The following is a 70,477-nucleotide window of genomic DNA, read 5'->3' as shown; positions in this document are numbered from 1 at the left end:
CCTGCTGCCCCTGCCAGTCTCTGCCCCTGTCTCCCTCCTACCCCCTCCCCTACCCTCCCCTCCCCTCGGGCTGGGAGACTCGGTCCCTGGCCCGGCCCGGGGCGGTCGCTCCCCCAGCGCTGGCTCGGCTCCTGCAGGCGCTCAGTGGGGCAGAGCCGGGGGGGGGGGTCAGGGAGGGCAGCAGCTCCGGGACTCGCAGACCCCCCCCCCGGGAGCAGAGCTGGGGCGAGGAGGGGCCGTTGGTGCGGAGTCACTTTCCTGCCCGGCCCCAGCCCTTCCCCCGGGTCTCTCCCCTCACCTGCAGGCTCCGGCTCAGGGGCTGGTGTCGGCCCCCGGAGAAAGTCCCCCCGGCTGGGCCCAGAGGGGCGCTAGGGAAGGGCTCTCCCGGCTGGGGAGCAGCAGCGGCTCAGGGCAGGGTTTCGGGTCACAGCTATGGAGGCCGCGCAGCAGCTGACCCAGGAAGCTCCGCCCCAGCCCGCTGAGCAGAGGGACCAAGAGCGCGGAGCGAGCGCCCGGCCCGCCCAAGCAAGCGGCAGAGCCACCTGGCGGCCAGCGCTGAGGAAATCGCCCCCGCCCGCAACACCGCAAGTTCGGGATCAGAGCCGGATCCGTCTGTCCCGCTTTACATGGGCTGTGGACCAGAAACACACGGACACCCCCAGCCAGTACAGGAGGAGGCGTGTCGGCGCGGGGACTCGGTTCTGCAGCCACCCAAACAGGGGTGCACAGTGCTGGGGCAGGAGTGTCCATCCCGGTCATCTGGCTGCCTGTATAGCCCAGAGGCTCTGGTAGCATGGGAAAGACTCTTCCTGGCTGCCCCAGGTGTGAGCTGAGCTGCACAGATGCTCAGGAAAGGCCTAGTGCCAGTGGTGCAGGACTCCTACCCTGCCCCTAACGAAGGAAGGAAAACACACCCTTTTGGGGGCTCACACTCACAAATGTAAGGCTGAGGGTGCGTCCTGGTGTTTGAACTGTCAGCAGAGGGTGGGCCTCCTGCAATAGCACTCCCAATGTGGGCCTGGTGCAGATGTCAGTGATCACACCAGGACAAAGGCACCATATCCTGACACTGCCCGTCGTTCTCTAGGCTTTTGTTCTTGTGGATCCCGCACTCAGTTCTCATGCAGGTGAGAGCAGTTTCTTTTGGCCAGCGGTGTCTGCAGGAGCTGTGCTGTTCCCAGGGGCCCCAGTCCAGGGCAGAGCAGGCCCACCTGCCCCTCAGTTCTTTCTGACCCTCTCAGCAATGGGACAGAACTTGAGCAGGATCCATCTGTTTCCCCACCACACTTTGTCCTTCACATCGTTTATAGTTAGCTTAATTAGGGACTTTGTTGGTTTAATTAGGTTTTTTTTATGCCATTGGCAAGAGAACACAAACAGTTGCCCCTCCTCCCCCTGCATGATATTTTAAGGTTTTTTTGTGCATACTGGGGGCTTCTCAGTGCTGAAATCTTCCGGCTAAGTCCCCAGGCTGTAAATTTTGCCCTCTGCCCGGTGCCAGTTCACGATGGGCACTCCAGGTGATGTTTTTATCCAGGGGAAGGGAATATCCAGACCACTTCTCCATCCGCTGCTCCTTTTCTACGTGGACCCAGAAGGTGCGAGGTGCCCATCTGATGTTATTCATATCGGTGCACTCCACGGAGCGGGCTTCAGACCCAAACATCAAGGGTGTCAGGGGGCCACCCCTCTGAGAAACCCCACTCAGCCAGCGCCCCATTGAGCCAGGATGCCTCCCTGAGAGCTCAAGCCTCTTCTCTACTGAATGGCCCCTGTTGTTGATAGCTGAGAAGGCTGCACAGGCCTCCTTGATCCAGGCCTCAACTGCTACTGACCCAGCTAGGCAGGCGCATTGCTTCAAGGTCACCTCCTGCAGTGCCTACGAGACAAATGTCTCTGACTCATCTCTGGATTCTCAGTGCTCTACTGACACCTCAGCACTGACTGTGCACTGGTGCCCTCAGTACTGACCCAGCCACTGAGCAGTCTTGTCCAGTACCAACACTTCGGCATTCATTGTGCACTGGGTTCCCTTGGTACCCACCTGGCCACTGACCAGCCCTTGTCTGGCACCAACACCTTGGCACTGATACTCTCGGTACTGACACACTTGGTGCCTATGTTGTTGGGACAGATGCTAGTGGCACCAGTTGTTACAGCACTGACCCCATTGAGATCCATTGCCTACATAGCACCAGGGAGCACCCTGTGACTCTGGAACCGATATCACTGAATCCTTCAATAATGCTCACCCATTATTTCCCAGCTCCAGAGACCTCCTTACCACATACTAAATCTTCCTACCTGGTACCATCTGGCTCCCCCTGCCCTGCTACACAGCTAGTAACCCCTTCCTGAGGGCACCTAAGGCACCAGAGGAGGTAGCACCAACATTTGAGGATGTTTATTCTTACACATCCTCTCCAGCATCAAATCCTAATGGGGAACCATCCACCAAAGCATAAGAGGCTTTAGTCATTTAAGGAGCACACTCCATAGTTCCCTACCCAGAGGCTATTGGTTCCTCACCCTTACAGCTGGCCTTTCTCGGCCCATGGAAAAGCAATCTCACCTATGCAGGCCACCACCACCTGTGCTGAGAGCCTCTCCCCTGGTCACCCAGGCACAGCCACCAGAACTGGAGGGCCAGGGCGATCTGGGAAATCCTGCAGAGCAGCTGATCCCTGATGCTCTTTCTTCCTCCTCCCCTGATGGGGCTGTGAATCTGGCAATGACATTTTCTCCTCCAGGTGACGCCAAGATCTTCCTGGGTCTCCTGGGCAGACCTCTCTCGACACCCCCTTGAAGTGGTTCACAAATGATTTGCTATTCTCCACTGCTCTATGCCTGGCACATTTGCAATGTCTGTTAGTGAAGGAGTCCTGGACCCTGACAATGGTTTAGAGCAGACTCCTGCCTCTGTCCCTGCCATGTCAAAGGGGGCTGACTGATGCTACCTGGTCCCGCCAAGGAGCTTTGATTGTTTCTACACACACTGAGCTGGGCTTCCTTAGGGTGGCAGCTGTTCATGAGATGTCAACACACCAAGGGTGTCCTAAGATGACACTGAAGGAGGAGAGGTCAATGGCAGGAGGGTATTTGGGGGTCTGTGGCAGGGGGCTAAGAGCTAGGGGAAGGAATTATTTGGGATCTATGGTGGGGGGTTAGGGGCTGTAGGAGGGGGTTACTTGGGGTCTATGGCAGGGGGTTATTTGGGGTTTATGGCAGGGGGCTAGAGGCTGTGGGAGGGGGTTATTTGGGGGTCTATGGCAAGGGTTAGAGGCTATTGGAGGGGGTTATTTGGCATGTGTGGTGGGTGGGGTTAGAGGCTGTGGGAAGGGGTTATTTGGGGGTCTATAGTGGAGGGTTGGTGGCTAGGGGAGGGGGTTACTTGGGGGACTATGACAGGGGGGTTAAGGGCTGTGGGTGGGGGGTTATTTGGGGTCTATGGTGGGGGGTTGGAGGGTGATTGGAGGGGGGCTGGGACTGCAGCGATCCGTTGGCTGCAGCTGGCTCTGCCTGTGTCTGTGTCTGTCTTCCTCCACCACAGCTCCCTTTCTCCTCTCTTCCCTCGCACTGCTCAGTCCTCGCCCTCCCTCCCTTGCAGGCACCAGCAGGGTGGACCAGAGCTGACTCACTGGGCGCTGGCTGCACTGGGGATGGACTCTGCCTGCAGCACCATGCCAGGGCCTCATGGCCTCACCTCACTGCTGTGGCCAGGTTCCAGGGACTCTCCATGCTTCTCTTGTAGATCTCGGCTATGCACAAGGGCAGTGTGGGGGGGGGGGGGGCTCAGATCTGGGGGTTGGGGGGTGGTGGGTCCCCTTTAGCCCAATCCACCCAAGATCCCGCCAACCAACATAGTTTTATGGAATTGGGCCAGATCCAGCATCCCTGTGCCTGACAGCCTGGGTGGTGGCTGGTTAACATCTACCACCAGAAGCTGCTCAGCTGATGTTCCAATATTTTAGACAAGCCCTAGGGCTCCAGTCCTGCACCCTCTTTAAGCACATACATATCTTGACTCTTGTGAGAAGCCCCATGGGATAAACTGGCCTGCTCCCCTGTGTAAAGTGACTTGTGTTACAGAGAATTCACCATTTACATTAGTTTAAACTTGCATGTCACCCATGCTTCAGAGGAAGGCAAAAAAAACCCAGGGTCTTTGCCAATCTGACTCAGGGGAAAATTCCTTCACGACTCCAAATATAGTGATCAGTTAGACCCTGAGCTTGTGAGACGACCAGCAGGAGGTGCCCTGGTGAGTCTACGCCTGGTTACAAAGTGGTGGAGAATGCAGGCATGAGCGGTCTGCCCCTGATACAAAGGGCAAGGGCACGGACTGTGGGACGATTGCCCGAATCAGAATGCATCCGATGAAGTGAGCTATAGCTCACGAAAGCTTATGCTCAAATAAATTTGTTAGTTTTTAAGGTGCCACAAGTACTCCTTCTCTTTTTGCGAATCAGAAAGGAGAACTTGAAGGTGGAGAAGCAGGGACAATGTATCCCGGGTCTTCTACGGGGAGTCCCCGGGTGTTGTCCCTGGGTGGGGCTCGGTGTCAGCGGCCCAGTGGAAGGGGGCTGACAGCCTGAAGGGGGACCGGGAGACCCAGGATTGATTATGGGAGGTGCAGTGGGCCTCCAAGGACAGATGGCCCAGCTGGTGGGTGAACAGTGGGCCTTGCGGAAGCTCCTCCGGCGCGTGTTCAGGAGGAACCGCCGAGGCCAGAGGGAGGAGCCCGGCGCTAGGGCCAGGAGGCCCGGTGCAGAAACAAGGACTTGTTACGCCTGTGCCAGGCGTGGGCACATAGGACAGGACTGTCCCTACGGGGCTGGGGGCGGGATGCCTCAACCTGGGACAGGACGGCGGCAGTTCCCTCAAGCCGTCCGCTGGGTAAAGGAACCCAGGCAGCTCCGGGCATGTTGGTACTGTGGGCAGTGGGGACACCTTTGGTGAGAGTGCCCTGGCCGAAGGAACACGACCCAGGGCAACCCAGGAAGGGCTGGCCCAGCAAGGGACAACGGGAAGAAGCAGGAGGCCCGGGCAACACAGAGGCGGGGAACCTGTTTGTGTTGCCGGGAGCCGGGACACCTACAGAAAGACTGCCCACTAGGGCAAACGCAGCTGGAGGTGGTTGAGAGAGTGGCTAACCAGCCAGTGGGCCACCCAGGGGAGGTGGCGAAGACCGCAACCAGGACGGCGGGGATCCTGCGACCAGCCGGGACCCAGACCGTCACCGGGGAGGTCTGTGACAGGGAAGCCCAAACGGACTGGGCCCAGCAGGAGGCTGGGACCCAGGTTGGGGTAGGACAGGGAATAGCGGACCCAGACAGATAGAGAAGAGGCTCTGGGGGACCTGGACCTAAGGGCACGACTTGGGGCTGCGGAACGGGCCTGCCAGAGGGCAGAGACTCAGGTCCGGGAGATGGCCCAGGCCTGGGAGGCCTCAGAGAGAATCATAGAATCATAGAATATCAGAGTTGGAAGGGACCTCTGGAGGTCATCTAGTCCAACCCCCTGCCCAGAGCAGCACCAATCCCCAACTAAATCATCCCAGCCAGGGCTTTGTCAAGCCTGACCTTAAAAACTTCTAAGGAAGGGGATTCCACCACCTCCCTAGGTAGCGCATTCCAGTGTTTCACCACCCTCCTAGTGAAAAAGTTTTTCCTAATATCCAACCTAAATCTCCCCCACTGCAACTTGAGACCATTACTCCTTGTTCTGTCATCTGCTACTACTGAGAACAGTCTAGAGCCATCCTCTTTGGAACCCCCTTTCAGGTAGTTGAAAGCAACTATCAAATCCCCCCTCATTCTTCTCTTCCGTAGATTAAACAATCTCAGTTCCCTCAGCCTCTCCTCATAAAGTCATGCGTTACAGACCCCTAATCATTTTTGTTGCCCTTCGCTGGACTCTCTCCAATTTATCCACATCCGTCTTGTAGTGTGGGGCCCAAAACTGGACACAGTACTCCAGATGAGGCCTCACCAATGTCGAATAGAGGGGAATGATCACGTCCTTCGATCTGCTGGCAATGCCCCTACTTATACACCCCAAAATGCCATCGGCCTTCTTGGAAACAAGGGCACACTGTTGACTCATATCCAGCTTCTTGTCCACTGTCACCCCTAGGGTCCTTTTCTGCAGAACTGCTGCCTAGCCATTCGGTCCCTAGTCTATAGTGGTGCATTGGATTCTTCCGTCCTAAGTGCAGGACTCTGCACTTGTCCTTGTTGAACCTCATCAGATTTCTTTTGGCCCAATCCTCCAATTTGTCTAGGTCCCTCTGTATCCTATCCCTACCCTCCAGCGTATCTACCACTCCTCCCAGTTTAGTGTCATCTGCAAACTTGCTGAGGGTGCAATCCACACCATCCTCCAGATCATTAATGAAGATATTGAACAAAACTGGCCCCAGGACCGACCCTTAGGGCACTCCGCTAGATACCGGCTGCCAACTACACATGGAACCATTGATCACTACCACTTTCCCTTGGTGAATCCATGCTGACTGTTCCTGATCACTTTCCTGTCCTCTAAGTGCTTCAGAACTGATTCCTTGAGGACCTGCTCCATGATTTTTCCGGAGACTGAGGTGAGGCTGACTGGCCTGTAGTTCCCAGGATCCTCCTTCTTCCCTTTTTTAAAGATTGGCACTACATTAGCCTTTTTCCAGTCTTCTGGGACTTCCCCTGATCGCCATGAGTTTTCAAAGATAATGGCCAATGGCTCTGCAATCACATCCGCCAATTCCTTCAGCACTCTCAGATGCAACGCATCCGGCCCCATGGACTTGTGCACGTCTAGCTTTTCTAAATAGTCCCAAACCACTTCTTCCTTCACAGAGGGCTGGCCACCTCCTCCCCATGTTGTGCTGCCAAGTGCAGTCGTCTGGGAGCTGACCTTGTTCGTGAAGACAGAGGCAAAAAAAGCATTGAGTACATTAGCTTTTTCCACATCCTCTGTCACTAGGTTGCCTCCCTCATTCAGTAAGGGGCCCACACTTTCCTTGGCTTTCTTCTTGTTGCCAACATACCTGAAGAAACCCTTCTTGTTACTCTTAACATCTCTCGCTAGCTGCAACTCCAGGTGTGATTTAGCCTTCCTGATTTCACTCCTACATGCCCGAGCAATATTTTTATACTCATCCCTGGTCATTTGTCCAACCTGTCACTTCTTGTAAGCCTCTTTTTTGTGTTTAAGATCAGCAAGGATTTCACTGTTAAGCCAAGCTGGTCGCCTGCCATATTTACTATTCTTTCTACACATCGGGATGGTTTGTCCCTGTAACCACAATAAGGATTCTTTAAAATACAGCCAGCTCTCCTGGACTCCTTTCCCCGTCATGTTATTCTCCCAGGGGATTCTGCCCATCAGTTCCCGGAGGGAGTCAAAGTCTGCTTTTCTGAAGTCCAGGGCCGATATTCTGCTGCTTTCCTTTCTTCCTTGTGTCAGGATCCTGAACTCGACCATCTCATGGTCATTGCCTCCCAGGTTCCCATCCACTTTTGCTTCCCCTACTAATTCTTCCCGGTATGTGAGCAGCAGGTCAAGAAGAGCTCTGCCCCTAGTTGGTTCCTCCAGCACTTGCACCAGGAAATTGTCCCCTACATTTTCCAAAAACTTCCTGGATTGTCTGTGCACGAGAACTACGGCGTGTGATCTAGTAGCTTCTGCGAGTTGCTGGAAGAAAGCCTTGTCCACCTCATCCCCCTGGTCTGGTGATCTATAGCAGACTCCCACCACAACATCACCCTTGTTGCTCACGCTTCTAAACTTAATCCAGAGACTCTGAGGTTTTTCTGTAATTTCATACTTGAGCTCTGAGCAGTCATACTGCTCCCTTACATACAGTGCAACTCCCCCACCTTTTCTGGCTTCCCTGTCCTTCCTGAACAGTTTATACCCATCCGTGACAGTACTCCAGTCATGCAAGTTATCTCACCAAATCTCTGTTATTCCAATCACATCATAATTCCCTTACTTTGCCAGGACCTCCAGTTCTCCCTGCTTGTTTCCCAGGCTTTGTGCATTTGTATATAGGCACTTGAGATAACCCGCTGATCGTCCCTCATTCTCAGTATGAGGCAGGAGCCCTCCCCTCTCACACGCTCCTGCTCGTGCTTCCTCCTGGTATCCCACTTCCCCACCTACCTCAGGGCTTTGGTCTCCTTTCCCCGGTGAACTTAGAGTAAAGCCCTCCTCACTAGGTTAGCCAGCCTGCTCGCGAAGATGCTCTTCCCTCTTTTGTTAGGTGGAGCCCGTCTCTGCCTAGCACTCCTCCTTCTTGGAACACCATCCCATGGTCAAAGAATCCAAAGCCTTCTCTCCGACATCACCTGCATAGCCATTCATTGACTTCCACGATTCGACGATCCCTACCCTGGTCTTTTCCTTCCACGGAGAAGGTGTGCGAGCCTGGAGGGGCAACCCGGCTGAGAGGCCTCCCTTCCCCCAGGCATGGGGGTTTTGAGGTGGGGGTGTAGCGGGGTGGACACCTGCTCGGGCCCAGAAGGGTTTAAGATAGCCCTGGGAGAGGGCTGGGGCAGGGGAAGAGCTGGGCTGATTGGCAGAACAGCCGCAGATCGGGGCCACGCCCCAAACATACCCAGTGGGCCTTATGAAAGCCAGGGAAGCCAGGAGCAGAAGAGACACTCTCTCTAGCTTCTGAGGGGGAGGGACCTGGCTACAGGGACCTAAGCAGAGTACCTAGATTGGAGCAGGGCTGGGGAAGGGCCTGAGGAGCTGGGGAGCTCCAGCCAGGAAAGCCCCAGGCTGCGGCCTAACATTAGGCCCAGCAGGTACAGGGGTTGCAGGGGACAGTCCAAGGTTAGACAGAGGCAGCAGGTCCAAACCCAACCTTGCCTGTGATGAGTGGCTCATACTGCAATCTGCCCCAGGGCATGGGGGCTAGCTGGTGACTGGCAGGAGCCTACGACTAAGGCAAGGTAGGGATAGTGGGTGGGGGGTTCCCCTGGGAGCGGGAGACCCAGAACTGTGGAGTATTTCTAGGGGGCAGCACCCAGTGAAAGGGACACCGGGGTCCTGGGAGGGACATGGGAGCCAGCAGCAAGGCAAGATGCTGGCCTGAAGAGGGTGCTCCGGAGGCTGGAATGCTAATTCCCTGAGACGACCAGCAGGAGGTGCCGCTGGTGAGTCTCCGGTTACACTCCCCTTTAACTAATTTCTTACCCACCTTTCAGTTCTCATATTAATCCCCATCTTCTCCAATTTAACTAGTAATTCCCATGTGAAACTGTATCAGATGCCTTACTGCCATCCAGATAGATTAGATCTACTGCATTTTCTTTGTCTAAAAAATCAGTTATCTTCTCAAAGAAATCAGGTTGGTCTGGCACCAGCATTACCTCTGTGTTACAGATGGAGATGCTGCGGCACCATGTAGAGAGGTGAACTGGCTGGTTCTGCAGGCTTGTCCATTCAGCAAGCACTGAGGTGAAGCCTGAGTTCTAACCTGGCATCTTGCACTCAAGTGACTGTAGCGCTCTGCTTGCTTGGCTGAAAATCAGGGGTGATGCTTCAGAGCGGAACTTTGAGGCTCAGCTAAACAGCTTGTAAGGTTTTATTACAGCCCGTCAGAAGTAGGAAGGAGCTAACCACCTCAGGGCCTCTGCCTATCCATTGGCCACACAGCGTTCAGCAGCATCAGGAGCCGTTTAAAAAGAAGCCCTTTGCATGTCCCCATGAACTCAACTGAGCAGTGTAACCTGCGTTCATTCTGTTACATATCTTCTGCTGTGCTCGAGCCCACAGGTAACGGGTCTACGACAGGGTGGTGTTAGGCCCATAGCTCACGCTGTGTATGGTCATATTTTTAGCTCTGGAGGCCCACGGTTCAATCCCTGGTGGCGACCAAGATGGCTCTGTTTACAAAATGTACAATCTGCCTCAGAAAAATCCTCCATATCTTTTGGCCCAGAAGCTCAGTGGTTTGAGCATTGGCCTGCTAAACCCAGGGTTGTGAGTTCAATCCTTGAGGGGGCCATTTAGGGATGTGGGGCAAAAATTGGGGATTGGTCCTGCTTTGAGCAGGGGGTTGGACTAGATGATCTCCTGAGGTCCCTTCCAACCCTGATATTCTATGATATTCTATTCTAATCTCAAACCAAGATCTATTGACACAGTGCAGCCAAGAGGATCTGAGTACCATCATTGCCAGGAGGCATTGGACATGGATCGGTCACATGCTTCGGATGGAAACTGATTCCATCACCAGAGTAGCAATAAGATGGACACCTGAAGGCAAGTGAAAATGAGGCCGCCCAAAAACAACATGGCGAAGAGCTGTGGAAGCCGAGCTGAAAAACCTGGGGTACAACTGGGGAGCCACTGAAAGGCTTGCCAGAAAGAGACAGAAGTGGAGGAGCTTCATCACTGCCCTATATGCCAGAGACGTAATAGGAACATGATGATGATGCATCCAACTACTCATGCCAATGCACTGACCTGGTGCATAGGACTGTAGCTAGTTCCAGAGAATTGATGGGGCCAGGTTCATTGTATACTTGGTTTTAATGCAATGTTCTGCAAAATAAGAAAAGTGTGGGGAAACTAGCCACATTTCATATTGGAGCTGGGCACCATTTTTTTTTCAAATGGATTTTTTTTTTCCATACAAAAATTGCCTTTTTTCTCAACTGAAATTTTTCATGAAAAATTTTCAACATCAACGTTTTTCATTTTCTATGCAAAAAATGAAACACGATGATATTTTTATTGAAAATACTAGTGAAAACATCATAATGATAAGGCTTTTTTTTTTAAAATGAAAACCCAGTTTTCGGTAAACAAAACATTTCAATAAATTTTTGCTAAAAAAAGTATTAAAAAAATTGCAAAAAAATTCACTAAAAGAAAAAAGTCAATTTCAAGTCCTTTAAAATGAAAACAACATAGACATTTAGTCATTTTTGACAAAACTAGTTTTCCTTTTCTTGGCCAACTCTGTTTCAGATGTTCGTTGGTTCTCTCTCTCTGTCTCTCTCCTTTTAGTTGTCCCACATTAACAAAAAGCCACAACAATTGTTTTTGAAACAGTGGGGAAAATGTATTTTTTTTTCACCCTTGCATAACTCCAAAGTAGTTGAACGGATCCAGCTAAAACTTAAAAAAAAAAACCCAAACCAAAAAAACCCAGGGAGATGCAAAGCTTTGAAAATGTCAAAAGCTACTTGTGTTGCAGTGGTTATAATGGAAACTTAATAAAGGATTACAATCCTAACTACAGTGGCTGCAGCCAGACTTCACAATTTTTAACTACTATCATTAATAATAAACATTTATATAGCACCATAACACAGCATGGTGCTTTAGAGATTAAAAACTATATATGCTTCCTGCCCCAAAGAGTTTACAATCTATGGGCTTGATTTTAACAGTCCCATTGACTTTTTAACAGCACAGGATTAGGACCTATTTGAGCCATACCTAGGACATGAAGATAGTCACAGTAAGAAGGCAGGGAACAGAAGGATGGGCATTAAGACAAATATAAAAGAATAACATGATCACATAATAACAATACCCACTCGTATACACGCTTATATTTCTAAGTAGAGACCAGGGTAGGAAAGAACAGCTCAGGGTGTAGGAGTTGCTAGTTTGACATGTGGTGGTGACATCAACATGATACATTGAATTTATTGTGCATTCTGCCCACAAATCCATCTAACAGTCGAACCCCCGGATGCCTCAGGATGCCAGAGAAACATGTCCCTCTTTCCTCGCGGAGTTGAATTTCCTCCCAGTTTCACTGAATGGGCAACAGTCTCCTCCTGTACCGAGGAGACTGGGGAAGGAGCTCGTTGACTTTGGACTTTGTTTTACTTTGCTAACAACTGTTCCTGGCCAGAATTCAGAGCTTCCCAGTGGTTCTAGCCCTGGACTGTTCCCATTATTACTCTTCATAATTGAGCCCCAGCAATGGCCCAGGACCCCATTGTGCTAGGTGCTCTACAGACACAGAACAAAAAGACAGTCTCTGACCCATGTGAACTGACAATATGAGCTATCCCAAGGAATTGGACTTTAAAATCATGGCAGTAGGATGTAGGAACAAGCTGTTTACAGAGAGTTTTAAAAGTAAGATGTATTAACGCAGCTTTCCTGTCCTAGTGAGCCTTGCACAGTTACTCTCAAGGTACTAAGGCAGCCTAGTTTTAAAGGCAGAGGGATATGAAAAATAGCATTCATACAATCGTTTACAAGACTGTTTTTAAGAGCAATATAAGTCAAAAGACAGGTCTTTTGTGTTACAATTAAGATATTATTTACAAAAACATAAGAACTGGAGACTGATAAAAGTAGATTTCTCCCCAGTAGAAAATCCATATAAGGAAATTACAAGATAATCAGATCTCTGGTTAAATGAAAACAAAATCAAATAGCGACATTGTCTGAACTAGTTCCTACATAGTTACAGAGACATGATAATGGGAGATTAGATTGGGGAAAGGAAATGACCTAGCAAATTTCCCTAGATAATTGGAAGGCTATAATGCTGTGCTACTAGAAATAGAGCATGCTTCTCCTTCTGTAGAAATGATATTTTCACACAAAACAATACAAAACAAAACAGAGACAGAGTTCTGATCCAAACGCTGGAGGGGACACCAGAATGTAGGGGAGTGTCTCTGTATCATCTGGGATCGCCTCAAGTCAAAAAGCTTCTGGTCCGATGTTGGAGAATTGATGCACAAGTTATTTCAGAAACACATTCCCAAAATCTCTAACACTCTGGTGTCAAGGAAAGGTTCAGGGTTGCTGAAATGACACAAAGGCAGGAGCCTATTTAAGATTCTTGTCACTGCTGCCAAGGGGTGCAGAACAAAATGGTGTCTGTGGAAAGAGGAATGATCAGAAGAGCCATGGAGAGTCTCACTGTCCGTGTGAGATTATCCGTGAACTCTCCAAGGGAAGATGGGGCAAATGGGTTGAACTGATGAAAAAAGAAAATTGATATAACTTTTACCAAAGCAATTTGTCTGCCTACTGAAATGCAGAATGTGTTCTGTCTCTGCTCGGCTGTATTCCTTCACCTTTTGTATCAGTCACCCTAAAACAGTGCCCCTTTGGAAAGCCCAGCCACGACATGTATCCCACACCACAGCATTGTATGTTCTGCACTCTCTCTCTCTCGGTGAGAGGAACCTACTTCTAACAAAACCATATTTTCCACAGCTTGATTTCCTTATAAGCAGTTTCATTATCACTCGCCATGAGAGAGAGCCAAAGAAGTCTGCACAGAGAAGATGCTTCTGCAGACAGTGATGTGAACTCCGGTGGCTCCCAGAGAAAACCTCTCCTATGGGCAGGCTATTCCATAACTGCCCACTGCACAGTTTCTGGCACCTTCCTGTTAAGTGTCTAGTTCTGGCCACTGTTGGAGATGGGAGACCGAGCTGGAGGGACCAGGTGTAAGAGCCAGTCTGACAATTCCTGTTCTGATGTCTTCAGCTCAGTAGCTCTTGCAGCCCCCACAAGCTGGAGTTTTGTTGCAATACAGGCCAAGTTTCATTAGACACATGTGCCTTTCCAGTGCATTCAACTATACTTCACCTGTGTATTTTATTTTGACCCAAAATAATGAATAGCATCTTTAATTAGACTAAAGCAGACTGAGTAGTGTAAAAACCAGGCGAACAGTTCCTCGAACTTTGAAGACCAGCTTTCAAATTGTTTTGTTCATGCCCTGTTATTTGTGAACAGTTCTCCAAATAGAGCTTTGCCCAAACCAGTGTTCATAGCCAGAAGCCTTTAGCTGAGATTTGTTCGAGGAACGAACAAAATTTGTTTTGCAATGAAATAAAATGAATAGTGGATGGAAGCAGTTTATAAAAGTCAAGTCAGTCTGCCAATCAGGGAGCAGAATCTGTACCACGGGATATTCCATACCTCTATATTGAAACACTGTGGAGGTACTCATACACTATGGTGACAAGGGCCATAGACAGATAGATGATCCAGACAGACAAATGGCACAGCTCAAAGCAGGAAATCACAACTACTGAATAACTGATGGAAAACTTCTACATTTTGCGAACAATCCCAATTTCAAATATGTTCATAAAAACTACTCTAACCATTTCAAATAATAAACATTTTCTTAGAAATTGTCACCCGGTGGCAGAGAATTTGCTCACAGAGAAAACAGCTAACTCTGCAGAACCGCTGCTTTCAGCCAGTTCTGTGAAGTATCAGCCTCCTTCCCGCACTGCTGGCCAGCAGTTCTGCTAAACGCTGCACAGCCCCGAAGCCCAGCACTTTGGACAGAACACAAAGGAGAGCCCTGTATCCACCTGGAAATGCTGCAGGCGTTTTTGGGGGACAGAAGCTGATAGTGCCAATCCTTCCAAGAGTGCTGCTCACCAGGGTCATTCTGCAGCCCAGTGAGCTCCAGATGCATAGCGCCCCTTCCTGCATGCTGAGGTTCTAGGCGCCACACAGTCTCAGCAAATGGACTCCCTGCGGCTCTGCCCTCCTCAGACTGGCCCTGCCATGTGTTGGTGGATCTGCTTAGGCTGAAAGGAGCTCTGCTGTAGCTGCTCCTAGCCTAGGCCAATAGAGATGTGCTGGGCAAGCCCAGAGAGGGACCATCACAGGTAATGTCTGAGTGGGCAGCTGCCACCACTCATCTTGCATCACTGCAGGTTTCTTATGAAGAAAAGCAAATGCTCCCAAAGGGGCTACAAATGCCCAGTCAAAAGTCAGGGCCAGAGTCTGGCTAGGACATGCCCAGGCCTCTAAGGCTGCATGATGTCAGGGAAGCCTTGATTTGTCTTTATCCCTCTGCTCTGGAGACACTGCCAAGGAGGAGACATGCAGCCCAGCCGGGAGGGTCCATGCACCCAGCCTCCCTGGGAGAAGTTGCTCTACCTCTGAGCAGCCTCCCACACACCCCCTGGGCTCCAGGACTCTGCTGGTGCAGCTGTGAGTCCCCTGAACTGACCCAAGCTCCAGGGGAGGAACAGACTCTGGAGACTGAGGCCCAGGTAGTCGGAGCCAGGGGAGCAGAACCACGGCAGCGCCCAGCTCTCCATTCTGGGGCAGAGATGTCAATTAATGGGCTGGTTGTGATGTGGGGAGCAGGGTAACAATGGATGGACTGAAGGGAATGTAACCCACCCCTGGGCACTTTGCCTCCAGCTGCAGAACCAGGGAATCGCCAGCTCCTGGCTCTTGCCTCTCATCAGCTCAGCTCCAACACCAAGACAAACTGGAGCTGGGGGTGATGTTTGGTTTAAAGGTTTTGTTAATGACAATCCATGTTCTGTGTGTCACGGATGAGCTGGGGGGGCCAGCACAGAGAGACAGTGACATTAACTGGGGGGAGGGGCTATTTACACAGGAAAGCAGGAGCGACAACCCCCCTTTTCTAAATGTATCAGCCCATGGGGATCTGCTGGATCCGTGTCGGATCCAACCAACTGTATGAGAGAGAGATGGGGGATCAGTGCTGGGGAGAGGAGCCAGGCTCAGCGGTCCTGTGTGATGCACAGCACTGGTAGTGCAGTCCACACTGTGCGCGCACACACACACACACCTGCATGCTCTCTCTCTCTCACCCCCACACACCTGCACACTCACAAGCAGACACACAACTCACACTCGTTCACACACGTGCGCTGCACATACACATGTATATGCACACACGCATGCATATACACACACAAACCACTCTCACACACATGCATACACGCACACACACACACACACTCTTACGCTCACACACACAACCACTCATTCTCTTTCTCTCTCTCACACACACACATACACACTCTCTCTCTTCTCTCCTGGTCTGCAGGAATCGGTTCCAGGAAGAAGACAGAAGTTCAGTTTCTTCCCCATAAAAGACTTCACCTCCCAGATGACACTGACACCTCCCAGGGGACCAGCTAGTTCTGATCTTGATGCTGGTGGTGTTTTTTTGATGTAAATACCTGAGCTGCTAGAGACAGGGCTGAGACCCTGGAACTCATATCATACAGGCGTTAAAACAAAAGGTCTGAGTCTCACAGACACCAAAGCCTCTATTCATAGCTCAGGCAATGGGAAGGAGCTTTAAAAGCTAACAGAATGTTAGGAACCATCAGGAAAGGGATAGATAAGACAGAAAATATCATAATGCCACTATATAAATCCATGGTATGCCCACACCGTCAGTACCCTGTGCAGTTCAGATCACCCCATCTCAAAAAAGATTATTGACAAAATTACAGAGAAGGGCAACAAAAATGATTAGGGGAATGGAACAGCTTCCATCCGAGGAGCGATTAAAAAGACTGGGATAGTGCAGCTTGGAAAAGAGACGACTGAGGGAAGATGTGATAGATATAAATAAAATGACGACTGGTGTAGAGAAAATGAATAGGGAAGTATTTTTTACTTGTTCACATAACACAAGAACCAGGGGTCACCCAATGAAATTAATAGGCAACAGGTTGAAAACAACATAAGGAAGTACTTCCACATGCTCCGTGTGTGTTGTGTGAAGAACTCTTTGCCAGAGGATGTTGTGAAGGCCAGAACTGTAACTGGGTTCAATAAAGAACTAGATAAGTTCATGGAAGATAGGTCCATCAATGGCTATTAGCCAAGATGGGCAGGGACGGAAACCCCATGCTCTGGGTGTCCCTAAAACTAACTGCTAGATGCTGTGGCTGGATGACGGGGGTGGATCCCTCTAAAACTGCCCTGTTCTGTTCATTCCCTCTGAAGTATTTGGCACAGGCCACTGTCAGAAGACAAAATACTAGGCTAGATGGACCATTGGCCTGACCTGATATGGCCATTCTTATGTTTTTATGTTCAGGGAGGAACTGGTTAGAATCTGAAGGTGGAAGGCAACTTGTGTGAAAGTGAACATGACATATTTTGTGATTCTAGGGGCAGGAAGGAGTGAGAGCTACAGAACACAGACAATGCACTTCAAAAAAAGCAAATTTCAATAACTCAGAGAATTGATAGGTAAGGTCCCACTGGAAGGAAATCTAAGGGAAAAAGGAGTTATAGAGGCAGTTTCTAAAAGAGACAATATTAAAGACTCAACAGCAACCTCTAGGTAGAATAGTAAGATACCAACATAGCTGCATCAGGAGTTATTTAATAACCTGAAAATCAAAAAGGAATGGTACAAAAAGGAGAAACAAGGACAAATTGCTACAGATTAGTACAAAAGAATAGCATAAGCATGTAGGGACAAAATCAGAAAGACTAAGACACAAAATGAGTTACACCTAGCAAGAGACATAAAGGGCAATAAGAAGTTCTGTAAATACATTAGAAGAGTAAGAAGGTAGAAAGGGCAGGTCCAGTATTCAATGGCAAAAAAGAGCAATAATGGATGACACATAAAAGGCTGAAGTGTTTAATGCCATTTTTGCTTCAGTCTTCCTTAAAATGGTGGACTGTGACCAGGTGATTAAAACTGTTAATATTTACAAGGGGGAAGGAACACAAGCCAGAATAGGGGAAAATGGGTTAAAGAACATTTAGATAAGATAGATGAAGTATTCAAGTTGCCAGGGTCTGGTGAAATTCACCCTAGGGTACTTAAGGAAATAGCTGAAGTAATTTAAGGAACAAGCTGAAGCAATCTCTGAACTGTTAGAATTATCTTTGAGAACTCACGGAGAATGGGTGCGGTCCCAGAAGACTGGAGAAGGGTGAACATAGCACTTATCTTTAAAAAGGGGGGAAAGACTAATCAGCCTAACTTCAATATCCAGAAAGATATGGAACAAATTATTAAACAAACAATTTGTAAGCACCTAGAGGATAATAGGATGATAAGTGACAGCCAGCATGGATTTGTCAACAACAAATCATGCCAAACCAACTTAATTTCCCTTTTTGATAGGGTTACTGGCCTAGTGGCTGGGAGGGAGGAAGTAGACATAATAAATCTTGACTAGCAAAGCTTTTGATGCATTGCCACATGACATTCTCATAAGCAAACTAGGAAAATGGGGTCTAGATGAAATTACTACAAAGTGAGTGCACAACTGGTTAAAAGACCGTATTCAAAGAGTAGTTATCAATGATTTGATATCAGACTAGGAATATGTATCAAGTGGGGTCCCACAGGTCTGTCCTCAGTCCAGTACTATTCAATGTTTTTGTTAATGACTTGCATGATGACTTATAAAATCTATGGATGACACCAAGCTGGGAGGGGTTGCAAGCACTACGGAGGACAGAATTAGACTTCAAATGACCTTGACAAATTCGAGACTTGGTCCAAAATCAATAAGATGAAACTCAATAAAAACAAGTGCAAAGAACTACACTTAGGAAGAAAAAAATGAAATGCACAAAGACAAAATGAGGAATAACTGTCTAGGCAACTATACAGCAAGAAAAGATCTGGAGCTCAGGCTGGATCACAAATTGAATAAGAGTCAACGTGATGCAGTTGAAAAAAAAAGGAAATTTCACTCTGGGATGTATTAATAGAAGGATCATGCCAAAGACAGAGGAGGTGTTTGTCCTTCTTTATTCGGCACTGGTGAGGCCTCAGCTGGAATACTGTGTCCAGTTTTGGGTACCACACTTTGAAAAGGAGGTGATCAAATTGGAGAGAGTCGAGAGGAGAGCAACAAAAGTGGTAAGAGGATTAGAAAACTTAGCCTGTGAAGATAGGTTGCAAGAACTGGGCATGTTTAACCCAGAGATCAGAGGACCAAGGGGGAACCTGATAAGTCTTCAAATATGTTAATAGCTGTTTTAAAGAGGAAGGCCATCCATTGTTCTCCATGCCCTCTGCAGGTGGGATAAGAATAGGCTGTTTGCAGCAATGGAGATTTAGGTCCGATATTAGGAAAAACTTTGTAACTATAAGGCTAGTTCAGCACTGGAACGGGTTACTAAGAGACTGTGGAGTTCCCGTCAATGGAAGTTTTAAAGAAGAGGTCAGACAAACACCTGTCAGGGATGGTCTAGGCCTCAGCACAGGGAGATAGACTAGATGGCCTCTTGAGATCCCTTCCAACCCTACATTGTTATGATTCTATAAAGCACACATGAAGCACATACACAAAACACACAGTCACAGATGCGCACACACACACCTCTTTCTTAAGCCACCAAATTTCCATGTCCCCAGGGTCCTGAACAATCAGTTCTCCTACGAGCCAGCTGCACCCCGACAAGCAAGCCAGTCCGCTCCCTCCCCTGTCCCCATAACCCAGCCAATCATACAGCCCTCCCCACCCCACCCCTGTCTCTGGGGCCCTGCCAGAGGGGTTGGCAACTCTAGAAGTTCTGGCTGGGGTAGTGCCACAAGGGCAGGAAGGTGTCAGGATTCTCGCCAGAGTGGGTTCTCTCATGTCTCTTGTGGTGGGAGCTGCGGCTGAAGCTCTTCCCACAGTAGATGCAGATGTAGGGCTTCTCGCCCGTGTGGATGCGCTGGTGCTGGGTCAGGGTGGATTTGTCAGTGAAGCTCTTCCCGCAATCGGGGCACTTGTAGGGTTTCTCCCCGGTGTGGATGCGCTGGTGCCGGGTCAGGTTGGAGCTGACGCTGAAGCGCTTTCCACAGTGGGTGCATTTGAAGGGTTTCTCTCCCGTGTGGATCCGCATGTGTTTGACCAGGTCCGAGTTCTGGCTGAAGCTCTGCCAGCACTCAGCGCACGTGTTGGGAATCTCGATGGTCGGCGTCCGCTTCTTGACCTTGATCTCCTTGGCCTTGGCCACAGTGGCTTCCCCGCTCCGGTGGGAGCACTTGCCCCGGCCTTTGGCGGGCGGGTTCCGCAGGTGCCGCTTGCGGTGTGAGCTGCGGCTGAAGCTCTTCCCACAGTCAGCACATTTGTACGGCTTCTCGCCGGTGTGGGTGCGCTGGTGCTGGGTCAGAGTCGACTTGTCTGTGAAGCTCTTCCCGCAGATGGGGCACTTGTAGGGCTTCTCGCCCGTGTGGATGCGCTGGTGCCGCACGAAGTTGGAGCTGACGCGGAAGCTCTTCCCACAGTAGCTGCACTCATAGGGGGTCTCACCGGTATGGATGCGCTGGTGGGTGATGAGTGTGGAGCTCTGCCGGAAGCTCTTGCCACAGTCAGTGCAGATGAAAGGCTTGTCACCCGTGTGGATGCGCTGGTGGTTCACCAGATCCGAGCTGTGCAGGAAGCTCTTCCCACACTCGGAGCACAGGTTGGGCCTGTCACCCTTGGGCAGTGGCTGGTAGACCAGGGTCTCCTCCTCTGGGGGGCTGCGCTTTGGCTTCTCCAACTTACGCTTGTTCTTGGGCTTCTTCTTCTCCAGGGTCTTGGCCACATTCCCTTTGGACTTTTTGGGTGACATTTTGGGTGGCTACTTGCACTCAACCCCTGGGCCAGCGGAGAAATATTCACTTCCTTGTGCTCCCTCACAGCGCTGTCATCTGCTGGAACAGAGAGAGAGAGCCCAGGCATGGGCCATTACTTCAGGGCAGGGACTGTCTACTACTTTGTGTTCGCACAGCACCCAGCATGATGGGGCCCACTTTTGGTTGGTCCTGAGGCCCTGTGTAATAAACCCCTGATTAATAAAAATAATTCATATCCCAGCAGGGCCTAGAGATTTTCGCTGAGATCAGGGCCCCATTGTGCCAGGTACTCCACAGACACACAGCGAGAGAGAGTCCCTGTCCCCAAAAGCTTCATCTAAATAGACAAGACAAAAGAGGAGGGGAGGGGGGGAAACAGAGGCAAAGGGATCAGCCCCCACGCCACTGGTTTGTGTTGCCTCCGGCTGTTTAGCTAGGTATTTATATGGCCCTCATCGCTGCAGTATCTCAGCGCCTCATACTCTTTAATGTATTTCCCTTCACATAACCCCGTGAGGCAGGCCCCTGCCACTGCCCCCACTGTACAGGTGGGAACAGAGACACCGATGCCCAGGGTCACACAGGGAGTCGTCCATGCTGGAAACTTAAATCAAGAATGAGTGTCGCTTTCAAAAATTCCTGACCATGAGTCACTGAGCTTGATTACCGGCGAGGGTCCCTGGCCTGCATGGTGCAGGAGGTCAGACTAGATCAGTGGTCTCCGACCTTTTTATGCCCAAGATCACTTTTTGAATCTAAGGGCAACCCGGGATCTAACCCGCCCCTTCCCCAAGGCCCCGCCCCTTCCCCAAAGCCCCGCTCCACTCACTCCATCCCCCGCTCTCTCTGTCGCTCCCTTTCCCCCACCCTCACTCACTTTCACTGGGCTGGGTTAGGGGTTCGGGAGGGGGTGTGGGCTCTGGGCTGAGCCTGGGGCAGGGGGTTGGGGTGCAGGAGGGGGTGAGGGGTGCAAGCTCTGGGAGGGAGTTTGGGTGCAGGAGGGGGCTCTGGGCTGGGGTAGAGAGTGTTGGGGTGAAGGAGTGGGTACAGGGTGCTGGCTCTGGGAGGTGGGTCAGGGCTGGGGGTGCAGCCTCCCACTGGGCAGCACTGGTCACTCCCGGTTGGCGGTGCAGCATGGCGGCCACTAAGGCAGGCTCCCTGCCTACCCCGGCCCCACGCTGCTCCCACAAGGGCCCAATGCGCCCCTGCAGCCCCTGGGGGGGCAAGGGGGGCACGCAGCTCCCATTGGCCACAGCTCCCTGTTCCCAGCTAATGGGAGCTGCGGGGGTGGTGCTTGCAGGCAGGATCAGCGTGTGGAGGGAGATCCCTGCCCCCAGGGCCACGGCAGGCAGCCGGCGCAGGCAGGGAGCCTGCCTTAGCGGCAGCCCACTGCAACACTAGAGGTCACAATCAACTGGGAGATCCTCTAGGATCGACCAGTCAATCGCGATCGACCAGTTAGTGACCACTGGACTAGATGAACACAGTGGTCCCTTCTGCCTTAACATCAATAAGCTGAACACAGTCTATTCCCAGTCTACAGCCCTCCACTAGTCTGGCCCCTCTACCCAGAACTGGAGGACAGGAATCTGAGAGAGAGGAATGGGAAATGTAAAAACAAATTATAATAATTTGTTTTAGCATTTCCTATGGTTTTCCCAGCATCCAGCACAAGATAGAAAATCACCAAGAAATTTTTAACACCCCTTCTACCCCGAATAAGGGAGTCTGAATCAAAGGAGCACTTTGGGGGATTCCTCTGACACTGTCCGCAGGACAGCACACTCCCACAGCAGCGCAGGGACTAGGCAGAGGCAGGACCAATTAAACCTATCTGTTTGAGCTGAGCAAGTCATTTACAGTTTCTCATTTCACAGGGCTTGGATACCACACTGGTGGGCGCAATCCACGAACCTGAACAGAACAGTGTATTTTCCCAGTTTTTATGTTCACAAATTGTCCTTGGACAGGCACAAAAATTCTCAAACCTGCTTGTTCTTCAGAATTAGGAGCACACTGCAGATCGGACCAATGGGCCCATCTAGAATGGTATCCCACCCTTTGTGCTGCACCAGTTCAGACTAGTGGTCCCTCTGGAGCAGTATCCCCATCTCCCAACTACCTCACCTCAAACCAGGATCATGTCAGTGTCGAGTACCAGATAGTTCAGAGGAAGGTGTGAGGAATCCAGTCTTGGGCAATTACAGAATAACCTGCACATACGAATACAGTCTCACTAAGCCCAGGCAGTCAGAGGCTGATTTATGCCTTAAAGCAAGAGCACAGATATCCCTTATATACTCTAGCTAATTATGCGCGTTCTTCAGTGAGTAGCTCTGGACCCATGGATTGTTTTGAATAGTGAGTAATGTCCGTGCAACTCATACCAATTTTGGTTACTTTGATAAAAATAATAATTAAAAAATGCTTACCTCTTAGAGCACACAAGTCACATGGTGTTGCTTCTATTTTTTAATTGGATGATAAGGCTTTTCAAAGCAGGGACCATGTATTTCTCTGTGTGTGTACAGCACTCAGCAGATTCCAGCAGAATATTATGACCAATGCTACGAGATGAAATTGACATGGTGTAGGTTAGATTCATGAATCGTCCAATCAGAGACAAGAGAGGATACTACCTGACCCCTGTAAGTAACCAGTTATGAACTGCACAATGCACAGTTACCTTTGTGATGGCCCTCTCTATCTAAGTACCTCTACAGCACCTATCAGCAAAGAATGTGAGCGCCCCAATGTAGCCTGCCACTCCCGCTGAGGTAGGGAAATGTTATTGTCTCTGTTTTACAGATGGGGAAACTGAGGCACAGAGAAATGTAAGGCCAGTAATTTCTAAGGTGATGAATGACTTTGGGTGGCCAACTTGAGACCCCTTTAAGGGGCCTGATTTTCATACAGTGCTGAGCACCCACCTGCTGAAAATCAGGCCCTTTTGTGGGGTCGCAAGCTGGGCACTCAAAAATCACTAGTCACCTCCAAAACTCTTAGTGTAAGTGAAGTGCCATGGTAGTACGGCGAACCTCGGACAGAGCTGGACCCAGCCCATCTGAGAGCCCTGCAGAGTCTTAACCCATCCCTCCTCCAACTATACAGCAGAACAAAACTGCAAATTACACTGTCAAACAAACCTTTCCCAAACGCGCTCGGGTTAATATCCAAACTGAGAACTCGCCTTTCAGAAGCACTGAGCACTCCCTGAGCGCCGGGGAGGGCGGACACCGGGGACCAGTACAGCTGAGCCGCAATTCGGTACTAGACTGGCAGTGAGGTGGCTGGTAATTAGCTCAGCAGCTCCAATGCCTCCGGATGAAATTCACCCCAGGGCAGGGGGCAGCAGGACGCCTGGCACCACTTCAATCCTGCGCCAGGTACCGGGGTTGGGGGGGAGCCTGGGGGTCAGGGAGGGCAGCAGCTCAGACCCCCGGGAGCAGAGGAGGGGCCGTTGGTGCAGAGTCACTTTCCTGCCCGGCCCCAGCCCTTTCCCCGGGTCTCTCCCCTCACCTGCAGGCTCCGGCTCAGGGGCTGGTGTCAGCAGAGCCCGGGGCTGGTTCCAGCCCCCGGAGAAAGTCCCCCCGGCTGGGCACAGAGGGGCGCTAGGGAAGGGCTCTCCCCGCATAGACCCCGCTGGGGAGCAGCAGTGGCTCAGCCTGGAAAGGAATCCGGGCTCACAATGGAGGCAGCAGCAGCAGCCTCTGACCCAGGAAGCTCAACCCTGATATCCTGAGCGGAGAAATACAGAGAGGGCCGCCTCCCCTCCCCTAGCAATAACCAGAGACCTCTAGCGACAAACTCTAGGGGCACCGGCTCCCTGCGCTCCCCCAGGGACAGAATCTCAGCGCAGGGGGACCGCCCAGAATCCTGCGCCCTCCTTCCTGACGAGAGAGCCCACAGGAATAGTCCTGCTGGACCAGACCCCAGAGCCACGTGGAGACCAGTGGCCTGGCTCCGGCACTGGCAGAACCAGATGCTCCAGGAAGGTGCAAGAGCCCTGCAGTAGCATATGTGGGAAAACCTGCCCCCCCCCCCCCGCTTCAGTATTGGTCTCATGCTGGGCTGTAATAGCTAGAGATTGGCTCGCGCCCTACACTAGGGGGTTCAATATCCCTTCAGAAATGTTTGTTGTCTTTGATTAGGGGACTTCTGGATAGTCTTGCTGTCCATAGAAATGTCCAATCCCTTTTAAATCTTGCTAAGTCTGTGGCTCTCAACCACTTCCTGTGGCAATGAGTTCCCTAGGTTAATTACATATAGTGTGAAAAGTATTTCCTGTTAACTGGTTTTGAATTTGTCACCTTTTAACTTTGTGGTGTGTCCCTTGTTCTTGTGTTATAAGACAGGGAGAACAGAAACTCCTGATCTCCCATCTCTAGACCATTTATTATTTTTTACTCCCCTTTTACTCATCTCCTTTCTAAGGTAACAATCCCAGTCTTTTCAGTCCATCTTCATATGAAGATTCTTCTGGGTCCTTGATCATTCTTCCTGTCCTTCTCTGTTCTTCTCTGATCCTTCCCCCCCCCGCCCCCAACCACCACCACCACCACCACCACCACCACCACCGATTTTGCAGTAACCTGTGAAAACTGGGGTGCCCACTACTGCCCGTGGTCTTCAGATGAGGTCACACCATTGATTTACATAAAGGCATTAGAATATTCTCTGTATTGTTCACCATCCCATTCCTTATGCATGCTGACATCTTGTTAGCTTCTTTGGCCTCAGCTGTGCATTAAACCAAGCTTTTCATAGAGCTGCCCACAATGGTCCCTTTCTTGGGTTGATGCAGTTCATTCAGAATTCTGATTTAGAAGAGTTTAAAATGTGTCCCTCCAATGTGCATTACTTCACAATTGTCAGAAAGAACTTAATTGGCCATCATGTTGCCCATTCCCCTTGCTTAGTTAGGTTCCCAGAAACCTCCAGAGCAAAGAGATCAGAGACAGAGTCCCAGAGAAAGGTGTCCCTTGGTGCCATTCAGGGGCCCAGGCAGCCCCCTGTCAGGACTTGTGGTTTCTGTTCACAGCTCTGGAAAGGGAGTGTTGTTTAGTGGTTAAAGCAGGGAAGGAGACTCTAGAACAGAACTCCTGGGCTCTTTTCCTGGCTTTGGGAGGGGAGTGTGGTCAAGCTGTTCCAGCAGTGGCTACAAATGGCATATCCAAGCACAAAGAATCAGCACATTCATTCTGAAGGGCAGCGTGGCTACATTTCCACTCACTGGTATTAGGAACTTGGTTCTTCTCTGTGCTGCTGGAACTACCTCATCTCTAAAGTCAGAGGCGAAATGATGCTTGTTTGCCTTTTGGGGCAGAGGTAGGAAACCTTGCTCTCCAATAAGACCTGGGAAGCACACAGCTTCGTTGATACCAGTGTGTGGAAGAGCTGAGACTTGAGCTCACAGCCTCCTGGCTCCCAACCATGATCATGATGGAGTGGCCAGGCAACATTCCTCCTGGTAAGAACTGGGGCTTCAGGTCCATGCCAAGAGACCTGAGACACTCAGAGGGTCTCCCACAAATTCTGGGAGCTGCAGCCCCACAGCATCCCTCTCTGCCCCTCTAGCTCCTGCTGTCCCCCAAGGTCATTTGCCCCACAAGTGTTCTCCTGTGTCTCCACCTTCCCCTGCCCCCACCATCTCCATCGCTGCTCCCTCAGTCCCTCTCTGTCTCATAATGACATGGTGGACAGCCGCTTTTCCTGCAGGTGGCCGGCTTCCACCCCACTGGGAACAATGGAAGCCACTGGCCTTCTTTGCTAGCTAAACATCCATAACCCCTGCAAGGGCTGGAGAAGTGGCAACCATCTTGACTGAGGGCAGCCAGTGGCTTCTGTTCCACTGAGAACAATGGGGAGGTGGTGAGTGGTCTGAAAGCAGGCAGTACTCTGTGAGTTTGTTCTTAGTTATCCTCAGACAATGAGAAGGTTTAAAAAGACAAAGACGTGATATTGTGAGTCACCATAACTTCACAATTCTTCAGACAATCCCCCACACCCTGGAGCCAGATTGGAGCCAATCCCCCTAGAGGGGAAAGCCCCCATGTCCCACTCCCCCGCCCAGGGCCAGACAGTTCCTCCACCCTGGGATTCGGTTGGAGACAGTGCCCCTTACAGTGGGAAGTCCCCGTGTCCCATTCCCCTGCCCAGGGCCAACCTGTTTCCCCACCTCAGGACTGGATTGGAGCCAGTGTCCCTTAGAGGGTGAAGTCCTCGTGTCCCATTCCCCAATCTCCTGTGCCATCTCCTGAAGAAATAAGGAAGCTTAAAAGAGAACAACCCAGTGTAATTAAATGCCAAGGTAGAAGAGTTTATTTGCACTCAGCAGGAATCATTCACACAGTGTAAAGTCAGCCTGTGGGCAGCCAACAGAAAGGAACATAAACAGTGAGGGGGGAATTAGGAGGGAGAAGAGGCAATCTGGGAAGTCAAAGACATAAAGACACTTAACTGGAAATTCTTCACTAACCCCAGAAGTAGGAAGGTTGCACAAGTCAGTGGGCCCATTAGACCTCGGCCCCTCAAATCTTTTTACCCCTCTTAACAGATTGTCTTGTGTCCTGTTTCCTATCCTGGTCCCCATTGCCCAGGCCCCACCTCCTCTCCCATTGCCTGACACCATTCCCATTTCCTCTCCCTTCATGTACAGGGGCAGCTAGTCTGGCTCCTCCTCCTTATTCCGAGCTACTTTTCAAGGCTGTCAGGCTCGCCATGAAGCGCCAAAAACAACTGGAGTAGCCGCTGGCAGGCCAGAGGGAGAGACAGGCATGGGAGCAGCCAGCTGTCTGGACCAAAGGCCAGAGTCCCTTGAGCCACACTTGGGGAATGGCTGTTCCATCACCTGGGTGAAACAGAAGCTATCTCGGAGGGCAAGGACATTGCCGAGAAGCTATGGGGTTTCTTTGCCTCAGGCTCCATCCCAGAGAGTGTTGTGGAGAAACCTACCCCAGGCTCTCTGTGCAGGTAGCAAAGATAAGGCACTGTCAGAGACTGAGGTGTCAAAAGAGGAGGTTCTGGAACAAACATCATTTACACTATACTAGCTCTGCCTCCCAAACTCCTGAGGATGCAGCTGAGCCAAAATATTTAAATATAATTTAAAACCATTCAAGTTACCTATGATGAGATTACTGGTTCTGTGGATGAAGGGAAAGCAGTGGATGTATTGTTTCTCGACTTTAGCAAAGCTTTTGACACGGTCTCCCACAGCATTTTTGTCAGCAAGTTAAGGAAGTATGGGCTGGATGAATGCACTATAAGGTGGGTAGAAAGCTGGCTAGATTGTCGGGCTCAACGGGTAGTGATCAATGGCTCCATGTCTAGTTGGCAGCCGGTGTCAAGTGGAGTGCCCCAGGGGTCGGTCCTGGGGCCGGTTTTGTTCAATATCTTCATAAATGATCTGGAGGATGGTGTGGATTGCACTCTCAGCAAATTTGCGGATGATACTAAACTGGGAGGAGTGGTAGATACGCTGGAGGGGAGGGATAGGATACAGAAGGACCTAGACAAATTGGAGGATTGGGCCAAAAGAAATCTGATGAGGTTCAATAAGGATAAGTGCAGGGTCCTGCACTTAGGATGGAAGAATCCAATGCACCGCTACAGACTAGGGACCGAATGGCTAGGCAGCAGTTCTGCGGAAAAGGACCTAGGGGTGACAGTAGACGAGAAGCTGGATATGAGTCAGCAGTGTGCCCTTGTTGCCAAGAAGGCCAATGGCATTTTGGGATGTATAAGTAGGGGCATAGCGAGCAGATCGAGGGACGTGATCGTTCCCCTCTATTCGACACTGGTGAGGCCTCATCTGGAGTACTGTGTCCAGTTTTGGGCCCCACACTACAAGAAGGATGTGGATAAATTGGAAAGAGTCCAGCGAAGGGCAACAAAAATGATTAGGGGTCTAGAGCACATGACTTATGAGGAGAGGCTGAGGGAGCTGGGATTGTTTAGTCTGCAGAAGAGAAGAACGAGGGGGGATTTGATAGCTGCTTTCAACTACCTGAAAGGGGGTTCCAAAGAGGATGGCTCTAGACTGTTCTCAATGGTAGCAGATGACAGAACGAGGAGTAATGGTCTCAAGTTGCAATGGGGGAGGTTTAGATTGGATATTAGGAAAAACTTTTTCACTAAGAGGGTGGTGAAACACTGGAATGCGTTACCTTGGGAGGTGGTAGAATCTCCTTCCTTACAGGTTTTTAAGGTCAGGCTTGACAAAGCCCTGGCTGGGATGATTTAACTGGGACTTGGTCCTGCTTTGAGCAGGGGGTTGGACTAGATGACCTTCTGGGGTCCCTTCCAACCCTGATATTCTATGATTCTATGATTCTACCTACTATAAAGGAGGAGCTGAAGACTGTTGTATTAAAAGAGATGCTAGGGAAGAGGCAGAGATTACAGACCAGCTACCATACCAGCTACATGGATTAAAACGGGCACTAAAATAATCTGAACCTAAATGAGGATGATATGAAGGGATCTGACCAAAGGAACCTACTGGGATTCTCTAGAGCACCTCAGCAGAACAGTGGATGAAGAAGATCCAGGTGACATCCTTTATTCCAACTTCCAGAAAGCTGTTGGCAAAGCTCCTCCAAGAAGCCATGAAGGGAACCAAGACATCGTGGGGTGAGTGGTGAAGTGTTGTCATGGATTGTATACTGGGAAGGGAAAGGGCACAAAGAGCAGAGCTCAGTGGTCAGTTTTCCAGCCCAGAAGATTGGCAGTGGGCTGACAGTGGGAAGGAGCTGCTGAGTGAGTCGTGGGAAGCAGTGTGGTCTGAGGAATGGAGCACTGGCCTAGGAGCCACCAAATGAAGGGTCTGCTTCTGACCTGCTCTGTGAGCTTGGACAAGTCGTTTCCCCTCCCATCTCTATTTGGATAATAAGCTCTATATACAGACAAGAATATTCAGAGTAAATACTAAACATCTCCAAACAGGTTTTGGAGGGGTATGAAGCCTCAGGCTTTGGAACTTAACGATTCAGGGTTAAGAGCAAAGTTTTCCTGGAGATACATAAGCCTATAACTACTCACTGCAGAGCTTCTTCACTTTCCTCTGAAGCATCTGGGCTGGCCACTGTTGGAGGCTAGACTAGATGGACCATGATCTAATCCAGTCTGGCAATTCCTATATCCTCATGTTCTTTGGGGCAGGGACTGTCTCTCACTATGTGTCAGCGCCCAGAACAAAGGGGCCTAATCTTGGTTGGGGTCTCGAGGTGCTGATCTAATACCAATAACATATAATATGGAATAGAGTTATATTATGAAGGTCTATCAGCTACATTCATAAATGCAGAAAGAGAGATGTTTAATGGATCTGACCCAAGTTAACCATTTGGAAGGAGGTTAATTAGCATACCTGATGAATGGGTAACAAACACCTCTTGTGGATTTGCCCACAAAGAACTATGAGGCTGGGGACAGGAGCTGTCTGTCATGCAAACAAACTGCAAGAAATTCGCAAGAAATCGCCTTTGTGAGGGGTATCAATGGCTGAGAATCACTAACCCAGGCATATCAAAAGAACTGAAACACTGACAAGGATCTTGAAACACAGATCACAGAGGAAAAGACCCTGGGGGTTAAAGGAGATGGATGGCGGATAGCTGGGCTCTGACAAACAGAATGTCAGGCCTCATCTACACAGGAAAGATTTTTTTGGTATAGGCTAGTGTGAATTTAAACCAGCGTATATATCTCACCATGTGGACAGCTACTCCAGTTAAAGCAGCTTTTTTCTGGTATAGCTTATGTCGCTTGGGACAGGGTTTAAAATAAGCTGAAAAAAGTCACTCCTATACTGCAGTAAAACTGTCCACATGGGGGTTTAACTGGTATAATAGTAAAACGTTTATAACTGGTAAAACTTTCCTGTGTAGAGAAATTTCCTGATGTCTAGAAATTTAACATATTTTCCTTTTAGTCTTCTGTAACTAAGCTGAGAGTACGTCATCTAGTGTAGTTTATAAGAAGTTTACATCTAGATATGTCATGCAATTCGTTTCTTTGAGTTTACTAGAATAGTTTCTCTATTTTGAATATATCTGGTTTGTTTTTAAGGAGACGATAGGAGTAAGACTAAGTAAGGACGAGACTCTGGGTAATTTCACTCTGGACAACTCAAGAGAGCAAAAGCATTCTATTCCCAGTCCTGCCACTGGTCAGGTGGGTGACCTCAGGCAAGTCCCTTACCCCTCTCTGGGTCTCTGGCCAGGTCTACACTATAAACTTACAATCGGTATAACTACGTCACTCAGGGGTGTGAAAAATCTCGTGGAGGTGGATTAAATATGCCAAGGAGAGAAGCTTTCCCGTCGGCATAATAGTGTCTTCACTGAAACTGCTGCAGTGCAACTGTGCCGCTGCAGCATTTTAAGTGTAGACCTGCCCTCTGTTCCCCTCCCCTATTTGTCTGTCTTGTCCATTTAGCCTGTGAGCTCTTTGGGGGAGGCACTGTCTCTCAACATGTGTATGTGCAGCTCCCGCACAGTGCGGCCCTGATCTCAGTTAGGGACTCTAGGCTGGACTGTAATGCAAATAAAAAGCTGAGAATGCTATTGGCTGCCTAGAGCTCACCCCGCAACTCAGGACAAAGGATAGGACAGAGGGGACTCTGAAGAGGAGTGGTGTGTCAGAACAAGGCACAGAGAGATGCTGACACAGCAAAGAGGAGATGCGCATTAGAGGCGATGAAAATGATAGGTAGGGCACCCTGTGGTTTAATATATTTATTACTGATCTAAGGAACAGGGTGAGCAGTGAGGTGACAACATTTGCAGATGACACAAAATTATTTTAGTTTAGTCACGTATAAAGGAGGCTGAGTGCAGAGGGATCTAGCAAAGCTGAGGCAATGTGATAGCAGAGTGAATGCAGTGCAGACAAGTGTGAGGTAATGCACCAGACAACAGCATGCCTTCATATTTTTTAATGAAGATTCAATTTATCTAGGAAGTGCTTAGATACTATGGTGATGGGTGCTATCAAAACCGTACTATAGATAGATACGAGATTTTTTTATAACTCTCCATTCACTTGATTAGGGAGAGCTGCTTAAAAATTAATGGCACTACATGGCCTATGAAAAGGAACAAGATGAACTACTCATACACAATGCTAGTAACATCTCAGGAAAAAGGCCTACAAGGCTTGGTGGACAACTGAATGAAAAGCTCTGCACAATGTGCAGCAGTGGCTAACAAAGAAACACACACACACACAAGACATATAAACAGTTGGATAGAAAATAATACTGAGAATATTCTAATGCCACTATATAAATCAATGGTGTGTGTAGTTCTGGTCACCCCATCTCAGAGAGGACATAGGAGAAACGGAAGGTATTCAGAGATGGGTGACAAGAATAATTACAGGCCCCGAAGAGATTTTTGTATGACGAGAGAATGAAAAGATTGGAACCGTGTCAGAGACGAGATTAATGAGAAGACATAGTAGAGGTGTATAAAACAATGAATGGGATAGAGAAGGTGCTCCTATTTGCCCTCTCTCTCCATACAAGAAAAAGGGTACAGTCAATGAAACTGAGACAGAAAATGTAAAACTGATAGACATGCTACTCTACACAATGCAGAAACAACCTGTGGAAATCTCTGCCACAAGGTGTATGGAGGCAAGCAGTAGCATTGACATTAGACATTGATGTGAAGGACAGAAATACCGTCCTTAGTTACAATGGCTAGGAGGAACATTTATAAGGGGTGCTTATGTAAAGAGCAGAAGCCATCCATCCATTTCCTGGATAGATGCGACAGCTTTTCCCCATGAGTAGGCTACTGGAAAACTTTTCATTAGGGGAGTTTCACACCTTTCTTTGAGGGAGTTGGTAATAGCCACTTTTGGAGACAGGTGATGGCAGTAGAAGGACAATTGCTCTGATCCTATGGATGAGAGACCATTCTGGAGTGCTGTGTCAGTTCCAGTGTCCACACTTTAAAAAGGCTGTTGCAAAACTGCAGAGGATTCAGAGAAGGGCTACACAGAATGATTTGTAACATGCCTTACAGTGAAAGGAAACTTACGGAGTTCTAGCTATTGAAGGGTAGGTTAAGAGGGGATCTAATCACAGCCTCTAGGTACCTACATGAGGATCATATTGCTGATACCAGAGGACTCATTACTCTAGCAAAGTTCCAGTGGCTGGGAGCTGAAGTCAGCAGTGTTCAAACTGAAAATAAGAGGTAAGATTTTACGGGATTGTAGTGAACCCTGGGAACAGATCCCAAAGGCTGTGGTGGATTCTCCATAACTTGGAGTATTTAAACTGATTTTGGATTCCTCCTTCTAAAACACACTTTCTCACTCAACCACAAGTTACTGGGCTGGATGCAGGAATCACTGGATTAGATTCTCAGGCATGTGATGTGCAGGAAGTCAGACTAGATGATCTAATGGTCCCTTCTGTTCTGAACATCTATGCAATCTCTGTGGCCGTTCCTAATCTCCAGAAGACAAATCCCCACCATGCAGACAGCTCCCCACAGTGGAGCCCACACTGATCCCTGCATGATCCTCAAACCTCGAGCTGTTCAGAATGTCTGGGTGGGGAAGGTCAGTAGCGGGTTCTCGCCCTTGTGGATTTTCTCGTGTCTCTTGTGGTGGGAGCTGTGGCTGAAGCCCTTCCCACAGAAGGTGCAGATGTAGGGCTTCTCGCCCGTGTGGATGCGCTGGTGCTGGGTCAGGGTGGACTTGTCAGTGAAGCTTTTCCCACAGTCAGAGCATGTGTAGGGTTTCTCCCCGGTGTGGATGCGCTGGTGCCGGAAGAGGTTGGAGCTGACACTGAAGCTCTTCCCGCAGTCAGTACATTTGAAGGGCTTCTCGCCCGTGTGGATCCTCATGTGCTTGATGAGATCGGCATTCTGGCTGAAGCTCTGCCAGCACTCGGTGCACGTGTTCAGCACCTCCACCTTCCTCCTGGCCTTGGCCTTCCCCATGGCACCCTCACGCTGCTGCGGTGATGAACACTTGCCTGGCCTCTTGCCCATCAGGTGCCGCAGGTGCTTCTTCTTGTGGGAGCTGCGGCTGAAGCTCTTCCCGCAGTCAATACACTTGTAGGGCTTCTCACCCGTGTGGACACGCTGGTGCTGGGTTAGGTTGGACTTGTCGCTGAAGCTCTTCCCGCAGTCAGGGCAGGCATAGGGCTTCTCACCTGTGTGGATGCGCTGGTGCCTGCTGAGGCTGGAGCTGACGCCGAAGCATTTCCCACAGTCAGGGCATTTGTAGGGCTTCTCATCCGTGTGGGTTCTACGGTGGTTGATGAGGCTGGAGTTCTGGGTAAAGCTTTTCCCACACTCGATGCAGATATTGGGGCTCTCCTCTGTCTGGGTTCCCTGGTGCACCACAAAGTCCTTTCGCTTCTTAATTCCTTGGATGAGTTTCACTGGTCTCTTCTTCATGGGATCTGGCTCCTCTGGCCTGCACTGGCTCTCACAGGGTTTGTCCTGCTCAGGGCTCTGGCTCACATTCCTCTTGGATTTCCTGGGTGACATCTTCGGTGTATTGGCTTCCCTGGATAACGATTCAGCTCCTTACATTCAGTTGTACCCCATTGCAAGCTGCAAAATCAAAACAACTCGTCAATTAATTTCCTTCAGAATGTATTAGTATTTATGGGGCATCCATCAGAAATACCCACTCAGAGAATATTAAATTCTTAGTCACTTTATTATGGTGCAAAGCCATCATCTAGCACCAAGACTAAACCAACTGAGACATTTTTAACACCCCAGCAATAGATTCTCTGAACCAAACACTAGAAAAGAGCATAATCCAAGGAGCCGCTTGGGAGATCCCAATGACTCTGTCCCCAGGGCAGCGCATCCCCCCAGCAGCGCGGGGACCAGGCAGAGGCAGGAACTGGCTTTTCCTCTCCCTGCTCCTCACCCTGCCCCAGGAAAGTCAATCTGCCCCGGGTGCTGCGGGAACGGGGCTGGGAGCCTGGAACCTCCTTCCCCACTGATTGCTCCTGCTGCCCCTGCCAGCCTCTGCCCCCGTCTCCCTCCTGCCCCCTCCCCTCCCCTCCCCTCCCCTCGGGCTGGGAGACTCGGTCCTTGGCCCGGTCCTGGGGGAATCGCTCTCCCGGCGCTGGCTCGGCTCCTGCCGGCGCTCAGGGGGGCAGAGCCTGGGGGAGGGAGGTCAGGGAGGGCAGCAGCTCCGGGACTCGCAGACCCCCGCCCACCCGGAAGCAGAGCTGGGGCGAGGAGGGGCCGTTGGTGCAGAGTCACTTTCCTGCCCGGCCACAGCCCTTTCCCCGGGTCTCTCCCCTCACCTGCAGGCTCCGGCTCAGGGGCTGGTCTCGGCAGAGCCCGGGACTGCCCAGGGGCTGGTTCCAGCCCCCGGAGAAAGTTCCCCCGGCTGGGCCCGGAGGGGCGCTAGGGAAGGGCTCTCCCCGCACAGAGGCCGCTGGGCAGCGGCAGCGGCTCGGCAGCGGCTCAGCCCCGGCTCCCGGCGCACAATGGAGGCGGTGGCAGAATCTGACCCAGGAAGCTCAACCCCCGATGTACGGAACAGACAGGCAGACAGCAGCAGCCTCCCCTCCCTTAGCAACAACCAGGGCCCTCTAGCGACAACATTGACTGAAAACACGTTCCCTGCCCCCACACCCAGCACAGAAATGTGTCACAATGGGGATTCGGCCAGAATCCTTCTCTCTCTCCTGAGCAGAGAGAAACCTCCAGAGGTAAAGGAGCAGAGACAGAGCCACAGAGAAACCTGCCACTGCTGCCAGCCAGGGATTCTGAGAACCCCTGGGGCCTTTATTTCAGGGATGCCTCAGAAAATTTCTGACTGGAGTTCCTGGACTCTCCTCCTTCCTGTCCCCACCACATGTGTTCATCACAGGTGGATGTGTGCCATGCCAAGCCATCTCTTTGCCTGTCTCTTCCACCCAAGTCAATTGTGCCAGGAACTCTGGCCTGATGATCTGGGATGGGTCCCTCCCTCCTGCTCTCCGTGCCATGGAAGTGGGGGGTGGAGGCAAGGTGCACTGGTTCATGTTAGGGTGGTTGCTCATGCCTACCCAGAATACCGGACATTCTGGTACCTCCAAGAATGGCGTGGGCCTGCCCCTGCTGGCATGACCTTGGACACATGGTGGATGTGAAATCACACCTCACGTGCCCCCTTGCCCCTCCTGTGTGACCCTGCATGCGAGGTCACACCAGCAGCGGCGGAGTGACATGCGCTTCATAATGGCGTCCCCTGTTCCACCCTGGAAAAAAAACACATCTGGTTTTGTCTGAGTATTGAATGGGACACAAACCCTAGAAAAGCAGGACTGTCGCTTGTGGCCTGCTTATCTGGGCATATACCTTTCTGCCACAAATCCCTCCCCACTGGAGAATTGGATTGATCTAGAGGCCAGGGTGTCTGACAGGATGTGGAGGTAGACAGGGTTGCTCTGGTGCCTTTCCCTTCAGAGGAGGGTACTGGTGATCAACCTGTTGGTCTAGTCCATACTCTGGCACTGGTTCAACATCCTGAGCCCCTCCCCGGGCACCGTGGCTAGCCTCCAGAAGATCCCGAAGTTTTTCTGGCCAGGACTGCACTGGGTCTCTGTGGGTGTCCTGATCCTCCCCCTGGGTGAGGGCAGACAGGGCCTGGTTTGCATCCACAGCCCGGTCCATGCCATCCACCTTCAGCATCTGTAGAGACTCCATTCACAGCGTTCTGGCACATGCCTTACTATGCTGCCTCTGAGGGTCCCACACAACTCTTTTATCTCCATCCAAGAGGTCTCTCAAGAGAGCTCTGTAAGCGCCGGTCTTTTACCAGGACCGCCTCAGAACCAGGAAGCTAGTTTCAGAGACCAGGTTGTAAGTGCTGCTGAGTGGGAGAACCTCTGCACAGAACCCCTGCTGCACAATCCACACCTCACTGTGAAGTGGTGGAGTCCCCACTGGTGCAATGGATGATGGTTCTGGCTGGTGACACCAGACTCACAGACCTGGACTACGATCATAGAATATTAGGGTTGGAAAAGACCTCAGGAGGTCATCTAGTCTAATCCCCTGCTCAAAGCAGGACCAATACCAACTAAATCATCCCAGCCAGGGCTTTGTCAAGCCAGGCCTTAAAAAACTTCTAAGGATGGGAGATTCCACCACCTCCCTAGGTAACCTATTCCAGTGTTTCACCACCCTCCTAGTGAAACAGTGTTTCCTAATATCCAACTTAGACCTCCCCCACTGCAACTTGAGACTACTGCTTCTTGTTCTGTCATCTGCCACCACTGAGAACAGCCTAGCTCCATCCTCTTTGCAACCCCCCTTCAAGTAGTTGAAGGCTGCTATCAAATCCCCCCTCACTCTTCTGCAGGCTAAATAATCCCAGTTCCCTAAGCCTCTCCTCATAAGTCATGTGCCCCAGCCCCCTAATCATTTTCATAACCCTTCGTTGGACTCTCTCCAATTTTTCCACATCCTTTCTGTAGTGGGAGGACCAAAACTGGATGCAATACTCCAGGTGTGGCCTCACCAGTGCCGAATAGAGGGGAATAATCACTTCCCTCGATCTGCTGGCAATGCTCCTACTAATACAGCCCAATATGCCGTTGGCCTTCTTGGCAACAAGGGCACACTGCTGACTCATATCCAGCTTCTCATCCACTGTAATCCCCAGGTCCTTTTCTGCAGAACTGCCACTTAGCCAGTCAGTCCCTAGCCTGTAGCGGTGCATGGGATTCTTCCTTCTTAAGTGCAGGACTCTGCTCTTGTCCTTGTTGAACCTCGTCAGATTTCTTTTGGCCCAATCCTCCAATTTGTCTAGGTCACTCTGGACCCTATTCCTACCCTCCAGTGTATCTACCTCTCCCCCCAGCTTACTGTCATCTGCGAACTTGCTAAGGGTACAATTCATCCCATCATCCAGATCATTAATAAAGATGTTGAACAAAACCAGCCCCAGGACCGACCCCTGGGGCACTCCGCTCGATACCAGCTGCCAACTAGACATCGAGCCGTTGATGATTACCCGTTGAGCCCGACAATCTAGCCAGCTTTCTATCCACCTTATAGTCCATTCATCCTATCCGTACTTCTTTAACTTGCTGGCAAGAATACTGTGGGAGACCGTATCAAAAGCTTTGCTAAAGTCAAGATATATCATATCCACCACTTTCTTCATATCCACAAAGCCAGTTATCCCATCATAGAAGGCAATCAGGTTGGTTAGGCATGATTTGCCCTTGGTGAATCCATGTTGACTGTTCCTGATCACCTTCCTCTCCTCCAAGTGCTTCAAAATGGATTCCTTGAGGATCTGCTCCATGATTTTGCTGGGGACTGAAGTGAGGCTGACTGCTCTGCAGTTCCTTGGGTTCTCTTTCTTCTCTTTTTTAAATATGGGCACTATATTTGCCTTTTTCCTATTGTCTGGGACATCCCCCGATTGCCACAATTTTTCAGAGATAATGGCCAATGGCTCTGCAATCACGTCAGCCAACTCCCTCAGCACCCTTGGATGCATTAGATTTGGACCCATGGACTTGTGCATGTCCAGCTTTTCTAAATAGTCCTTAACCTGTTCTTTCACCACTCAGGGCTTCTCACCTCCTCCCCATACTGTGTTGCCCAGTGCAGCAGCAAAGGGAGGGGATGGACCCGACAGCATTCAGCCAGTGTATGGGGCTGCCCACCCTGTGTCCCTGTCATGTGCTCCAGGAAGTGAGGGCAGCCTTGCCTCGTGCTTCTCTGGCTTTTCTTGAGCAGGTCCTGTGGGAGAGTGCCTCCTGTCCATCTCTCACCCCTGGCCCTCTGGAACTCGTCATTGGGCTCCGACAGCCTCATTGGCTGCTCCCAACATGCCACCTGAGTCACCTGCATGACATTCAGCCAGTCCGTGTCCGAACCGCACCCAGAAAATACCAGTACATGCTCATGCGTCACATCCTCCACTTCCTCACCAGCCTGTCCCACCCCAACACCACATGGTGGAACCTGCTGCCACTTGAGGAGAGGGAGGAATGCCAGCCTCTACTCTCCTATGGTTCTACAGCCTGCCAGGGATATTAGTTGGCAGCCCCTCCATGGAGCCATAAGCATAGGCATGTACCTGGCATGGTTCATGAACTCACGTAATTCCTGTCCCTTCTGCAGAGACGGAGACCCTGGTGCACATCTATGTAAGATGCATCAAGGTGCTTTTCCTCTTTCAGAAACTCTTACTGAGGTTCTGACTGCACTTCCCTGCGCATCCTAATTCATGCACACCCCATCTGCAGGCCCACAAAGTCATGAGATCTTGTCAACCTCCTTCTGGCACTGGCCAAGACAGCCATCCATCACTCCAGGAGGAGGACGCTGGACAAGGGGTTCTCTGCGACTGGAAGGCCTATTTCCACTCCCTCATCTGACCATACCACGGGGCAGAGTTCCTCTGGGTGCTGTCCACTGACTCCTTAGACACCTTTGAAGCAGTGGGTGCTGTCAGGGATTCTCTGCACAAACCTCTTTGGATCCCTCATTTCCGACCTTTAATCTTCACTCCTGTCCCTGTTTTTTCATTTGTTGTCCCCAGAATTCACTTGTGGCCTGGGTCCAATGACTGGGCCTAGACCTGTCTGCCCCAGCATTCTTAGTACCTGTTGTGCCAAGAAGATGCAGGCCAATGCCAATAAGGCTACCGCAATTGACAACTGGATGCTGGCAGGGGTTGTTTTGTGTAAATAAATAATCACAGAAATAGCCACTTTCTTCTAACACTGAATTGTAAGTGTTGGAATGATGGAAGCAGAATTAACCCTGGAGCTGCTCTGCATCTATCTGTCTCACTGCAGAGCTTCTGCCCAGAGCCCTTCCCAGCCCCCTCCTGCTGCAGGCCATGACCCACAAATGGCCTTGGTGGGTGGGACGGTCATTGCTTGTGAGATGTTCGGATCAGACCTGCTAGAAGTCCAGCTCTTAGCCAGAAATTCTGGAATTGTTGGCTCTCTGGTCTGTCTCCAACTCTGTGGGGGTGGCAGACTTGCAGCTTGGGATAGCTCTATGGGGCTACACAGTGTAGGAATGTGGGGGAAGCGGGAAAAGAGCAGATGAGGAACCTATTTAGCATATCCTGAGACTTGCAAAGAGGTACTGAGTAGGGGGATTCACACAGGGTGATTAGGGAGAATTGATCATGGACGGCACTGATTAATTATTGCAAGGGGGTAGGAGAGTTAATTGCTGTCAGGGAGTTGAATGATTTTAGGGAAGCAGCAGAGAATTGATCTTTAGAAGGGGAAATTGATAATGTCTGAGCAGGGGAATATAAAGTAGGTATCTCAGAAAAAAGCTACAAGAACAATTCAATCTTGGGAAAACCTGCCTTGCAGTGAGAGACGAAGGTAAGGCCTGGTCTACACATAAAATGTAGGTCAACATAGCTATGTCCCTCAGAGGTGTGAAATATCCACACCCGTGAGCAGCTGCTTAGCTTTGCCAACCTAACTACAGGTGTAGACTCAGCTAGGTTGATGGAAGATGCTACTGTCAATCTAGCTACGATCACTCAGGGAGGTGGCTGTCCTACAGCAAAGAAAAAAAATCCTTCCCTAGCCTGCATCTGCACTACAGAGTAATGCTGGCATAGCTAAGGCACTGTAGCTATGCTGTTATTGTCCATGTAGTGTAGACAAGGCCTTAAGGAGCTCAATCTATTTAGCACCGTGTTGCCACCTCTGGTAATTTTGCCACCATCCACAATAGTAAATGCTTTTTAATGTTCTGTGTGATCGCAGACACTTACTGGTGTCAAACGTGTGTTTGCCTGAACCATCTATCTACAGTACATATATGGTCCCCTTTCCCTTAGGGCCTTACCCTCCTTAATGTACATAGCCACAAAGCACCCCTAGGAGGTAGGACAGTACTATTATTCACATCCTTCCAAGAAGGGACTAAGTGACTGGCCCCAGGTAATACAGGAGAGCTGTGGCAGAACAGGAAATTGAACCCAGGTCTCCCATAGCCTAGTGCCCTAACCACTGGGCCATTCTTCCATTAGGCCTCCCCCCCTGGGGCTCAAGTAAGACTGCTCTCCTTCAAAGTGGCTGCCCTTTCCCTGCAGACTCAGCGTGTGGGACTGAGGCTGCTCCCAGTAAAACATCTGCCACCTCCCCAGATTTTCAGGTAGACTGAGCCCAGGCTGTCTTCAGGAAGGATGTCCACTGCTTTATGGTTAGGGGAGTGGACAGGACTATGTGAGGAGACAGGGAAATTTGGGAAACAGGACAGATGCTGAGAGGTCACCAGGGAATGTGGAGTGAATAGGGGAGGCAGAGAAAAAAATGTCAGTGTGTGTGTGTGGAGGAGGGGGGGTGGAGCAGGGAGATATTGTAACGGAAAAGGGAGGGAAATTGTGGATGACAGATTAATGCAGGAGTGGGCTGGGGAGTACAGAGGGAGAATATGAGTGGGGGAGGATACTGGGTAGAGTTCAGAGGGAGACAGAACAGTGACAGGGAGGAGATGGAGGAGTAGGAGGACAGCTCCCAGAGCAGAGGAGTAAGGGAAGTCCTTCTGAGCAGCCAGTGGGGAGGTTACCTCTCCCCATATGTATTTCAGGTTGAATTTTGCACCCAAATTTCTCACGTCTTGAGGGACACAGCTTTACCCTGAAGGCTGAAAAACCAGAAGGCAAATGAAAATATAAATAAATTAATTAAATAAATCCAATTAAAAATCTGATGATTTTTAAGCCAATCTTATGGTTTGGGGATCTGACTCATGACATTTGAATGCTTGGGCACTACTGTTAGCTTATCTGAGAGAAGGCTGAGAAGTTACTTGATCACACTATGGAAATACCTACATGCGGAGGAGATCTCTGATTGCAGAAGGATCTTTGATCTGGCAAAGAAAGGCAGAATGAGATCCAAAGTTAGAAGCTGATGCTAGGTGAAAATCAGTCTGGAAATAAGAGGCAGTTTTTTAGCAGTGCGGGTAATTAACTACAGGAACTTACCTAGAGACGTGATGGATTTTCCAGGACATGGAGGGGCGCATCCTTTACTGGTATAAAGCATCATAGCTCCAGACAATTTACACCAACGGAAGATCTAACCAGCAGCCTTTAAATCAGGACTGGCAGGCTTTTAAAAAAAGATTTGCTCTGGTTCAACCACAAGTTATTGAGCTGGATGGAGGAATCACTGGGTGAGGCTCTCTGGCCTGTGCTAGGAAGGATGTAAGTCTAGATGATCAGAGTTGTTTCTTCTGGCTTTAAAATCTGCACGTATCTGGGGGTTGTTGAGGTTTATGGATTAAGCAGGAGTTAGTGCAGCTCAAAACTGGGACAAAAACTTCAGAGGTGGAATCCTGTTCCTTATGGCGTCAATTACACAGCTTCAATTGTCTCCCAAAGGGCCATGTTTCTATCCAGCTACTTTCTTACACTCTAAGGCTTTAGCTCAGGGGTGGCCAACGTGTGGCTCCGGAGCCACATGTGGCTCTTCAGAAGTTAATATGCGGCTCCTTGTACAGGCACCGACTCCGGGGCTGGAGCTACAGGCGCCAACTTTCCAATGTGCTGGGGAGTGCTCACTGCTCAACCCCTGGCTCTGCCACAGGCCCTGCCCCCTTCCCACCCCCTCCCTTGAGCCTGCCATGCCCTCGTTCATCTGCCCCCCCCCCCCCCGCCCCAGCCTCCTGCACTCTAAAAACAGCTGATCAGGAGGTGTGAGGAGGGATGGGGAGGCACTGACCTGCAGGGCTTCTGGTGGGTAGGAGGCGCTGGGAGCGGGGAGCTGCTGATGTATTACGGTGGCTCTTTGGCAATGTATATTGGTAAATTCTGGCTCCTTCTCAGGCTCAGGTTGGCCACCCCTGCTTTAGCTCATGAGGTTTTCATCATGTGCAATAACTATCTGAAAGTTAAATCCGCTGGGGAAGAACAGCAGCGTTTCTCAGCTAAAGCTGGAAGTGTTTGCAGGGTTTCAGCCAGAGTGTTCTCAGCTTACTCACAAAGTTGTTGGGTCAGTGCTTTCCCCAGCACACACAAACAAGCACAGACAGATGAGAAGGCAGGAGAGAGAAATACAAGAACTGATATTCCATTTCTGCTCCAGTGGAAGGTGTGTGGTACAGAGCTACCAACTTTTGTGCAGATCCATGTGTGATGTTTTAGGCAAATTATTTAATGAGCTAATTTGCATATTTATAATTACTACTCCTGAGTGGCAAAGTATTGTGTATAGCCCATTATTTTTGTTACCTCAGTTCCGTCCCTTTGTTCCTCTTATCCACCTGTTATATGCTAAGCCAGGGTAGCCAACCTGAGCCTGAGGAGCCAGAATTTACCAATGTACATTGCCAAAGAGCCACAGTAATATGTCAGCAGCCCCCATCAGCTTCCTCCCCCCTGCTCCCAGTGTCTTCTGCCCACCAGCAGCCCCACCAATCAGCATCTCCCCCTCCCTCCCTGCACTTCCCAATCAGCTGTTTCGTGGCGCGCAGGAGGCTGCGGGGGGGGAAGGAGAGGGAGTGAGGGCATGGCAGGCTCAGGGGACGGGGTGGGAAGGGGGCAGGGCCTGTGGCAGAGCCAGGGGTTGAGCAGTGAGCACCCCAAGGCACACTGGAAAGTTGGCACCTGTAGCTCCAGCCTCAGAGTTGGTGCCTGTACAAGGAGCCGCATATTAACTTCTGAAGAGCCGCATGTGGCTCCGGAGCCACAGGTTCACCACCCCTGTGCTAAGCTCTTTGGGACAGGGACTGTCACTAGCTGTATGTTTGTACCCCACCCAGCACAGTGGAGATCGGACCTGGATGCGGCTTCTAGGCTCTATCACAGTCTAAATGTTAAATAAATAATGCAACTGTAAACTTATGAGAGAGGTTTGAAAGAGAACTGGATAAATTCATGGAGGTTAAGTCCATTAATGGCTGTTAGCCAGGATGGGTAAGGAATGGTGTCCCTAGCCTCTGTTTGTCAGCGGGTAGAGATGGATGGCAGGAGAGAGATCACTAGATCATTACGTGTTAGGTTCACTCCCGCTGGGGCACCTGGCATTGGCCGCTGTTGGCAGACAGGATACTGGGCTGGATGGGCCTTTGGTCTGACCCAATCTGGCTGTTCTTATGTTCACCCTGCCCCTTGTGCAGGTGCATTATAATACATTCTGTCACTGCAAGATCACAGACTGTGTTTTCCCTCAGGAGGATTTGGGCTGAGGCCATGCAGACCCACACCCTGGATTTCTTCTTGAGCTAATGGAGCAACTGGTAGCAGAAGCAGGCTGCTAGGCACCTACGTCCCAAGTTTAGGCTCCCCTGTGATCCACAAACCCCACTCCACTGCCTGCAAGCACCCCAACTTACCCCATCTAAGTTTTCAGGGTAAAAGTTCCCTAGGTGCCTATGTTTCTGCCTCTGAGCATGCACACTGTTGCCTGCCTCTAGGCATCCAGACACGTATCTCCACCTAAGGCCCAGAACAATCCATGAACTGGAGAAGACAGGTGGGTGAACCCCTATCTTGCCTGTAGGGCCAGGTCTGGTAGGTGTGCTCAGAGGCCACCTACCAGACCGGGAACCATTCAAAATGTGGACATCCAGCTTAACTCAGTGGTTAGAGCACTCAGCTGGGATGTGGGAGACCCAGGTTCACTTACCCCCTCTGCCTGTGGGGGAGAAATAATTTGAACAAGGGTCTCCCAAGTAATAACCATGGCCCTGGCACTAACATGTGGTGCAGCAGCATAAAATGATGTCCTGAAGAGAGGGACAGACAAGAAGAGGGCAGCTCAAGTGGGGAGGAGGCTCAGGATCTACCAGTAAAAAGGCAGAGAAGGCACCGAAAAGAGGATGTGTTGGGTAAAAATGTGATTTGCTGGAAAGGGGAAAGCTGGCCCTTGAAGGCCTGTGTGCAAGGAGCCTGGTGGTGAGGGGCACAGAGCATATGATCGGTGAGGTTGACCACTGGGACACTGACAAAGGGAATATACTTTGGTGCCTAGGTGTGGATCGCTGGGTGAGAAGCTGACATTCATTAGAAAGAGGTGCAGTCATCAAAGGAGCAACACACGCTGCAGAGAGGCAAAGGTGGGACAGCTGGGGTAAAGCTGGACTTTGCAGCCAGAGACAGGAGGAACTAATTCCCTCCTGGGGTCACACAGCATGTTGTTGAAAAACTTCTTTTATTGTGAATGGTGATTTACAGTTTAATATTTTCCTAAGTGAGTATTTGATGTTACTTTCTATTTGATTGTTTTGCCTTTATAAAGTTTAAAATGTAAGGTTATCTCCATGGTGTTGTTTTGCCGCCACCTTTTCTCACAGTAGGCATAGCCTAGCCAAGCTCTGGGTCACAGTATATACCTCTCAGGAGAGCACTAATCACTGAGCTATGGGATATTCTGGTGTGGGGCTCCCTCAATTTCTCATATTCCACTGTGTATAAATAATTAAAGAGTCATGGGGCCATAGCAAGAGAGAGAGAATGACTCTGTAGCCTGGTGTTTTTGAGATGGGTGACCGAGGATCAAGTACCCTTGCTCCTTTGTGAATCCACGCTTTACCCTATAGGAGGTGGTCCATATAGAGAGAGATGCAACATACACTTTGCCATTGGATTATACAACTATTTGTGATACAACAGTGGAATGTTGAGAATCAGGGCTCCTGGGTTTGGCAGAGAAGTGTGTTCAGAACTGGGGTTAGAGACAGGGTAGCCACGTACATAGATATGGCATATGTATTCTGAAGGACATCACTGGTAAAGATATGAAACTTGGATCTGGCATTGTAGGGATCTTGGATATATTTCCAGCTAGAGACCTAGCTTAGTCAATCAGGTTGTGAACTACAGAAATAATAATATTACTCTGCAACAGAAATGAGCATAGAATGTAGTCACCTGGCTCACAAGTGCACCTTCTCCTAGGCCAAGTGGTGTTTTATGCACAAGTCCCACTAACACATATCATGCATGAGATTTTATTTGAGATGCAGGAAGACCTGCCAGGGCTGCAAATGCATGAAATGGCAGGTTGGGGCAACTTGTCCACTTCAGGCCAAACTCTAAAGACAGAGAGTCATAAAACACCCCATGTTTGGGACTAACCTGCACAGCTTCTGCAAAGGAAAAATCATGTCTCCCTGATCTAGAGGAATTCTTTGATCATTTATTAACAAAAACTAATATACAAACTGGTTCTCATTTATCTAATTTATTTAGACTTTCAAAAAAACCTTTTGACAAAGTCCCTCAGCAGAGGCTCTTAAGGCAGCCAAGTAGTCACAGGATGAACGAGAAATGTACTGTTATGGATTGGACACTGGCTAAGAGGCAGAAAACAAAAAGGATAAATAATCAGTTTTTCAATATGGTAAGAGGTTAACAGAGGGGTGCCTTCACAGTCCTGTATTAGAACTAGTTAGGGTGACCAGATAGCAAATGTGAAAAATCAGGACAAGGGAGTGTTAATGGGGGAGTGAGGGAGTAAACAGGATCCTACATAAGACAAAGCCCATAATAATCAGGATGGTCCTGATAAAATGAGGACATCTGGTCACAGTTTGACTTTTATATTTGGGGGGCAGCTCCAGTCAGGCCAATGGGGCTGTGCTTGGGGGGGGCAAATTCCACACTTGCCCAAGGCTTGCAGTTTTGGGGGCAACACCCTCTCTGCCCCATCCAAACTTTGCCCATGCCTAGGGCCAGTGTTTAATATGAGAACTGAGGTGGAAAAATTTGCATTACTTTGTGTATAAAGAAGGCTAAGTTACTTCAGAGGGGACCTAACAATGTTAGATGAACTAGACAACATGACAGCAGATGGAATTCAGCGCAGGTAAGTGCAACACAATGCACTTTGAGCCAGATCATGCCATCAGTTTAAAATCAGATTTCATTTTCCTGGGAAGTGTTTAAATAGTATGGTGATGGGTTCTATGAAAAAAACCTTATGATTGACAGAGGTCAGCTGAGATTTTTCAAAACCATCTAAAGAGATTTGGACACCCAGCTCTGGAAATTGGGGGTAAAATTTTCAAAAGTGCCTAAGGGCTAGATTTTTAAAATTATTTAGGCACCTAAAGGGATTTTCACAATTGCCTACATGCCTAACACCCATTGATTTGAGCGGGTATTTCAATGAGAGTTAGGCACTTAGGCACTTTTGAAAATCCCACTAGACATCTATCTGCATCTCTAAGTACCTAAATACCTTTGAAAATCTGGCCTTAAGTGATATAGCAGAACAACTTTTCTTGACTTTTAGTGGGAATTAGGATCCTAAGTGCTTAAGTCAACTTTGAAAATGAGACTTAAGTGTTGCAATGCTGAGCAGAACAATGCCTAAATACCATTACAAATCACTTAGGAGCTTTTGAAAATTACACCCTGGGCATCCAAACTCCTTAGGCTGCTTTGAAAGTCTCTACCAACATAGATATATATTTAATCTCCCTATTCAAAGAGAGAGTTTTGCTTGGAAATTGCTGGCACCATGTGGCCCATTAAAAGGGACAATATCATCTACTCATACACACAGCTAGGATCTAAATTAAGTGCAACAACTAAGGAAAGAGATGCCGGAGTCATACTAGACATTAGTGAAAACCTCTCCACAATGCGCAATAGTGGATAAAAAATAAAGTATGGATAAACATTTGGATAGAAAATAATACTGAATATTCTAATGCCACTATATAAATTGATGGGACACCCAAACCAGGAATACTGCATTCAGATCTGGTCATCCCATCTCAAAAAGGATATAGCAGAATTAGAGGGGGTTCAGAGACAGGGAACAACAATTGTTAGTGGGCAGGAGAGACTTCTGTATGAGAAGGGGATGAAAAGACTGGAACTATTTAGTCTAGTGAGATGATGAAAAAGAGGGCACGTGATTTAGGTGTATAAACAGCAGAGAGAAAGTACCAGTAAATCGGGTTCCCCACTAGCCCTCTCTCATAGTACAAGAAAAAGGAGATGCCCAGTGAAATAATGAGTACTAATTTAAAACTGACAAGAAATACTATTTACACAATACATGGCTAGCATGTTGAACTCACCGTCACAAGATGTTATGGAGAACAAGAGTAGGATTCCAAAAAAAGGGAATTAGACACATCTATGGGAATGATAAAAAATATCATCAACAGTTACCATGGCTAAGATAAAGGTTTCTAAGGGATCTTTATATTGAGGATATAAGCCAAACAATTAACAGCCTGGGAACAGGTAGCCACTTTCCCCCCAGGGACAGGTTATTGCAAAATTGTCCCTTATGGGAGTTTCACACCTTCCTTTGAGGTATGTGGTTAATAGCAACTTTTGGAAATGGGACTGGAGTAGTTTGACTGCCGGTCTGATGACATGTAGCAGTTCCTACTCTCCAGGTCACACTCTCCAGGGTGCTCACTTTCTCTCTCTGTGTATTTCACCCCAATCCGCCTTCTGGCTCTTTAGTATGCACCCCATTCTTTAGAACGTTTGAGTGGGGTAGGGCCACAATGGCAGGAAGGACACCGAGTTCCTTCCCTTGTGGATTTTCTCATGTCTTTTGTGGTGGGAGCTGTGACTAAAGCTTTTCCCGCAGTAAGTGCATATGTAGGGTTTCTCTCCCGTGTGGATCCGGTGATGCTGGGTCAGGGTAGATTTGTCAGTGAAGCTTTTACCGCAGTCAGAGCACGTGTAGGGCTTCTCTCCCGTGTGGATCCTCTGGTGTCTGATCAGGTTTGAGCTGACATTGAATCTTTTTCCACAGTCGGGACACTCGTAGGGTTTCTCTCCTGTGTGGATCCTCATGTGTTTGACCAGGTCCGAGTTCTGGCTGAAGCTTTGCCAGCATTCAGCGCACGTGTTGGGGATCTCAATGGTTGAGGTTCTCTTCTTTGACGCTTTGGTTTCTTTGACCTTCCCAACAGTAGTGCTTTCCCGGTGAGTGCATTTACCCTGCCTCTTCCCTGGAGGACTCCTCAGATGCCTCTTGTGGTGGGAGCTGCGGCTGAAGCTTTTCCCACAGTCAATGCATTTATAGGGCTTCTCACCCGTGTGGACGCGCTGGTGCTGGGTCAGGGTCGACTTGTCCGTGAAGTTTTTCCCACAGTCAGGGCAGTTATAGGGTTTCTCTCCCGTGTGGGTTCTCTGGTGTCGGATAAGGTTTGAGCTGACACTGAAGCTCTTCCCGCAGTCAATGCATTTATAGGGTTTCTCCCCCGTGTGGATTCGCCGATGGTTAATAAGGTCTGAGCTCTGAAGGAAGCTTTTCCCGCACTCAATGCAGATGTTGGGCCTCTCCCCCATGAATGTTCTCCGACGGACGATGGTACCTTTGCGTTTCCTCACACCTCGCCCACTGTGAGCAGATTTACTTTCCTCTGGAGTGTTTTGCTGCTGTGCTTCTGATTCGCCTGGACTCCTAGGGGTTTTTTCCTGCTCAGGGCTCTCAGAAACATTGCCTTTGGATCTTGTCAGAGACATCTTGTATGGTTCCTCCATCTCAGACTGTTCTCCTTCTTGTCACTCACAGCTGGGATAGAGAAAGAATCCAGAGATGAGTCATTCCCTGTGCTGGAGGGGAAAGGGAACCTCAGAAGGGGAACAGAAAATCAACACCTGTTGACAGAATATCTTCGAATTTACCACAATAAAAAACCCTCACCTTTCGTGAGCCCTAAATTCACGACAACATCATGGACCTAGCAAAGCCACTACACTGTCCCTCTTCCAATACTCTCCTTTGCCATCATGCCTATAAACATCTCAGTAACGATGAGCTATGACCACTCTTTATCACACTGATTACCATTGCATAACTGTTCCTTTGTGCATCCCATCAGTTTGTTGAATTTGCAAATTGTACTTTAGATTGTATAAACTCTTAGGAACAGCAACTGTCTTTGTACAAAGCTCAGCACAACAGAACTGGACTCTAGGCTCTCCCGCAGGACAAATAATAATGCTACAAGGAGTGGGTGCTCAGCACCCCTGAAAATCAGTCCTTCTATTTACAGAGGGGAACACTTTAAGCACTGAAACAAATTACCTAGGGAGGTTGAGGAATCTCCATCACTGGAGGTTTTTAAGAACAGGTTAGACAAATACCTGTCAGGGATGATGTAGATAATACTTAGTCCTGCCTCAGTGCAGGGGACTGGACTAGATGACCTCTCAAGGTCCCTCCCGTCCCACATTTCTACGATTCTATGATTTTCCAGAGGGCCTAACTCCAACTTTCAAAAGCATCTAAGGGACAGATTTTCAAAGGTATTTGGGAGCCTAAAGATGCCAATAGATGCTTTTGAAAAGTTCACTGGATGCATAAACAGGTTAGATGCCTAACTCCCATTGAAAGGCTCCTAAATGCCTAAGGTGCTTTTGAAAATTGTATCCTTTCTTTAGGAATTAAAAATAAACTGATATAATAATCACCAAGATGAACCCATACCTTACTGAGTCATCCCCAGAACTCATTACAGTTCCACTTGTCCCTTCTGTCCCCCATTGCTTCTGCCATGACCCTCATTTGTGTTAGGTCTGAACACTGGACCCAATCCTGCATGCAGTTAAGCTGGCAAAAACATTAACTTATAGGACTGATGTTATTATTCTCATGAGCAATTATTCACACACAAAAATGTTTGCAAGATTGGGCAAATGGGTTGTCTTGGATAATGATAGCCCTGTTGGTAACAGAATAGAATGAATACAGGACCCACTGAGTAAAAAATTAAAAGATGGTAATATAATGCCAATCAACATTGTTTTATGGAAAACAGATCTTGTCAAACAAACCTGATATCATTTTTGAGGAGATTACAAATTGGGTGATAAAGGAAGTCATTATAAAGTCATTGCTGGTAAAGTATGACTCAAAAATTATTAGAGTAGTAAAAATGATAAGGATAGGTCAGTATTGTAGAGCAAATGGGAGCTTTTGGTAAGATGAGCTTATCAGAAATACATTTGTTTTAATACAGTCAAAGGTAAGGTTATACATCTAAGAACAAATGTAGGTCATGCTTACAGAATGAAGGACTGTACCCTGGAAAGGAGTAACTCTGAAAAGGACTTTGGGGTCATGGTGGAACCCAGCTAAACGTGAGCTCCCAGTGTGATGCAGTGGCTAAGAGATCCAATATGATCCTTGGACGTATGAGCAGGGGAATATAGAGTAGGGAGGTGGTATATTGTCTGTATAAAACATTGGTGAAACCATTAGAGGAATTCTGTATCTGATTCTGGTATCCACACTTTTTTAAAAGGATATTGGGAACCTCGAGAATTCAAAGAAGAATTAGTTGAGGCCTGGAAAACCTGACTTCAGAAACTCAATCTATTTAACACATCCAAAAGAAGGTTAAGCAGCAATGTGATCACTGTCTTTAAGTATCTACAAACAAAGATATTTCTGATAGAGTAAGAATCTTTCAGTTAGCAAATAAAGACAGAACAAGATCCAATGGCTAGAAGCTGGAGCTAGACAAACTCAGGGGAAAAGGTGGAAACTTTTAAAACTGAGGAAAATTAACCATTGGAACAGCTCATTGGATGGATGTGGTGAATTCTCTATCACTTGGAGTCTTTCAACTAAGATTAGATGTCTCACTCTCCTGCTCTAAGCTTAGCCACAAGTTATTGGGCTTGATGCAGGAAACACTAGGTGAAATTCTCTGACCTGTGTGTTGAAAGAGATCAGCCTAGATGATCAAAATGGTCCCTTCCGGCCGTAGAATATATGAATTGGCTGTGGACTATATACATATACTTCTTTCTGCAAAGCGCCCAGGCCACTTTTGTGTGCCTGAAAAGAACAATAATCATCATCATAAAAAGCAGAATCAAAGGAGCAGCTTTGGGGGATACTCCTTGGCATTATCAGGAGCTGACTTTCCCTCTCTCTGCTCCTTGCCCTGTTCCCAGGAAAATGAATCTGCCCAGGGATGCTGCAGGAAAGGGATCTAGGCAGGTCTGAGAGCTGGGAACCTCCCCACCTCCTGCTGCCTTTGGTAGGCTGTCTCTACTGCCAGAAGAGGGGTTTTGTTTTAGTTTTTTACAAGATAACAAATGACAGCCAATTCTTGGTAAAATGCCAGTGGAGACAGGGTGCAGCCAGATTTTTACCGCATGGGGAGGTCAACACTATACCCCGCTCTCCACTCCTGGGTTTGTCCTTGAGCAGCTACATCATGGTAAAAATTCAAGTAATTTCTCCACTAAGATTTTACAGCAGGAAAACAAAAGGGTGTTAGCTATCTCCTGCTGTAAAAACACCCCCTTTGTTGGCAGCAAAGACAGCCTCAGACTTTCTATCCTTTCTTCGGTTCTCTGTAAGATTTTCAAGAGCTCGGCCCTCAGCAACTCCCACGATTTTCCATCGGGAGGGGGCACTCGCCATTGTTCTCCATGGGGGGCATTCTCCATTGTTCTCTGTGGGGAGGTGTTGGCAGCTGAGCACTTTTGAAAATCTTGCCCTGCATGGGAGTATTGATCCCTCCCGAAATTTTGTTCTCTCTCTCCTGCCCCCTCCCCACTCCCCTCTGCCCGGGAGACTCGGTCCCTGGCCGGCCCGGGCCATTCGCTCTCCTGGAGCTGGCTCGGCTCCTGCAGGCGCTCAGGGGGGCAGAGCCGGGGGGGGGGGTCAGGGAGGGCAGCAGCAGCTCCGGGACTCGCAGACCCCCGCCCCCCCGGGAGCAGAGCTAGGGCGAGGAGGGGCCGTTGGTGCAGAGTCACTTTCCTGCCCGGCCCCAGCCCTTTCCCCGGGTCTCTCCCCTCACCTGCAGGCTCCGGCTCAGGGGCTGGTGTCGGCAGAGGCCGGGGCTGCCCCAGGGGCTGGTTCCAGCCCCCGGAGAAAGTCCCCCCGTCTGGGCCCCGAGGGGCGCTAGGGAAGGGCTCTCCCCGCACAGACCCCGCTGAGCAGCGGCAGCTGTTCAGCGCGGGCTCCTGGCTCACAATGGAGGCGGCAGCAGCAGAGTCTGACCCAGGAAGTTCAACCCCAGTATCCTTAGCAGACAGACATAGAGCAGCCTCCCCTCCAAGCAACAGCCAGAGCCCTCTTGTGGTAGAATCTAAGGAAAGCTCCTCCCTGTGCTCCCCCAGAAAGGGATCCGGAAAGAATCCTTCTCTGCTTCCTGAACAATGAGAAATCCGTCCAGATCGAATGAATCAGAGCTAGAGAGAGCCCTAGAGCAGTAGCTCTCAGCCTTTCCAGGTGACTGTACCCTTTCAGTAGTCTGATTTGTCTTGCGTACCCCGAGTTTTCAAAATGCGGTAAGGTGACCACCACATTTTGTAAACCAAATCCAGGGACACACAGAGGTGGGAGCACAGCAAAGAAGCCAAGACTGAAAATGTAAGTTGCAGAGCATAGCGAGGCAAATTTATTTAGCAGCTTATATTTTAACAGTTGCACATATACACTACAAATACAAAACAAATATGCATGTAGTCAGTGTGGATGTGATGTCACACTAAAGAAGCGCATTCAAACACTGGTTACAAACAATACAAAAACATTGTTCAACAACATCAGTTTTCTGTACCCACTGTCCAGATGGCCTATTTAAAGAATCTCTTTCTTTGCACCACTGCCAATGTCATTTATTTTTGACAGGCTTATCAATGAATGCTGTGTTATCTCTGTGTTGCAAGAAAACCAGCATGACAACTTGTTGCTTCTGCTAGTGGAATCCACCTAGAGATTAACCTCCAGGTTAAAGTGAAGTTTGTTTTGACAATAACTTGAGAATGGCTTTCACAGTTTCAACCTTGTATCTGGATTTTTCTCCTGTCCACAGGTCATTCATGACACAAAATACCATTTCAACTGAAGCATTCATTACTGCCAGGCAGGCACAGGATCAGTTCTGCCAGTTTTTTTATATTTGCATGTGGTACTGAGGATTCCCTATGATGCTTGATTACTTCACCCCATCTGCCACACACTGTGATCACTGTAGTTGTGTCATTGCATTCACATAGTTTCCCTGTCACAAACTCATTTAACAGAGTCACTTCATCAAACATCAGAAGGGTAGCCGTGTTATTCTGTATCCACAAAAACAACTAGGAGTCCGGTGGCACCTTAAAGACTAACAGATTTATTTGGGCATAAGCTTTCGTGGGTAAAAAAACCCCACTTTTTGATAAATGCATCTGAAGAAGTGGGGTCTTTTACCCACGAAAGCTTATGCCTGAATAAATCTGTTAGTCTTAAAGGTGCCACCGGACTCCTCATTGTTTTCATCAAACAGTTCATCCTTGTTAATTGTCACATTGGGGTATTTCTTCTGCAGTAACTTGACTGCTTTTTCAGTCTTGGATCTTAAAGGAGCTTTCTTTAAAAGCAGACACTTCAGATCTCTCAAATCATCTGTATGCTTTTGTCAAGGTTCCTTCCCCACTCTGAACTCTAGGGTACAGATGAGGGGACCTGCATGAAAAACCCCCTAAGCTTATTTTTACCAGCTTAGGTTAAAACTTCCCCAAGGTACAAACTATTTTACCTTTTGTCCCTGGACTTTATTGTTGCCACTACCAAGCGTCTAACAAATGTAACCAGGAAAGAGCCCACTTGGAAACGTCTTTCCCCCCAAAATCCCCCCCAAACCCTACACCCCCTTTCCTGGGGAAGTATTGATAAAAATTCTCACCAATTTGCATAGGTGAACACAGACCCAAACCCTTGGATCTTAAGAACAATGAAAAAAGCAATCAGGTTCTTAAAAGAAGAATTTTAATAGAAGAAAAAGTAAAAGAATCACCTCTGTAAAATCAGGATGGTAAATACCTTACAGGGTAATCAGATTCAAAACATAGAGAATCCCTCTAGGCAAAACCTTAAGTTACAAAAAGACACAAAAACAGGAATATCCATTCCATTCAGCACAACTTATTTTATCAGCCATTTAAACAAAACAGAATCTAACGCATATCTAACTAGATTGCTTATTAACCCTTTACAGGAGTTCTGACCTGCTCTGGTCCCGGCGAAAGAAAAAACACACAGACAGAGAGAACCCTTTGTTTCCCCCCCCTTCCAGCTTTGAAAGTATCTTGTCTCCTCATTGGTCATTTTGGTCAGGTGCCAGTGAGGTTATCTTTAGCTTCTTAACCCTTTACAGGTGAAAGGGTTTTTTCCTCTGGCCAGGAGGGATTTAAAGGTGGTTAGCCTTTATATTTATGACAGGTTTCCCCATGCACATATGTATTTTATAACTGTATTGAAGAAAGATCTTGACACATTAAGATAGCATTGATGTGTCACAACCCCCACTTCTTCTAGGTCTCTAAATAGTTTTCTCTTAAAACAGGCACAAATTTTTCTTTTCACCTTGTAACCAGCTTCTTTTTGAGATTGTTTAAGATATTGGCTGACTTTACTGCACAACGGTCATCTCCCTCAAGTGATTTGATTGTGTCATATTTGCATGGATAAAAGCAAGACAAGAAAAATGACTTCAATAACTCATAAAATTGAAGGATCCTCTTTAAAGCAGGTAAAATCGACAGCCATCTGACATTACTGAATCCCAGAATATTCTGATATTCTTGTCCCATCTACTCACAGACACTTTTCAGTCTTTCCACGCAAACAGTGAATATATGAAAATATCCAAAAATCTTAATAAGAATGCTTTCAGCGTCTACCGGGATTTTATTCCTTGCAGTTTATTCCTTGCACTTCAGGCACAGTTATGCACTATGTAAGCAGGACACCCAAGGCCTATCATTTCCCTTTTTAAGCTCGTCTTTACTTTGGTGTACAAATTTTCTCTTCCATGTCTGTATAGGCCACCAAAGTTTGTATTTGTATTATCTGCTAATGCCACAATCTTATTTTTTATTCCATACTTATTCATAACATTTATTATCTCAACTGCAATAAGTTCTGATATCTCTCCTTTAAGTTCCACAAAATCCACAAATTTAATTTGCACACATGAACTGCCTTCATAAACCTTGAAATAGCAAACCAAGGCAGGATGCAATTTTACATGTCAGTGATTCCATCCATCAACATCTTTCAAGTCGTCAATTAGTTCATAATTTGCCCATGGAGCAAAAACATTTGCAAGTAACTATTGCTTCACACTTTGTCTGTGCACTCAAGAATTTGGGGTTGCTACATTTTTTATTTAAATTGGAAGTACAGTCCATTCACCTGAAACTGTGATTATGTCTAATGGTATGATATGCATATATTCCTTCTTGCAAAGCAAGGTCATACTCACTCTGTGTTGGCTCAACTTTGTGAAAAAAAATTGGTAATGGAATTTGAACTAGCACATGCTGTAAGAGCAGCTTTATGTTTTGTGGTACCTTCATGTTCTTTTATAGATTTGCTGTCTCTACCTGAAATGGAAAATACTGACTGACATATTGAACATAATATAGATGTTTCTTTTCTATTGGTTGTAAATATGGAAAATCCTTCTGAAGCTGGTTATTAAAGCAGAATTTATAATTTTTTGACAATGACATTTTCACTTTACACCAGATCTTCTACATCATACACCATTCAGTCAGCATTGTAGCTATGGCAACTGCAATAGTGCTGTACCATCTATGTTATATCTAATAGTAATAAAATAATAATAATAGAAACATTCTGGATATTTCTTTCTAAAGCATGTATGCAGTAGGCATTTTAACCAACATGAGAAATTAAAAGTAAGGGTATTCGGGGATAAGTTTCATGAACCTGGGGACTTTCCAGGGATATTGTTTGTGTGGGGAAACAGTACCTCATCTGGGGACTGTCCCTGGAAAATGGGGATGTATGCCCTACCATCAAGGCAGTGGAGTGGCCAGAGACCTAGCGAGGCAGGGGGCTTTGGGCAGGGGGAGATGGGCCAGGTTGAGATGCATCAGGGAGAACTAGCCCAGGGGGTGGGATTTAATGTGGCCATGTTCTGGGGGTTTCTATTATTTCTGGATCTGATTTAGTAACAAAGAATTCAGGGCCAAATGCAGCAGGAGGAAAGGAGAGACATTAACAAAAGGGAAATAGGTTGAGGCCCAGGGGAAGGTGGGAGAGAGCCCCTTTATTCCTGTGCTGCCTTTTGAAACCCCATTGGCTCCAAAGTTGGCCAGAAATGTTGCACATGGATCTGCACAAACCGTGGCAGCACTATGGAGACTCCATGGGAGCCACCCCAAACCTCCAGCCTCAGGGGAGTTGCCCCAGCTGGCATTTGGCTCAGTGTGGTTCCTTATTCTTAAAGAGGCTTAAGCCTCCAGCAGCAGGAGCAATTGTCAGTGAACTGCACAGGAAAGGAAGGTGAAAAGGTGTAGAAGGAATCCAGGCTTCTTTGGGCTCAGTACCAGACATGGAGAAGGGAGGCATACATGGACTCCACCATGTTGGGGCATGGAGGTATTCCATCAATGACTGCATTGAGACCAGGCCATTATTCCATTATAATGGAGGTCACTTTTGATAGGGCTTCAACAACCAGACTGGTCTCTGCTGGGGTGGGCTTCCTGGCTGAAGCTGCCTATCTCCCTTCTCTGCTCTGACTCCATCCCAGCCCTGTGGGCCCCCGCTGCCTCCCTGCGCCTCCTTCCTTGCAGCAGCAACTCACCCCGTGACAGGGAGTAAAATGGTCTCTAACAGGTGCTTGGGGTTGGTCACTGCCAAACAGGACTCCTTGTATGAGCAAAGGCCACAGGTTTGGTCCCATAATTCCTGCTTCCCAGACAGAAGCCATCCTCAGCCCCTTCAGGGTAAGGTATCCCACTGTCTGTGACTCTGAGTCTGCCAGCCCCATCAATCTGGAGCAGAGCCAGTGCACTTGAGGGGCAAAGTCTCTCTATCCCTCCCACAAAGCACCACCCTGGGGCTAGATTGGAGCTGACACCCCTATGGGTGTGTAAGGTCACTAGATAACCCCAACTACCTTTAAAGGGTTTCATGGAATTTCAGGAGGTCGAGAAGAGATGGGGACCCATCAGCCCCATTGTACAATGAGACCTCGTAGTCCAGGAAAATGCCCACCTGTCTGGGCTCAGGCTCACAGTGAGGGGTCAGTAGGAGGTGAGAGCCTTGTACCCATTCCTCAGCCACACAATGCCGTACCTAATCTCCGGTGATGTTGTGACTGCCTGTTTTGGGGCAGTCTCAGCAAACCCACAAGCCCCACTCAATCTTGTCTCCCATCTCCACCTCCCAGTAATGCCTGATGCCCAGTGTAACACAGTATAAAAGGAATGATAACCAGATATATACTAATGTATCCTCACTGCTGTGTCACCATTGTTAAAATCACTAATGTATCACCACTGTTACGAAGTTGCACTAAATCTGCTACAAAGTATGTCATGTAAAGTATCAATGGAAAAGTTGTAACCTGCTAAGTATGATATCCCTGTTTATATGCATGTATCACCTTTGTATCTGAAGTTATGATTATTGGCTATGTACTTCTATCTCAAACATGTGTTGTGTTCCAGGGTGATGCCCCCAGACAATTTTACATTCAGATTAGCCATCACAGGTTGATGGGCCATGTAAGGACCTGTGATGAGGACATGTGACCTAAAATTCCATCTTTTACCAGTAACTTTCCATGCTCATGTGACCTTGGACTTCATGTTAGCCAATAACTTTCCAAGCACGTGAGCTGAGCTATAAATTGCAAACTGTGACATCACTGCTTTGTCTTCATTTCTGCTTCTCATCTCTGGATTGCGATCTCTGAGGAAGCATTGAACAAGGAACTGAATGATCCCCAACCTGCTTGGGTAAAACCAGAGTGACTTTTTACAAGTCAGGAAATATAACCTCACTTTTATCCTGCTCTATGAACACTGAAAATCACTTTTATGTATCTGATTCCTTAATCATTCAATAACTCTCTTCTTTCCTTTTATTAATAAATCTTCAATTAGTTTACTAAAGATTGACAGACAGCATGATATTTGTGTAAGATCTGAGTGTCACGGAGTCACCAGGGCGATGCTCTGGAACTACTCCATACGAAGCCAGTGAGGACTCTGGGGGACTTCCTTTCTCTGAGCATACTGTCTCCAGGGCAAGAAGCTTACACAGCTTCGACCTTCCTGGGTCTGATCTCGGAGCATTCAGCATCCCCTTTTCACAACGTGCGCTTCCTGCAGCGAGTCTGCCCGGACGGGGCTCCTGGGGAAGCCGTAGGGCCCTGCACCCCAACTTTGCAGTCAGACATGACTTAAACAATCAGTAAAACAGAAGGTTTATTAGACAACAGGAACACAGCATAGGACAGAACTTGTTAGCAGAGAAATCAGTGACTTTCAGCCAAGTCCATCCTGGGGGGTGGGAACCCAGAGCCAGGGCTCTGGCCCCCTGCACCCCAAGCCCAGACTGACTTGCTTCCAGCTGCCTGGCCGCTGCCCTGCCTGTTGCTCCTCCTCCAGCCTTTGTCTCGCTTCCCAGGCCAAGAGTCACCTGGTCGCATCCCCCTCCTGGGTCTCAGGTTATGAAGGGGCAGCCATAGCATCTATGCAGGCAGCTGGAGCAGCCCCCGCAAAAGTCACACACCCTTATTCCCACCACCTAGACATTGATGCAATACACAGGGAAACTGAGGCACACACAGCATTCATGCAAAACAGTAAGACTCACATAGGTTCACATAGAACATAACAAGGGAAAATCCCCACTTAGTCACACTGAGATACATATTAACATGGGGGTAAGTGTCTGATCCTTTGGGCTTGGTAGAACCTCATGCAGGGCCGTCCCTACCCATATGCAAAGTACGCAGCTGCATAGGGCACCAGGAAATTTGGGGCACCACATTTCCTGGTGCCCTGTGCAGCTGTGTGCTGCTCCACAGAGATGTTTGCAAACACTCCTAACAAAAACAGTGCGGATAGGGAACCAAGCCCCAGTCTCATGGTTGGCTGTAATAACTCTGCAGCATACCCTTCCCCTAGGGTCACTTTATACCCATTGGGGGTGCTATTTCACCTCATGTCACAGACTCCCCGGCAACCTTCTCCTCTGTACAATTCCCAGCTCCAAATACTCATCTTTCTCCACAATCATCCCCGCAGGGAGAGAAAGGAAAACATAAGAGGATTCAGCATGGAGCTTGGGGTGTTTAACAGAAGCCATTGGTAAGGGAACAGCTAACAGCTCCTGTCCCGACACTCAGACTGTGGGGAGCTTTCCTGCAGGACCCTCCCGCACTTCTCCGGCAGATGCTGCAGACTCTGACGGGTTTGCTCCTGGGGAAGGTAAGGGATGTTGGTGTTGAGCTGGGCTGAGTGTTTTTAGCAGACACCAAAATTCAACCTGTCCAGAGGCAGACACTGTCTGAGCCCTTTCCACGGTGACAGGCACAGTGCTCTGTGTGTGGGGATCACCTGGGCCAGAGCTGAGGATCTGAGCAATGTCTGCCCTCTTGCTATTGGTACAGTTGTGGGAAATGACAAAAGACCCAGCACCAGCCCTTGCAGTGATATAGAAACGCTTGAAAATGTGCCATGAAGGCCCCTCAATTCCCCACACCCCCAAAAAACCAAGACAGAGAACAAACCCCCTCAAGATTGCGTGAAAAAATCCTGAGATTTTAAAGCAATCTCATGATTTCCCCACCCGTCCTTGGGGCGTGATCTTTGGGCGTTTGGGGTTTGGCAAAGCTGTCCCAGTGATTAACACCACCAGGCTCGGAAAGCGGGGCTGTAGCGTAAGGCAGAATCAGGTCCCTTTGCCACTTGGGAGCAAAGGGCAGAGCGAATGGGTGACATTGCATTCAGCCAGCCATTCAAAAAGGTTGGTGTTGTTTCTCCCCAGAGGTAAGCTAGGAAAAGCCGGTGACAAGCCATAAAGTGGGTGACCAGGGACAGGGTGCCCAGCTGTCCTGATAGGAGGCACTTTGGCTTAAATAGGCAACTACCCTGCTGTCCCCCACAAAAAGGAAAGTGTCCTGATTTTTCACACTAGCCAGGGCTCAGCGCCCCTGGGGGACCCTGCACAGCTCGGCGGGAACAGCTCCCATCCTAGCGCCTTATTCTGGGACACAGGCGCTGTCAGCCACAAGGAATCAGGCCGCTTTGGAAGGGAATTAGCAAATTAGAGCCACTTATTCCCCATGAGCGTGGCCACATGGGGGCTGGAGTCACCTGGGCGGATCCGGGTTTGGAGCATGGCTGAGGGGGACTTGCCAGAGAGCAGCCAGGGGGTCGGATTAGTCAGCACAGTCCTTTTGAAAGTGACACCCCAAACCGGACCCCAAACTGGCATTTTGGTGTGTGTGGGGGGGTTGCTTGTTATTTCTTCCCCCTCTCCCCCCGCTTCCCATTCTTCGTGGAGAGACAAGGGTGACAAAGCTGGAAAACTGTTGGTGAATGTTGAAGGAAACTGTTTTTTTGGTGGGGGGGATTTTTTGTTGTTTAAAGTTATTTTTCAGCCCACCAAAATGACTCCACATATTTGAGCAGTTCTAACAAAAGATGTCGTATTTGGGGGGTGTTTAGGAGCCTCCATGTCCCGTTTTCTGCACTGCTCCCAGGGCTAGTGTCGTGTCTTTTGTTTTCTCCACCACTGCACCCGTGGTGAGAGACCACACAGGCCTCAACTTCGCTAATTGTACCCCTGCTTCTCGGGCTGGGTCTGAGCACAGTGAACGCTCCCAGTCAGCCTGCACCCCTGGGAGGCTGGCCTGTTCGCCATGATTAGCGGAGGCAGGGGGTTCCTCTCACTGGGCTGGGGGATCTGTACCGGGCTACTTCCAGACAAGTCATGTAAACAAATTCCTGACTGCCAAGTGGCCAGAAAGAGTCAGGGGCTGGGTGTTAATAGCTGCAGGTCCTGGGCCAGGTACTTATGGGGGGAAGGGGAGGGTGATGTGCCTGAGCCATGGGGGTGCTTTTCACTGAAGGGACAGTCTCTGTGTCCATGCAGCATCCCATGATCTCAGCTGGGGCAGTGACTGTCTCTCACAGTGTCTGTCCAAGTGAAGGCACTCCTTCCTCATCACAGATTCCTCAGTCACTCCATGCTTATGGAGACACTGCAATCCAGCCCCCAAATTTCAGGCAGACACTGCCACCAGCTCCTGTGGGCACATTGGTCAGACTATGAGATGCCTCCAAGTGTGGTTCGGTTTGATTTACAAGCCAAACAGAGACAGCATAAACAAACTACTATTGATGCCCAGCAAGACCAAACAATCTTTGGATTGTTGGAAAGACCCAGCCAACGCCTGCACGGGAATCCCCCATCACTTCTCCTGACCACCGACGCATCCCTCACAGGATGGGGTGCGCATCTCAATGGTCTCACAGGGCAGGGCAAATGATCCCCATCCAAGATGTGCCTGCACATCAACCTGCTCAAACTCAGAGTGGTCAAGAACGCATGCACTCACTTCCTCCTGCTGATCAGAGGCACACACACACAAAGGCCGTGAGAGACAATATAGCCTGTATGTATTACATAATCCGGCAAGGGGGCACCAGATTGCCCTCCCTGTGCATGGAAGCACTAAAGCTGTGAAACTGGTGCATTTCCCACAGTGTCACAATATCCGCGGCCTACCTACCACAAGAGCTTAACACGACAGCACACAGTCTCAGCCGCGAGCTCCCACATGACCACGAATAGGAGGTAGATTCAGTGATACGCCACAACAAATTCCGGCAATAGGGGACACCCTCAACAGAGCTGTTTGCTACTTACCAGAACAAGAAATGTACTGGTCCAGAGCAGGGATCGGCCAGCGCTCCATGGGGGATGCTCTCTGCCTCTCATGGGACAAGGGCCACCTTCACATGTTTCCTCCATTCCCTCTATTGGTGAAAGCCCTATTGAAAATATAAAGGGAGAAAAACATCATACTTATTGCTCCCACCTGGCCTAGACAGATGTAGTACCCTAACCTGTTGCAGCTAGTCCACCAATGACTCTTCCAACCTCTCCTTACCTCCTCTCACAGAACGAGACATGCACTCTCCATCCCAACCTGTGGATATTGTGGCTCAAAGCCTGGCTGGCGCCTTCATGATTCCAGCAAATAGAAATATCCTGCTCTGATGTGGTACAGGAAATGTTATTACTCAGTAGGAAAGGGGCTCCCCATCGTATCTACCTACAGAAGTGGACTAGATTTCAAATCTGGTGCCAGTCCAAAGGAATCACCCTGGATACAGCCACAATACTTGTAGTCCTAGAATATTTGTTGACTGTCAAGAAATGGGGATTCTCTATTAGCTCCCTGAAAGTACACTTAGCAGCAATAGCGACCTTCTACCAGCAAGTAGCAGGGTACTCAATTTTTCCCTACCCAACTACAAAGAGGTTTCTCAAAGGCCTAGCAATCAGTTTATCCCACCCCAGGCTTCCTACTCCACAATGGGATCTCAATCTCACATTAAAAGGATTGACTAGACCTGACCGCCCTTTGACCCCATGGCCACTTGTTCTTTCACTCACCTTTGATTGCCATCTCCTCAGCAAGAAGGACAGAGGGGATAGGAGCTCTGATGGCGCATCTGCTCTTCACAGTGTTCTTCCCTCACAAAGTCACTCTCAGACCACATCCAAAGTTCACCCTGAAAGTGACTTCTGCGTTTCGTATGGACCAACTCATTTCGCCTTCCAACCTTTTATCCCAAACCTCCATATGCTCGACATGAGGAGAGCCTTGGCCTTCTATTTGCTCAGGGCAAAAGTTTTTAGAAAATCTCCAAGACTCTTTTTCTCCATTGAAGATAGGTTGAAAGGCACAGCGATTTCAGCTCGAAGACTCTCCAAATGGGTCTCAAACTGTGTCAGGCTCTGTTACCAGAGTCACAATTTAGCACCCCAATCCACAATATGCACACACTCTATGAGGTCAGTCTCCTTGTCCATCGCCTTCTCCAAGGGTATCCCTGTATCCAAGATCTGCAGAGCAGCTACCTGGGCATCTGCTCACACTTTTGCTGAAAACTATGCCATTTTGGAGAACTCTGCTAGAACCATCCTCCTGAGCTGCAGCCAAGCCCCATGCTCAGGCAAGGTGTGACTCTGCTCCAGGCGGTGTCAGACACACCCAGGGGGCTGTGTGAGTGCAGTGCACCCCTGAGGGTGTAGTCCCACACGCTGATAGTGATTTCTTACCTGGTAATTCTAGGCAGCCTCCTCCATGGGGAGCACAGTGTGTGCGGTGAGCATGGACTCCTTGCACACCAGGCAGGTGGGGGGGGGGGGCGATCCTCCTCGCAGAACAGTTTCAGAGCCTCCTGGTGTCTCACACATTCTCTCCCCATCGGGCTCGTTCGCTGCCTGCAGCCCTAGTCGTTTCACTAACTTGACCATGTTCCCCACCTCTCTGTTGGGCTGCAGGTCTCTGCTGGATGGTCTCTCTGCACTGGGGGCAGGAGCAGTTTGGCTCCAACTCCCCCCAGCACCGGCTGATGTGCCCACAGTCAATAACCATCAGGTCTTTGAAATCCTCCCAGCAGACACAGTACATCTCTTTGGCATGAATGCACAAAAGAAGTCCGTGTTGTGAGTTACTGGTGCTTGGAAAAATCACTGTGATGCACAAAGCCTACGCTAGGCTCCTCAGCGCCTGTGCACTGAGTGGGGAGAGATAGGTGCCTTGGATTATGTCTACACTGCGATTGGGAGTGAGCATCTCAGCCCAGCTAGAGCGACTCAGGCCAGCAGGCTTGGAGCTAGTGCACTAAAAATAACAGTGTCGATGATTTGGCAGCCTGGCCTCTCAAGCCCACCTGGCCCCGTTGGTCTGATTTCAGATGGCTAAGGCCAAAACCTGCACCAGAGCCATCATGTGTGACTTTTAGTACACTAGCTCCATCCCAGCTAGCACAACTGTGTCCACGTGGGCTGGAAGGCTCACAGCCAGCTGCAGGGTGTACATACCCTATCCAATAAACATCTTCCAGCACAGAGGTTACTCAGTGGCATATGGGGAGTTGTGTTTAATGCATCTCAAATTTCACTTCAGCCTCCAGAACTGAATAATTATGAAAAGAAGCCAAAACTTTAACAATCCCCCCTAAAGCCCGTGCCACTGAATTTGGCAAGGACAAATTTGACATTGACAGCAATGTCATTCTGTACAGTATGCAGTAAGGCTACAGATTACAAATTGCAATGCTATTACTTGTATTTTATTATAATGATTGATGGGACTGGCAGGCTTCGAACCTTGCTTAAAAACTGTAAATATATCAATAAAACATTGTGCTCAACCGATACCTACATATATTGTGGCTAGTGAAACTGAAGTTCAGTGTTCCATTTTAACAGCAGAAAAACATGGATTTTTAAATCCGATAATTTGGGGGGGGGGGTTATCATGGAAAAGTAGGACCTCTGTTTATTACTAACCAGATCCCTAGTGGGCAAGGCTTCATACCCCATCCCCTGAGCCAGCCAGTCCCCCCACCCCGGGGCTGGACTGGAACTGGTGCCCCCTAGAGGGGAAAGACTCCCTGTCCCAAGCAATGTAGTGTCCTAGCCTTGCTCCCTACTGATGCCTCCGCATATGCAGCGTCCCCCGTGGGGGCTCACGCTGCTGGACGCCGTGCTGGCCTGGCCCTGCTGAGCGCTAGAGGGCTCCAGGTGATGCTTTGTCTCTTCCTTGTTCTCTGTTCAGCTTCCCGGCTCAGAGCCTGCTGCTGTCGCCTCCATTGTGAGCCGGGAGTCCTGACTGAACCGCTGCTGCGCCCCAGCGGGGTGTGTGCGGGAGAGCCCTTCCCTAGCGCCCCTCGGGGCCAGCCGGGGGGACTTTCTCCGGGGGCTGGAACCAGCTCCGGGCTCTGCCGACACCAGCCCCTGAGCCGGAGCCTGCAGGTGAGGGGGGAGAGACCCGGGGGAAAGGGCCGGGGCCGGGCAGGAAAGTGACTCTGCACCAACGGCCCCTGCTCGCCCCAGCTCTGCTCCCGGGGGGGCGGGGGTCTGCGAATCCCAGAGCTGCTGCCCTTCCTGACCCCCCCGGCTTAGCTCCCCTGAGCGCCTGCAGGAGCCGAGCCAGCTCCGGGGGCCTATAACACCAGGAACGCCCCTGTATGCGTGTATGTTTCTCTCTTATCATTCGACTGCCTGAAAGCAGCCCCTTGGGCTGTAGTTAATCTAAAATAAAGTGGGTTTGGGGAATAATCCGATTGTTGTTTCAAACGAGCTCTGCTATTCAGATGCATGACTGGGGGGTTTATTAATGAGCCATAAATTACTCTTTAATATGTGTACAGCAAAGCTCAGTCTGTCATTAGATAATAATTACTAATTGTTCACATTACTGAATGCAGTAAGGTCCTTGCTTGGAAGGCCCCTTAGAAATGCAACCTGTTATTATTTAATTAATAAACTGGAGCTAATTTCAGTGCCTGCAGTTTCATTGAACAGTCTGCTTGTTTTCCTGTTAATTCTATGTATTGAAGGCAGAAGAGTCAGACACAGAAGTCAGAATTGTAGAAAGGCAGTTTGTGCTGGGCAGGGTAGCCAGGGCCTGTCCAGCAGCACAGGCCCTTGTCTGAGAAGAGAGGTTTTGGAAAGGGATGAGGTTCCTTTGGGAATGGGGGAGCTTGTGTAACATGAACATGGAGTCACTGTGCTTCTTTGCTATGGATGGCTTTAATCCTGTGCAGGCCCTGCAAGTGTCTGATCAGCCATTAATGGTGCAAACTGTGCCCTTTTAATGTGTGCCCTCCCCCCCCGTTTTGCACACACAGTTATTTTGCATGGGCAGATGGCATTTGTGCACCCAACACCACCCTATACCAGAAACCTACTGACCACTATTCCTACTTACATGCCTCCAGCTTTCACCCTGACCACACCACACGATCCATTGTCTACAGCCAAGCTCTGCGATACAACCGCATTTGCTCCAACCCCTCAGACAGAGACAAACACCTAAAAGATCTCTATCAAGCATTCTTACAACTACAATACCCACCTGTGGAAGTGAAGAAACAGATTGATAGAGCCAGAAGAGTTCCCAGAAGTCATCTACTACAGGACAGGCCTAACAAAGAAAATAACAGAACGCCACTAGCCGTCACCTTCAGCCCCCAACTAAAACCTCTCTAGCACATCATCAAGAATCTACAACCTATCCTGAAGGATGAGCCAACACTCTCACAAATCTTGGGAGACAGGCCAGTCCTTGCCTACAGACAGCCCCCCAACCTGAAGCAAATACTCACCAGCAACCACATACCACACCACAGAACCACTAACCCAGGAACCTATCCTTGCAACAAAGCCCGTTGCCAACTGTGCCCACATATCTATTCAGGGGACACCATCACAGGGCCTAATAACATCAGCCACACTATCAGAGGCTCGTTCACCTGCACATCCACCAATGTGATATATGCCATCATGTGCCAGCAATGCCCCTCTACCATGTACATTGGTCAAACTGGACAGTCTCTACGTAAAAGAATAAATGGACACAAATCAGATGTCAAGAATTATTACATACATAAACCAGTCAGAGAACACTTCAATCTCTCTGGTCACGCGCTTACAGACATGAAAGTTGCGATATTACAACAACAAAAACTTCAAAACCAGACTCCAGCGAGCGATACTGTTGAATTGGAATTCATTTGCAAATTGGATACAATTAACTTAGGCTTGAATAGAGACTGGGAGTGGCTAAGTCATTATGCAAGGTAACCTATTTCCCCTTGTTTTTTCCTACCCTCCCCCCTCCAATACGTTCTTGTTAAACCCTGGATTTGTGCTGGAAATGGCCCACCTTGATTATCATACACATTGTAAGGAGAGTGATCACTTTAGATAAGCTATTACCAGCAGGAGAGTGGGGTGGGGGGAGAGAAAAGCTTTTGTAGTGGTAAACACCCATTTTTTCATGCTTTGTGTGTATAAAAAGATCTTCTATACTTTCCACAGTATGCATCCGATGAAGTGAACTGTAGCTCACGAAAGCTTATGCTCAAATAAATTGGTTAGTCTCTAAGGTGCCACAAGTACTCCTTTTCTTTTTGTGAATACAGACTAACACGGCTGTTACTCTGAAACCATGCTAAAATGGTAAGCTTGTGTCAAAAAACCGAAATCACCCACGTGGGTACAAGCCTCTGGGGTTCTGTTCTGAGGCTTGAGAGAGGAGTGAAGCCGTGGTCTGAGCAGGAGTGGGAGAGAGGACTCCTGGTTTCTGTTGCTGGTTCTGGTGGTGGGGGAGTATGATTCTGTTTCTGGGAGGAGAATGAGGTCTAGAGGTTGGAGCAGAGGGGTTGGGAGTCAAGACTCCTGTGTGTCAGAGTTTAAATGCAGAGGGGGCCATTAGATCATCTGCGCTGAGCTCCTGTCTTACACAGGCCAGAGACTCTCACCTGGCTTCTGTCCCCGGTTCTGACACTAACTGGTTGTGCAGCCTGGGGGACATCACTTTACTTCTGGGGGTGTGTCACTTCTGCCCTCTGCAAAAGGGAGATCCTCATTATTTTTCGATATTGCCACTGACGGCGCGATGGGACCTTTACAGGCAAATAAAAGGCAGTGCCTTTGCCCCAAGGACAAGGTGCCTGAGGGTTGGGGACAAACCGCAGGGCAGGGGCATGGGTTTGAAGGGGCAGGAGAATGAGAACTAGAACAGTGAGGCATAGGGATGGATGATTCCGCATCGTGAGGGTAACTCCTCCCCCAAATCTACCATTGTCCTTCCTCCTGTGTATTCTCTTTCAACTTTCTTTGTCCCAATTCCCTGTTCCCTTGGGCACTCATTTGCACTCAGAGTGAGTGGGTGTAAATCACTCCCCACTAGGCATGGTAGCCTTCCACACCCGCTGGGCATGGCTGTCAACGGCCCAGCACTTCCCCCCAGTGGGAGCGGGCACACGCATGCGTTGACCCTATCCCTGTGCCTGCCTTCTGCAGCACAGCAGCTGGGAGCCCCTCTCAGGAGCCTGCGCTTCAGAATCCCAGCCTCAGTGGCTGTGTCTACACTGTGGTAAAACATCTGCAGCTGGTCCGGCTCAGCTGGCTTGGGCTCATGGGCTATGGGTCTCTCAAAATGCAGTGTAGGCATTAATGCTCAGGCTGGAGCCCCAGACTCTGGGACCCTCCCACCTCACAGGGTCTTACAGCCCAGGCTCCAGCCCCAACCTGAACATATACACTGCGCAATTGTACAGCCCCACAGCCTGAGCTGCTTGAGCCCCAGTCAGCTGACATGGGCCAGCCGCGGGGGTCTATTCAGTGTAGACACACCAGCAACACCCACAAGCTAAACCTGCCCTGTGTGGAGAACTGGTTTCCTTTGATTCGTTTTTGAATTTACCACCTTTCCGTTGCATTGACCATCCCCTTGTTCTGGTATTGTCAGACAGGGTGAACACCAGCCCCCATCTACTGTGTTTATACCATGTCACACTTTCAAGGATGTTTTGAACATGCTTTCAGATCCTTGGCTGAAGCTGCTACAGGGGTGAATAATCATTAGATGACAGAAACATAGTTGTTTCTCCTTTTCTGAACATTGAGCCCGTCTCAATCTCTCCCAGTAGCGACTGCATTCAGGGTCCAGTTTTCTGTAACACTGTGTCTTCTGTTCCCTGCGCTTACAGGGGTGGGGTGAAGGAACCATCTGGTCTTTACCATCTCTGCTAGGGTGACACCTGCCGCCAGCACAGAAAGGGGCTGGGTTTAAATTCAGGAGTTTACTTTGTCTAATAATTATCAGAGAAATATGTAATAAATTCTGGTCATTTGTTTCTGGTTCCACAATGTAAAGTGATCTCACTGATGGAAGGAGGGGAGGATCCCCGGGTCTCCAGGGCTCTGAGGAACGAGAGATCCCAAGGAGCACCCACACAAGTGAGGAATCAGCTAAGCTGGTTCAAAAACTGTCAGCAAGTAAAGGAAAACATCTGGGGTTCCTACCAAGTCACTGTGAGCTCCCCTTGTTCTTCCTCATCTCAGCCAGACCAGGACTGTTGCCACCAGGTGCCATATCCTCATGGTAGATGTCACCCACAGCTTCCCATCCACCCTGGCACTTGGCAGTAGCTCGCTCCCTACTAGCCTCCTTCCCCTGATTGCTTGGGTGGGATGTGGAGGAAGAATTGGTACTCTCCTGTCTCTGCTCTGGGGAGAGGATTGCTGGATTCAGCTTCTGATGCTTTGGTCTCCTCCCAGCAGTTATTTGTTTTTGTTCAGCCCGTTCCCATTCCCCATCTGAGGTTCCCTCCTCCTCCGCACAGGGAGTGACTCCTGTCTGGATTCCGTCTCTGTCCCAGCAGGTGATGGGACGGTGAGTGAGAGCGAGGAGGAGAATCCTCAGCAGGAAGGTCCTGAGCAAGTGGAACCACAGGGGGCGCTGTCAGGAGATGCTGAAAGGAACATTTCCCAGAATCTTGGGCAGGGAGAAGCCTGTGAGAGTCAGCAGGGAAACCAGCCGGTGGAGAGATGGGGTAAATCCGCACGCCATGTGGGAGCTCTCAAGCACAGCATGGGTGGTAGGACGCCTGCACTGAATGTGGGAAGCACTTCAGCCAGAGCTCACATCTGGTGCAGCACCAACGGGTGCACACGGGGGAGCGTCCCTACGCCTGCGCCACCTTTGGGAGGAGCTTTGCTGTGAGCTCCGCCCTGCTCCAGCACCAGCGCAGTCACACGGGTGAGAAGCCCTACCAGTGCCCCGACTGCCAGTGCAGCTTCAGTCGCAGCTCCCACTTGACACGGCACCGGCACTACCATGTGCAGGAGGGGCCCTGCCATGGGCCTGGCTTGCTGGGCAAGTGCCCCTTCACCTGCCCAGACTTCAGGCGGACGTTCAGCCAGAGCTCAGACCTGGTGCAGCACCAGCGGGTGCACATGGGCGAGTGCCCCTACGCCTGCGCCGACTGTGGGAAGATCTTTGGCCGCAGCTCAGACCTGCGGCAGCACCGGCGCACGCATGCTGGGGAGCTCCCCTATGCCTGCCGAGATTGCGGGCACTGCTTCAGCGATGGCTCCTACCTCATCAAGCACCAGTGCGCCCACACCGGTGAGAAGCCCTACACCTGTCCCGACTGCGGCAAGGGTTTCAGCATCAGCTCCCAGCTGATCCGGCACCGGCGCGTCCACATTGGGGAGTGGCTCTACACCTGCTGGGACTGCGGGAAAAGCTTCAGCCAGGGCACAGACCTGGCCACCGACCAGCGGTCCCACACGGACGAGCGCCCCTCCACCTGCCCTGACTGCGGGAAGGGTTTCAGCGACAGCTCCTCCCGCATCCGGCACCACCGACTGCA

General features: G+C 49.3%; 3 protein-coding genes across 23 annotated transcripts in view; all 3 read right to left on the bottom strand.

The window, feature by feature from the left end:
* The window catches only part of LOC119567496 (zinc finger protein 629), a 4,596-nt gene extending 3,998 nt beyond the window's left edge, over positions 1-598 (bottom strand). The window contains exon 1 of one of the 3 annotated variants that reach the window (XR_006285885.1): positions 299-469. The gene's annotated coding sequence lies outside the window, so the exon portion shown is untranslated. Of the gene's footprint in view, positions 1-298 lie in introns of all 3 variants that reach the window. The other 2 variants (XM_037913629.2, XM_037913630.2) reach the window with 2 other exon arrangements.
* An 11,624-nt stretch (positions 599-12,222) lies between these two features.
* Positions 12,223-24,039, bottom strand: LOC122462968 (zinc finger protein 501-like). 5 transcript variants are annotated; one of them, XM_043528877.1, is made up of 3 exons: positions 23,837-24,039; positions 22,750-22,884; positions 12,223-20,395 (listed from the first exon to the last, which is right to left on the bottom strand). In XM_043528877.1, exon 3 carries the CDS (start codon positions 20,311-20,313, stop codon positions 19,276-19,278), a length of 1,038 nt encoding a protein of 345 aa, XP_043384812.1. In that variant the 5' UTR covers positions 20,314-20,395; positions 22,750-22,884; positions 23,837-24,039; the 3' UTR covers positions 12,223-19,275. The 5 variants fall into 5 exon arrangements, with proteins under 5 accessions (XP_043384812.1, XP_043384810.1, XP_043384807.1 ...); XM_043528875.1 differs by having other exon boundaries at positions 12,223-20,392; XM_043528872.1 differs by having other exon boundaries at positions 12,223-20,392; positions 23,508-24,004.
* A 2,571-nt stretch (positions 24,040-26,610) lies between these two features.
* On the bottom strand, positions 26,611-52,451 carry LOC114021533 (zinc finger protein 501). Of its 15 annotated transcripts, none has more exons than XM_043528892.1 (5): positions 52,045-52,275; positions 50,946-51,071; positions 47,338-48,797; positions 28,656-33,900; positions 26,611-27,442 (listed from the first exon to the last, which is right to left on the bottom strand). In XM_043528892.1, the coding sequence occupies exon 4, from the start codon at positions 33,832-33,834 to the stop codon at positions 32,875-32,877; it is 960 nt and encodes a 319-aa protein (XP_043384827.1). In that variant the 5' UTR covers positions 33,835-33,900; positions 47,338-48,797; positions 50,946-51,071; positions 52,045-52,275; the 3' UTR covers positions 26,611-27,442; positions 28,656-32,874. The 15 variants fall into 15 exon arrangements, with proteins under 15 accessions (XP_043384827.1, XP_043384830.1, XP_043384831.1 ...); XM_043528890.1 differs by lacking the exons at positions 26,611-27,442; positions 28,656-33,900 and adding an exon at positions 41,158-41,172 and having other exon boundaries at positions 47,338-47,396; positions 47,568-48,797; positions 52,045-52,271; XM_043528891.1 differs by lacking the exons at positions 26,611-27,442; positions 28,656-33,900 and adding an exon at positions 45,473-45,600 and having other exon boundaries at positions 47,338-47,396; positions 47,568-48,797; positions 52,045-52,271.
* Positions 52,452-70,477: the final 18,026 nt, after the last annotated feature.

This window comes from Chelonia mydas, chromosome 14 (assembly GCF_015237465.2).
Source record: "Chelonia mydas isolate rCheMyd1 chromosome 14, rCheMyd1.pri.v2, whole genome shotgun sequence".
Classification (NCBI taxonomy): domain Eukaryota; kingdom Metazoa; phylum Chordata; order Testudines; family Cheloniidae; genus Chelonia; species Chelonia mydas.
Note: the sequence above shows the minus strand (reverse complement) of the source record. Positions and strands in the feature narration are given on the sequence as shown.

Bases quoted from the DNA above. Each gene is read 5' to 3' on its own strand.
- LOC122462968 (XM_043528877.1), bottom strand. From the start codon at position 20,313: ATGTCACCCAAAAAGTCCAAAGGGAATGTGGCCAAGACCCTGGAGAAG.
- LOC114021533 (XM_043528887.1), bottom strand. From the start codon at position 48,766: ATGGAGGAACCATACAAGATGTCTCTGACAAGATCCAAAGGCAATGTT.